Source organism: Mytilus californianus, unplaced genomic scaffold, assembly GCF_021869535.1.
Source record: "Mytilus californianus isolate M0D057914Y unplaced genomic scaffold, xbMytCali1.0.p SCAF_21, whole genome shotgun sequence".
NCBI lineage: Eukaryota > Metazoa > Mollusca > Bivalvia > Mytilida > Mytilidae > Mytilus > Mytilus californianus.
In genome coordinates this window covers 3581704-3653792 of record NW_026262670.1, presented here as the reverse complement: position 1 = coordinate 3653792, position 72089 = coordinate 3581704, and the positions used below count along the sequence as shown (strand labels likewise).

Below are 72089 nucleotides of genomic sequence, written 5' to 3'. Positions count from 1 at the left end.
GATGGTGTTCAACGATGATAGTATCTTTTGAGCCGATAATCCAAATTTACGTCCATTAAATTACGATCTCAATGGAAGAAGTTCCCGCGGAAAGAACAATATATTTCACATTACATATGCATTAATCCAAATTTACGTCCATTAAATTACGACCTTATATAATTAATGGTAGAAGTTCCCGCGGAAATGTCATGTGCTAAACGGGATAGACCTAACAGAATTTTAGGTGTATGTTGTCATTCACATCCTGATCAATGTACACAATTAGATAAAATATATATGTTAAATTTATTTATATTGGTTTTCAATATAGTGACTTTATCAGAAAAAAATATTTATTTCTCGCAGACAACGGTAAATAGTATACATTATCTTGACATTACATATGAAAACCCCTTAAGCATAATTGTGTATGGAATCGTCCATGGAATTGTCCAAACAGATACAGTTGAAATACGTAGAATCATAATTGTGCACACAGAAATAAGATCAGAGATAAGGCCCTTATAAGCCCTGTGTAAAGGTAAAAAAAAAAACTGAATAAAATCATTGTTTAATAAATTTGCTTGATTAACCTTGAAGGTAAGACTAATAACGATTACGTGTACATGTATCGAGTGAACCCCCTGAATAAAATAATACTGTGTTCTTGACGACTTCCTCGCGGGGTGGTCTGAATATCTAATATTTTATTATAGTGTATGTTAATTAAGTAAGATGATAACATACACAGAAGTGTTAAGTGGTATGACATTAATAAACACGAACATGCATAATGTGTCTTTTGAACTAAAATATAAACTTTAATCAGGCCGTCAGTTTTCACGTTTGTTTTACATTTTCTATTTCGGTTGCCAGTTAAAGCTTACCATGCGGTATGGTTTTTGCTCATTATTGAAGGTCGTACAATGACCTATAGTTGCTAACTTCTACGTTATTTGGTATCTGGTGGAGAGTTGTCTCATTGGCAATCATATACTTCTTATTTTTCTATTACGACTTCTATCTTTTATAAATTTTACTTCGATATAAAGCTAGGCTAGGGGAAAACTAAGTATACGAGAAATCTGTGTGCGTTCCTTAATTAAAATCAGTTAGAACTGAGAGCTGCAAGATCATTTTTATGCGCTTTTGTGTCATATTCATAATAACTGGGATCTTCTGTAACATCTTATGATTTGTTAGTCTTTACCTACAAGCACATGTGCAGTTAGGTAATGCAATTATGTATTTGTCGACATCAATCACAAAGATATTTGTTTGTAGTTTAACCCTATGGCTTAAAATACCCCAACTTTAAAAATACTGTTCTTGTGCATCACTTAGATAGATTGTTGTTGGTTAACTGGTGCAATTTCGTTGATTAGGTTGTTCGCTGCAAGGCGTGAAAAAGGGGGTGGAGTGCACAATGATAGTGAAAGTGATGAGGGGGTGAACAGGGGGTACCCTTCTCCCCCTTCCGCCCCCTTTCTCCCACCTCCCGCCCACTATCTCCCAACTCCCACTTTTAGAATCTTTTTTTCTCTCCCACCTATTTTTTGTCTCCCACCTCCCCCCACCTCCCACCTCCCTCAAATGCTGTCCACCCCCTCAGTGATAGAAACTCTTTAGCTATTTTTTTATTTATTCATTTATTTTGAAAATAAAAGGAAACATGATTTCACACAGTATGCAGCATTTTATATAACTGCAGTTAAAGTAAATTAGGGACAAATCATACATTACTAGTCACAGCCTGTGACAAATCATACTCTACTAGTCACAGCGACACCTGCCTGTGTTGACATCACTTACAATGCTGCTATTCAAGTGATTTTTTTTTGCAGCAGTAGATCAATGACATCCATATTGTCTAAATGTGACACATTTGCAGTATTTAATGTTTCGCCTTTATAAAAAATACTTTTCTGTATCACTACAAAAGTCAAAAAGTCTGAAAAGACCAATTTTTGTCTGAATTTGCATGAATTTTTACTCTACATTCTTTCTTTGTCTGAATTATTTTTAAAAATTCTTAACATATTATGAATTTGTCTAATAAGGTTCTTGATTTTTCTTGACAAGTGTCTTGACAGTATTAAAATTGTCTAAAAAATTCTCAACACTTTCTGCATCATCTGATAAAAGTCTTGATAAGTCTCGACCAATTCTTGACTGTCTTAAATTTGTCTCGATCAGTCTTGACATATTCTTGACATTTTTAATAATGTCTGAATATGTCTTGACATATTCTTGACATTCTTAATAATGTCTGAATATGTCTTGACACATTCTTGACAGTCTTAAAGCTGTCTGAATATATCTCGACACATTCTTGACGGTCTTATAGATGTCTTGACACTATCTCAACAGTATAAATTTCGCTTGAATTGTGTATAGACACATTCTGCACTGTTTAAACACTTTCTTTTGCTGTTATATACTCATTTTTATTATCGCTAAACTAAACTTAGAAGAATCAAGGATTTGTATAGTAAGATATCCTTTGGGTGCACCTATGTGGAAAAACCCGAATGACCCCTCCCCCCCCCCCCCCCCCCCCCCTTCACATTTTTTTTAATTTTTGATGAAGAAAATCCATCTTAATTCAAAAATTTTTAATTAAAATAATGAATTTCATTTTCATCTATCAACAAACTTTTAAAAATTGTAGTGGTATGGTCAGTCAACTGATAAGTTGCATGGCTGATTACTGGTAAAGCAGTAATGTTCCATATGACAGTCGCGTATACCCTGTGGTGTGTATAATTTATTTGGAATACCTTGATTGTATGAGGAACATCCTGTCCACGTGTAATACTTAATATATATTGCAACAGATGACATTACACAAATTTTCTTCTGTTAAATCAAGGATTTGTACAAATCCTTGGAAGAATTAGGATACAATAATACTTTGCTATTTACAAAAAACACATTTTGGTACAATAATTGTTTATTTACCCTATTAACATTGAATATTATGTATGTAGAATGAAGTATGTCTACAGTATGATTGGTTTTAATCATTTAGCAATTATTTATAAGATTTAGGAATCAACATTTGTAATTATTTACAAACCCACATTTGAATTGGTTTTTATCAACATACGCACATTTGTATTGTTAATACTTTAAATTTCATAGCCATATTTGTATTTATAAAAATATTTATATACCCAAATTTTCAATTATTTTACATGCCCAATTTTGTTTTTGTTGTAACAAGTGTGACTGAAACAACAGTATATTATATAAAGAGAAATAAAGATAAAGTTATATCATGTATATTGGTCATGATTTGTAAAACTCAGAATTGTCAAGTAAATTTAAGACACAATTCAAAATGTTCAGAATATGTCAAGCCATACTGAGAAAAAATAAGAATGTCGAGAATCTGTCGAGAAATTTCAAGACAGTATTCAAATGTCAAGAATTTGTCAAGAAATTTTAAGACCATATTCAGAATGTCTAGAGTTTGTCGAGTAAATTTCATACAAATTTAATATAAATGAGAATTTGTCAAGAAAAATTAAGACACAAGTCATACATTTGGAGAATGTCGAGTAATTGTTCATGCAAATCAAGACAAAAATTGGTCTTTTCAGACTTTTGGACTTTTGTAGTGTATGCATTCAATTTTTACTATATATATCCATAACAAATATTATTTTATAATTGCAGGATTTCGAATTGATAGATTCTTCTAAACGTGAGGCAGCTTTTCGATTATCAGGGTGAAGTTTCGTCAAATAAGTTTCAAGTCGTTCCAGAAGTCTAAAAGTAAAAAGAAAAAGACAAAGGAAACTTCGATTGAGTAACAGACTACACTTGTCAACGCCAATGACAACCTCGTAACAGCCGCCGACAGCTGCAAATATTTCGACGTTACCCAGGAAGTATCTCTTCGCTGCTCACTTTGCAGGTACAAAACATCTGTTACTCCACGTAACAAATACATTATCACAAACCGGCGAACAGCAATTTCCGACGACGAAGACGAAACCGACAATGGTGTGCAATATGAACTCGACGATATAGACAAGGTTTTGAATTCAGTCCGTAAAGAGCGCACACGCATCAAAACAAATCCTTGGATCCCTCCCCGTAAATCTGTGCACGAAGAAGACTTGATTAATTTTGTACCGGAAGGTGCCAACGCTCAGGATTATTTGAACGTTTGTATCCTAGCTGAGAGGCTGAAAAATCTTACAATTCTACAGAATCTACCCTGACAGCAGCCGACAATCCAAGGATACCAAAGCGTGTTAAAAGACAACTAAGTTTAACTGATCTTAACATTAATCGATGGTCCATTATCTCTGAAGGTGATGTGGATATAGAACTCAATTCTCCTACAATCGAAGAACTGAATGAACGATTTGCAAACATAGATTACGCCATTGATTTCAAATAGGAGGAAAATATTGACAATATCCTAGACGACGAAATGGCAGTAAAACTTGCTAAAAGACTTTCGGTCAATGATTTACTAGTATTGGAGGACTATAGTGAGGTATCATCCGATACATCAAACAGTAGCATGGAAATCGCAGACAATACCAGCTGCACTGGCTCATACAGCAGTGAAGAGTCCATAGAAAACCAACTTCCGGTTTTCTCGACAAAGTTTTCAGAACGAACTGACCGAATGGAAGAATCTATTGATGCTGGTTAGTCAAGTCTTAGCCGCGACTCACGGTTCCCTTCAACGTCCGATTCCGATAATGCTGAACATTCCGATAGTCACTGACTGACTGCAAAGAAGAATCAAATATGACTCTTGTTGATAGCGCATGTGCAGAATGTAATTCCGCTAGAACGATTCCAGACATCAGAAACAGTCTACAAGACAAAGTGAGTCAACTTAGAGTTGAAAAAATGATCGTTGAGGAAAAAATCCGAGAAGCACAAGAAGACGATATAATTCGTCTAAATTAAACTCAGCGATTGCAATGCCATCTACCTGGTTACAAGAAGCAGATGTTGTTGAAAACATTGACCAGTCTGAAGGAAAGACTTGAAAATCAAAGCCAAAGATTACAGAAAAGTTATTCAACAGTATAATCAATGCAAAGACGATTTGCTCAGAGACATAATCCGTTTTTCATTGTCCCAAACACAAACTTCAGTTGAGAAAAGTAGTACCATCGCGGATGAATAATGAGTGCTATGTATGATTGTATGTAAATATGGAGAATATTTATTCATTTCTAATGTTCTATAAATGAGGAATTCAGAATACAGAACAAAGTGATCATAAGACTTGGAAAACAATCCGCTGTAAACTTTTCATTTTCTGGACTATTTTCGATATAAATCATGTGTCGTCTGCAAAGACTGACTGTTGTTAATTTGTTGTTAACTTTGAATTTAACTATAGTTCAAACACTGTTTATGTTGTGTGGTGCTTGTACAAAATTAATTATTATTAATTGAATCTATATATATAAAATTTAATTGATACTGATAATTATTTTTTGATACAGCCTCTGCCATGATTAAGGTCATTTTCCCTGATTTTGTCATTCTTCCCCATCTTCACACAAAAACCGCTATACCCCGCCACAAAACATAAAAATAATAAATAAAAATAAAAAGCTAACAAACAGAAAACAACCGGTACACATGAATACCGACGTACGAGTAAAAAAAAATACGAGTAAAAAATGTACTCCTTAAATCAATGTACGTACATAAAGGGGTCTCTTAAATCATTGTTTTAAAAGATTAAACGGTCGATTTATCAAACTAATCCAATGTTTTCACTCCACAAATCAAGAACACTAGATAATAGCAATGGGTACAGACTGTCTTTACAAAAATGTCATATAAATTGACTAGAGGCCATAAGAAAACACAGGGGTCACAAAATCGTTCAGATTTAGAAGGAACATATGAACGAAAAATAATACAATACATCAGACTTGATAGATATACAATTAAGGAGATGTGGTATGATTGCCAATAAGACAACTATCCACCAAAGTTCAAATGAAGTAGATGTAAGCAATTATAGGCAACTGTACGACCTTCAACAATGAGAAAAACCCATACCGTATAGTCGGCTGTAAAAGACGCCGCCATGAAAAATATGAAACAATTCAATTGAGAAAACTAACGACCTAAATTATACAAAACAATTAACGAAAAAACAAATATGACAGACATGAACCAATGACAATCACTGAACTACAGGCTCTTGACTTGGGACAGGTACATATAGAATGTGGCGGGATTAAACATGTTTGTGAGCGCTTAACCCTCCTCTAACCTGGGACAGTGGTGTTACAGCACAACATAAGTACAAACTATAAACATCAGCTGAATAGGGCTTAACTTATCAGATCGATACAAAGCAGAAAAACATCTAACAAAAACTAAGACCAGACGTGGCAGGGTATTTATACATCCATAACAACAAAAAAAGATACAAAAGTACAGATATGAGAGTACTAGCAGTTACTGACAGTTAGTTCAAAGCCAATAACAACAATATTCAAAGATTCAAAGATTGCATTACCTTTTAGAAAAAAGTCTACCCGGATTGTATCTAAATTTCCGTGCTCGGTAAATAACATCACCGTAAAATTTAGGATGTGCTATTCCGTTTGAAACAAGTTTTCTACAGGTACAGTCAAACTTGCAAATCAAATCTTTTTTCTTGTGATAACGAAATCCTTGACTTAATAATTTACCAGTAATACATGGATCACGCTCATTGAAATCCAAAACTTCACTACAGACATTGGCATAGCGAATGATTTGGGATATATAAATATCGTAAGACGGTGCCAAAAGACCACAAGAGTCAACTTTGAAGGCGTGATTTGAATTATTTAAAGTTCGAGGTAAACCCATAAGTGACCCTTTAAGATGAACACTTTTTGCTGCACGTTTTAGAAGCCTAAATGCTATGACTAAGCTGTAAGAATATTGTAAAACTATATCTGAATATAAAATCATTTACCTGCAACTGTAGAACTTCAAAACACATACCGCATTGTCAGCTATATAAAACGTCCCGACCTGACAAAATGTAAACAATTCAAATGAGACTGCTTTATGTACAAAACAACAAATTAAAAACTAGATGTGTCGGAACGACACGAATGGACCCGTCTCAAAAAGTTGAAAAATCTGCAATTTCAACAACACATGTGGACACAAATTAACATGCATAGATAGTATCCAGCTCTCAAGACCAATACTAGTTTGATGAACAATTTCCTTGATCAATGAGTAGTTAAATTTCAAACTATCAGCAAACAGGAAGTGAATATACTGCAGATCTTACAAGATGTGTTGAAACGACATAAAAATCAGCATAGCAGAACGAAACATATACTTGATCTGTAACTCATCATGGTAGATTCACATATAAAAAATTCAAAATCTGAAGGCGTTTTATTAAAAAAAAGTCCATATAGCTGTGATTTTCAAAAATTTTCAAGTCCAAAACCCGTAATTTTGGCAAAAATCAGTAGAGCGGAACGAAACTTAAACTCGATCTGTAACACATCATGGTTAACTCACATACCAAAAATCAGCCCAATATGTGAAGGAGTTTAGAAAAAAAGTCCGGATAACTGTGATTTTCAACAATTTATCAAAGTCCAAAGTCCGTATTTTCGGCAAAAATTAGCAGACAAGAACGACTGAATTACAGGCTCCTAACTTGGGACAGACACAAACAGAATGTGGCCGAGTTAAACATGTATGCCGGCGCCTAACCTGAGACCATGGTGTAACAGCACAACATAAGAACAAAATTTAAGAATCAGTTGAAACTCGCTTGACTCATCAGGTCGGTACAAAGCACAAAAGAAAAAAAAAAAAAAAAAAAAAAAAAAAACAACTAACAAAATCTGTAAAGAAACAAAGTATCGATCTTCTAGTACTTGCATGTAGTAATTGAAAACTATCTCAAAGCCAATACTAACCAATCATGTATCCAAGACAATTTTGATGAATGAAATATCGTCAGTAAGACAGCAAACCAACGACACAACAATATAAAGACATTTAGAGGTCAACATGCCGACTCCAATAATTCACAAGTGTCTGAACATTTAAAGCTCATAATATATAAATATTTAGGCATTGTATTTTATTTGTAATCTTAAACATGCTGCAGACGATCTCTATGATAAAATTTTAAAAGCCTTTTTCTCTGTTAAAAGTAAATTTAATAACTTCCGAGAGGTACCATTGAGTACCGGTCTTAAACTTTTTGATAGTCTAATTAAATCTATTTTTACATATGGTAGTGAAATATGGTTATCAGATTACAACATAAATTTAAACAATTTTGACAATCTACCAATGGATGAATTACAACACAAGATGTTGAACATATTCCCCATTTCCATTCTCAATTTTATGTTGAAATCTATTCTTGGGGTCAAAAGATAGTCATCAAATATGGCTAGTAGACTTGAATGTAACAGGAGTTCAATGTTGTTTTTTCTCATTATGTTTAATGTATAATTATTATATGAGACTACTTAAGATAAATAGACTGAGATAGTTTCAGGTTTCATAACGATATCGCTTGATATCAACTGGAGTTTATTATAACTACAAATGTATTTATATTAAATAATTTTTGTGTTAGATAAAAAATTCCGTGAATCGTTGATCTAGTCTTTTGCACATACCATGAGTAACGTCTTTAAAAATTATGTCCTTTTCCGGCATCAAACTTTAACATCAGACATTTTAAAACTCAATGTGCGCTTCAGAATGGAATAAAATTTGACGAAAAGAAGATCTCCAGGTGAAAAGTGTGAGTGTTTTGTATATTTTTGAAGAAATCACATATGTCCGTTGCCATAGACGAACTGTCCATCGTTTTAACCGTTGAAAGTTATCAATGACATAACGAATAGCCAATGGAAATGTCGTAATATCGCGAGTCTCATTTTTTATTACACCAGTTGTTTAAATAATTACTTTTAATAATATCTTGTGGATTTAAAAGTTTAGAAACTGAAAAATAATTAGTGTGTGAATCTTTCAAATCTAAACCATAAGATTGGAAAAAAGTTTGCCTTATATCTTTATATTGATCACAAGATATGAAAAAATGTACTTCTGTAAAATTGAGAATGGAAATGGGGAATGTGTCCAAGAGACAAGTTGAACAACCCGACCAAAGAACAGAAAACAGCCGAAGGCTACCAATGGGTCTTTAACACAGCGAGTAATTCCCACACCTGGAGGCGGGCTTCAGCTGACGCCTAAACAAAAATGTGTACTAGTTCAGTGAAAATGGACGTCATACTATTCTCCAAAACATATAAATGAACTTAAATTAAAAATCATACAAGACTAACAAAGGCCAGAGGCTCCTGACTAGGTACAGGCGCAAATATGCGGCGGGTTTAAACAAGTTTAGTGCGATCTCAACCCCCCCCCCCCCCTGTATAGAAATATAGTCATGCCTTGGTTTTTTTCCGACCGGCAGTAAAACCCTTGCCGAAATGGGGCGTTCGTTTGGCTGCCATGTCCGAACAGAACGTGGATGTTTAATCTGATGCTTCGTGTACAAAGAGTACCAAACTCTCTGCATGTTAAAAAACAATACAGCAACTCTTTTTTTAGGCCAAACATTGGCCTGTTTCAAGGCTAAATTTTTGGCACTATCTATTATACTATAATTTTTCAGTGGCAGCCCAAATTTACCGCACTTCATTCCGATCAACTACTACTAAAAACTCAATCTACTGTTTTTATTGTTAATTTGTTCTCGTCCTGAACATGCATGAACTATTTGCCACTGGACGTTAAGCAAAAAACAAATCTTTTTCATAGCATTCTTTCGTTAATAAATAATTTAGTCTTTATTGTCATATAAGTAAACATGATACATACTTGTAAAATATACAAATAATAAATGAAGGTGATGTTAGGTAAATGTTAGTTAGACCCTAGCAGGCATACCCTGAGAAGTTTCATGACGTCACCGTCCCCATCCTCCCAAACTACTGTTATGATTTATATGACTATAATGCAAAACTTTGCTTATCAACAACGATGAAAGTAAGAAATAGAAAAAAGGAACACATTACCGCAGGTTAAAGGAATCAATCGTGTGTCCGATTCGTACTTTGTTCGTAGTGATCGTTTTTTATAAACAGACGAAGTCTCTTGAAATATAAATAAACGTAGGTGATATATTTAAGCATAACCTCGCTGGGCTTCCAAAATGTGGTATATGACAAATTTTTCAACTACAAAAAAATCTCACAACAGGCTTTGAAAATTTGGTTGAAATATTTGCTTCCAAAATGTTGTATGTGAACTTGAACTTTTTTTGTACATGGCTGTAAAATAAAAACTTTGACATTTCTGGATAATATAACATGAGTGCACACGCTGAAATGTCTTGCCTTCTTTACTAACCATTGATTTTATGTTGATAGTCCTAAATATAAAGCTTTACAACAAGTAACACATAAACTTGACATGATCCAAGAAAATGAGGTCAAGGTCAGATAAACCAAACGAGAAATACATGAACACCTTACAATCATTCAATAAACCAAACATAGTTGACCTATTGCTTATAGTTTCTAAGAAACAGTCTTAACCAAGAAAACTTAACATAGACCAATGAACCATGAAAATGAGGTCAAGGTCAGATGAACCATGCCAGACAGACATGTACACCTTACAATCAATTTATGCATTAAATATAGTTGACCTATTGCTTATAGTATCTAAGAAACAAACTTAACCATGAAAACTTAACATTGACCAATGAACCATGGAAATGAGGTCAAGGTCAGATGATACCTACCAGACAGACATATACACCTTACAATCCTTCCATACAACAAATATAATTGATATATTGCTTATAGTTGAAGAAAAACCGACCAAAACACAAAAACTTAACACTGAGAAATGAACCGTGAAAATGAGGTCAAGGTCAAATAAAACCTGCGAGATTGACATGTACATCATAAAATATTTCCATACACCAAATATAGTTGACCTATTGCATATAGTATTAGAAAAAAAAGACCAAAACTCAAAAACTTAAATTGACCACTGAACCATGAAAATGAGGTCAAGGTCAGATGACACCTACCAGTTGGACATGTACACCTTACAATCATCCCATATACCAAATATAGTAGACCTACTGCTTATAGTATCTGATATATGGACTTGACCATGAAAACTTAACCTTGTTCACTGATCCATGAAATGAGGTCGAGGTCAAATGAAAATTGTCTGACGGGCGTGAGGACCTTGCAAGGTACGCAAATACTAAATATAGTTATCCTATTACTGATAATAAGAAAGATATTAACATTACAAAAAATGTTGACTTTTTTTTCAAGTAGTCACTGAACCATGAAAATGAGGTCAAGGACGATGGACATATGACAGACGGAAACTTCGTAACATAAGGCATCTATATACAAAGTATGAAGCATCCAGGTCTTCTAGCTTCTAAAATATAAAGCTTTTAAGAAGTTAGCTAACGCCGCCGCCGTCGCCGGATCACTATCCCCATGTCGAGCTTTCTGCGACAAAAGTCGCAGGCTCGACAAAAACTAACCTTATTTTCACACAAATAAAGAAATCTACAAGTTTTTGATTCTCAAAGTCATTATAGTCCAACTATTTTCAAGTTTACATACAACATTTTGTAAGCAAACTTTACAAAGAATTGAGATTGGCAATTTGTCAGATGTCTTATTTCAAATGTTTTGATTGGTCTTAATGTGTGAAATTCGAACATAAAACCCGCTCATACATTGCATTGATTGAAAAAAGGGGGGTGGGAGGTAATAATAAATGAATCTTTACTATATAACACCAAAGTACGACTAACTTGTTTCTTTCCAATGCTATCTTCTTGTCGGAAAGAAGTTTGCGTTACGAATAAACTTTCATCACTGTCTTTATCCATTTTGAGAAACTATACGGATGTCAAGGTATTCACGGAAAATACATGTATTCTTACATGCACGCAAGAAAGCACTATGCACATGCACTGTGTCTGCATGTAGCTATACATGTAGTTTACCTTCAACCTGAATTTTTGATTGCATTCCTTTTTTTTTTAGGTTGAGCTACTGTTTAAAGGGGCCCACATGTAGGATACTATCAATAACGTTTATTAAAAACAATTTCCACGCCTGATGAAAATAGATCTTAACAAACAGTTGTATTTGTTTAGTAGAAAAACAAAGGATATTGGGTATCCATCCATGACACAAAATCAGTACATGCACAGCAAAACAAAAACAACACAAAAAGCAAAGGAACAGTGCTTTTATTGCTGTTCTTCATCTCAAAGTCACAGTATAATAATAATAATAAATAGATAATAACTCTTTATCTAAAGAGGGTTACACAGTTAGCTATAAAAATAATCTTCCCCGAGGCCCTCATGAAATGCAACGAAATATAACAAACAATTACAAAATAATCAAACAAACACACACATAAGAAATTGTTATGAAATATACAATTTTCAAAACAGGTAAAAATTACAAATTCATATAGTATTAGCATCATTCAAATTACCACAACAATATTTAAAGCTTGAGTAAGTGTGAGAAAATTATCATGCAAATACATACAGCTTCTGAATGTTCCAACAAGTAATTTTTTAAATCTTTTTTGAATGAGCTTGTACTTGAGGTTGATTTTTTCAGGGATATTGGTAGGTTATTCCATAAAATAGATCCTGAGTATATAAAAGAAGATTTCTTATACAGCTCTGTTTTGGCTTTTGGAACTTGCAATTTTTTGCAAGACGTATTCCTCACACAATATTGGTTTATTTCTGGAATTTCTTTAAATTTTTCAGTTAAATATACAGGGGCTTCATTCTGAAGGCATTTCTGCATCAAAACAGATTTATGGTATGAGATTCTGTTTTCTATTGTCATCCACCCAAGCTGTTTAAACAGAGGTGCTGATGATGAAAGTGATCAGCATAAAAAATTAGTCTTGCAGCTCTTTTTTGCAATATTATTATTCTGACTAGCTCATTTTTAGCACAACCACCCCAAATAATACAACAATAATCTATCAGTGGGAGAATAATTATAACCATTATAAAATAATTTTCTTAATCAATATTTAGACATTTTTTTTATCTTAGAGAGTAAATGAAGTCTAGATGATATTGATGAACATAAGTAATTAACATGGCCTGTCCATGACAGGTTAAAGTCAATTCTAACACCTACAAGTTTTTCAGTTCATGATTTTTGAAGAATATTATTCTCAATAGTTAGAATTTGTTCTGCTTGATAAAAACAAAGCCTTTGTCTTGTACCTATAACCATACATTTCGTTTTGTCCGAATTTATGGACATGTTATTTTCATAACACCATTTTTCAACACACTGGAGATCATCTTGTACTTGTAATTGCATATCAGCAATACTCTTTCCTGATGTATGCATAATTGTGTCATCAGCATACAAGTCTGTGTGGTAGTTTTTGATGTGTAATGGAAGGTCATTTATGTACAAAACCAACAAAATGGGACCAAGTAAAGAGCCCCGTGGAACACCGAAATTTATAAACTTTTTATCAGAATACTGATAACTTATATGGACTTGCTGTGTTTTTTCTTTCAAATATGAAATAAATTTGAAGTTTTTGACATAAAATTTCATGATCAACAACATCAAAAGCTTTTTTTAAAATCCAGGAGGACTGCCAAATTGATATTTCCATTATTCATTACATGTAGCCATTTATCAATGATATTAATGAGGGCAGTTTGACATGAATGGTTAGGTCTAAAACCAGACTGGGAAGGGTGTAAAATTTGAAACTTTGTCAAATAATTATACAGATGTTTAGATACATGTCTCTCTATTAATTTTGATAATGTTGGCAGAACAGATATTTGTCTGTAATTGCTAGCTACGTTGTTTTCAACAGATTTGAAAATTGAAGCTACCTTGGCATTTTTTTAAACACACGGATAAATACCAGTATCAATCATTCGATTAAAAATATATGTTAAGGAAGATGCTATGAAAGAAGCACTCAGTTTTAAAAAATCTTTTGACCTATATTGTCAGAATCAGAAGATGTCTTAACATCTAGTTTGATTATTCGATCAAATAGTTCTAAAACTTTTGAAGTTGATGAATTAATGGTACTTTTTTTTGCAAAAACTTCATTTGTACATAGTTTTTCAGAGTATTAACATTTGAGTTGCTTGTTGCCCTGCTATGTCTTAATTTTTCAACACACATATATATATATCAGCATAAAAAATTAGTCTTGCAGCTCTTTTCTGCAATTTTATCATTCTGACTAGCTCATTTTTAGCACAACCACCCCAAATAATACAACAATAATCTATCAGTGGGAGCATAATTATAACCATTATAAAATAATTTTCTTAATCAATATTTAGACAGTTTTTGATCTTAGAGAGTAAATGAAGTCTAGATGATATTGATGAACATAAGTAATTAACATGGTCTGTCCATGACAGGTTAAAGTCAATTCTAACACCTACAAGTTTTTCAGTTCATGATTTTTGAAGAATATTATTCTCAATAGTTAGAATTTGTTCTGCTTGATTAAAACAAAGCCTTTGTCTTGTACCTATAACCATACATTTCGTTTTGTCCGAATTTATGGACATGTTATTTTCATAACACCATTTTTCAACACACTGGAGATCATCTTGTACTTGTAATTGCATATCAGCAATACTCTTTCCTGATGTATGCATAATTGTGTCATCAGCATACAAGTCTGTGTGGTAGTTTTTGATGTGTAATGGAAGGTCATTTATGTACAAAACCAACAAAATGGGACCAAGTAAAGAGCCCCGTGGAACACCGAAATTTATAAACTTTTTATCAGAATACTGATAACTTATATGGACTTGCTGTGTTTTTTCTTTCAAATATGAAATAAATTTGAAGTTTTTGACATAAAATTTCATGATCAACAACATCAAAAGCTTTTTTTAAAATCCAGGAGGACTGCCAAATTGATATTTCCATTATTCATTACATGTAGCCATTTATCAATGATATTAATGAGGGCAGTTTGACATGAATGGTTAGGTCTAAAACCAGACTGGGAAGGGTGTAAAATTTGAAACTTTGTCAAATAATTATACAGATGTTTAGATACATGTCTCTCTATTAATTTTGATAATGTTGGCAGAACAGATATTTGTCTGTAATTGCTAGCTACGTTGTTTTCAACAGATTTGAAAATTGAAGCTACCTTGGCATTTTTTAAAACACACGGATAAATACCAGTATCAATCATTCGATTAAAAATATATGTTAAGGAAGATGCTATGAAAGAAGCACTCAGTTTTAAAAAATCTTTTGACCTATATTGTCAGAATCAGAAGATGTCTTAACATCTAGTTTGATTATTCGATCAAATAGTTCTAAAACTTTTGAAGTTGATGAATTAATGGTACTTTTTTTTGCAAAAACTTCATTTGTACATAGTTTTTCAGAGTATTAACATTTGAGTTGCTTGGTGCCCTGCTATGCCTTAATTTTTCAACACACATATATATATATCAGCATAAAAAATTAGTCTTGCAGCTCTTTTCTGCAATTTTATCATTCTGACTAGCTCATTTTTAGCACAACCACCCCAAATAATACAACAATAATCTATCAGTGGGAGCATAATTATAACCATTATAAAATAATTTTCTTAATCAATATTTAGACAGTTTTTGATCTTAGAGAGTAAATGAAGTCTAGATGATATTGATGAACATAAGTAATTAACATGGTCTGTCCATGACAGGTTAAAGTCAATTCTAACACCTACAAGTTTTTCAGTTCATGATTTTTGAAGAATATTATTCTCAATAGTTAGAATTTGTTCTGCTTGATAAAAACAAAGCCTTTGTCTTGTACCTATAACCATACATTTCGTTTTGTCCGAATTTATGGACATGTTATTTTCATAACACCATTTTTCAACACACTGGAGATCATCTTGTACTTGTAATTGCATATCAGCAATACTCTTTCCTGATGTATGCATAATTGTGTCATCAGCATACAAGTCTGTGTGGTAGTTTTTGATGTGTAATGGAAGGTCATTTATGTACAAAACCAACAAAATGGGACCAAGTAAAGAGCCCCGTGGAACACCGAAATTTATAAACTTTTTATCAGAATACTGATAACTTATATGGACTTGCTGTGTTTTTTCTTTCAAATATGAAATAAATTTGAAGTTTTTGACATAAAATTTCATGATCAACAACATCAAAAGCTTTTTTTAAAATCCAGGAGGACTGCCAAATTGATATTTCCATTATTCATTACATGTAGCCATTTATCAATGATATTAATGAGGGCAGTTTGACATGAATGGTTAGGTCTAAAACCAGACTGGGAAGGGTGTAAAATTTGAAACTTTGTCAAATAATTATACAGATGTTTAGATACATGTCTCTCTATTAATTTTGATAATGTTGGCAGAACAGATATTTGTCTGTAATTGCTAGCTACGTTGTTTTCAACAGATTTGAAAATTGAAGCTACCTTGGCATTTTTTAAAACACACGGATAAATACCAGTATCAATCATTCGATTAAAAATATATGTTAAGGAAGATGCTATGAAAGAAGCACTCAGTTTTAAAAAATCTTTTGACCTATATTGTCAGAATCAGAAGATGTCTTAACATCTAGTTTGATTATTCGATCAAATAGTTCTAAAACTTTTGAAGTTGATGAATTAATGGTACTTTTTTTTGCAAAAACTTCATTTGTACATAGTTTTTCAGAGTATTAACATTTGAGTTGCTTGGTGCCCTGCTATGCCTTAATTTTTCAACACACATATATATATATCAGCATAAAAAATTAGTCTTGCAGCTCTTTTCTGCAATTTTATCATTCTGACTAGCTCATTTTTAGCACAACCACCCCAAATAATACAACAATAATCTATCAGTGGGAGCATAATTATAACCATTATAAAATAATTTTCTTAATCAATATTTAGACAGTTTTTGATCTTAGAGAGTAAATGAAGTCTAGATGATATTGATGAACATAAGTAATTAACATGGTCTGTCCATGACAGGTTAAAGTCAATTCTAACACCTACAAGTTTTTCAGTTCATGATTTTTGAAGAATATTATTCTCAATAGTTAGAATTTGTTCTGCTTGATAAAAACAAAGCCTTTGTCTTGTACCTATAACCATACATTTCGTTTTGTCCGAATTTATGGACATGTTATTTTCATAACACCATTTTTCAACACACTGGAGATCATCTTGTACTTGTAATTGCATATCAGCAATACTCTTTCCTGATGTATGCATAATTGTGTCATCAGCATACAAGTCTGTGTGGTAGTTTTTGATGTGTAATGGAAGGTCATTTATGTACAAAACCAACAAAATGGGACCAAGTAAAGAGCCCCGTGGAACACCGAAATTTATAAACTTTTTATCAGAATACTGATAACTTATATGGACTTGCTGTGTTTTTTCTTTCAAATATGAAATAAATTTGAAGTTTTTGACATAAAATTTCATGATCAACAACATCAAAAGCTTTTTTTAAAATCCAGGAGGACTGCCAAATTGATATTTCCATTATTCATTACATGTAGCCATTTATCAATGATATTAATGAGGGCAGTTTGACATGAATGGTTAGGTCTAAAACCAGACTGGGAAGGGTGTAAAATTTGAAACTTTGTCAAATAATTATACAGATGTTTAGATACATGTCTCTCTATTAATTTTGATAATGTTGGCAGAACAGATATTTGTCTGTAATTGCTAGCTACGTTGTTTTCAACAGATTTGAAAATTGAAGCTACCTTGGCATTTTTTTAAACACACGGATAAATACCAGTATCAATCATTCGATTAAAAATATATGTTAAGGAAGATGCTATGAAAGAAGCACTCAGTTTTAAAAAATCTTTTGACCTATATTGTCAGAATCAGAAGATGTCTTAACATCTAGTTTGATTATTCGATCAAATAGTTCTAAAACTTTTGAAGTTGATGAATTAATGGTACTTTTTTTTGCAAAAACTTCATTTGTACATAGTTTTTCAGAGTATTAACATTTGAGTTGCTTGGTGCCCTGCTATGCCTTAATTTTTCAACACACATATATATATATCAGCATAAAAAATTAGTCTTGCAGCTCTTTTCTGCAATTTTATCATTCTGACTAGCTCATTTTTAGCACAACCACCCCAAATAATACAACAATAATCTATCAGTGGGAGCATAATTATAACCATTATAAAATAATTTTCTTAATCAATATTTAGACAGTTTTTGATCTTAGAGAGTAAATGAAGTCTAGATGATATTGATGAACATAAGTAATTAACATGGTCTGTCCATGACAGGTTAAAGTCAATTCTAACACCTACAAGTTTTTCAGTTCATGATTTTTGAAGAATATTATTCTCAATAGTTAGAATTTGTTCTGCTTGATTAAAACAAAGCCTTTGTCTTGTACCTATAACCATACATTTCGTTTTGTCCGAATTTATGGACATGTTATTTTCATAACACCATTTTTCAACACACTGGAGATCATCTTGTACTTGTAATTGCATATCAGCAATACTCTTTCCTGATGTATGCATAATTGTGTCATCAGCATACAAGTCTGTGTGGTAGTTTTTGATGTGTAATGGAAGGTCATTTATGTACAAAACCAACAAAATGGGACCAAGTAAAGAGCCCCGTGGAACACCGAAATTTATAAACTTTTTATCAGAATACTGATAACTTATATGGACTTGCTGTGTTTTTTCTTTCAAATATGAAATAAATTTGAAGTTTTTGACATAAAATTTCATGATCAACAACATCAAAAGCTTTTTTTAAAATCCAGGAGGACTGCCAAATTGATATTTCCATTATTCATTACATGTAGCCATTTATCAATGATATTAATGAGGGCAGTTTGACATGAATGGTTAGGTCTAAAACCAGACTGGGAAGGGTGTAAAATTTGAAACTTTGTCAAATAATTATACAGATGTTTAGATACATGTCTCTCTATTAATTTTGATAATGTTGGCAGAACAGATATTTGTCTGTAATTGCTAGCTACGTTGTTTTCAACAGATTTGAAAATTGAAGCTACCTTGGCATTTTTTTAAACACACGGATAAATACCAGTATCAATCATTCGATTAAAAATATATGTTAAGGAAGATGCTATGAAAGAAGCACTCAGTTTTAAAAAATCTTTTGACCTATATTGTCAGAATCAGAAGATGTCTTAACATCTAGTTTGATTATTCGATCAAATAGTTCTAAAACTTTTGAAGTTGATGAATTAATGGTACTTTTTTTTGCAAAAACTTCATTTGTACATAGTTTTTCAGAGTATTAACATTTGAGTTGCTTGGTGCCCTGCTATGCCTTAATTTTTCAACACACATATATATATATCAGCATAAAAAATTAGTCTTGCAGCTCTTTTCTGCAATTTTATCATTCTGACTAGCTCATTTTTAGCACAACCACCCCAAATAATACAACAATAATCTATCAGTGGGAGAATAATTATAACCATTATAAAATAATTTTCTTAATCAATATTTAGACATTTTTTTATCTTAGAGAGTAAATGAAGTCTAGATGATATTGATGAACATAAGTAATTAACATGGTCTGTCCATGACAGGTTAAAGTCAATTCTAACACCTACAAGTTTTTCAGTTCATGATTTTTGAAGAATATTATTCTCAATAGTTAGAATTTGTTCTGCTTGATAAAAACAAAGCCTTTGTCTTGTACCTATAACCATACATTTCGTTTTGTCCGAATTTATGGACATGTTATTTTCATAACACCATTTTTCAACACACTGGAGATCATCTTGTACTTGTAATTGCATATCAGCAATACTCTTTCCTGATGTATGCATAATTGTGTCATCAGCATACAAGTCTGTGTGGTAGTTTTTGATGTGTAATGGAAGGTCATTTATGTACAAAACCAACAAAATGGGACCAAGTAAAGAGCCCCGTGGAACACCGAAATTTATAAACTTTTTATCAGAATACTGATAACTTATATGGACTTGCTGTGTTTTTTCTTTCAAATATGAAATAAATTTGAAGTTTTTGACATAAAATTTCATGATCAACAACATCAAAAGCTTTTTTTAAAATCCAGGAGGACTGCCAAATTGATATTTCCATTATTCATTACATGTAGCCATTTATCAATGATATTAATGAGGGCAGTTTGACATGAATGGTTAGGTCTAAAACCAGACTGGGAAGGGTGTAAAATTTGAAACTTTGTCAAATAATTATACAGATGTTTAGATACATGTCTCTCTATTAATTTTGCTAATGTTGGCAGAACAGATATTTGTCTGTAATTGCTAGCTACGTTGTTTTCAACAGATTTGAAAATTGAAGCTACCTTGGCATTTTTTAAAACACACGGATAAATACCAGTATCAATCATTCGATTAAAAATATATGTTAAGGAAGATGCTATGAAAGAAGCACTCAGTTTTAAAAAATCTTTTGACCTATATTGTCAGAATCAGAAGATGTCTTAACATCTAGTTTGATTATTCGATCAAATAGTTCTAAAACTTTTGAAGTTGATGAATTAATGGTACTTTTTTTTGCAAAAACTTCATTTGTACATAGTTTTTCAGAGTATTAACATTTGAGTTGCTTGGTGCCCTGCTATGCCTTAATTTTTCAACACACACATATATATATTTTTCAACACACACATATATATATTTTTCAACACACATATATATATATACTTCTTTATATATATATATATATACAAGTCTAAATTCATAACGACGTTCAAACCTAAGATTGCGTTGGATAAAAACCGCAATTTTTATACGTGTGCATGCAAAGCAAATTTCTTGTAAGAGGGGTCTAAATACAGCACAAACAACATTTTTCAAAAGACCAAAAAAGTGAAAAAGTATATTTTAACAAAACGCATTTGACTAACAGGTCGAACAACAAATGTCCTTAAACCCTGCTGACTGCCATTGGCGATTGCCAAATAAACGGATCACCGATGTAATAAATGGATCTTAAATATAAATTAAATACTAAACAGAAAACAATAAACTTGCGGAAAAGATGGTATACCGCAAACAAAAGGTGCAAAGGTTTTTGTACACCATATCCGGATTTCGACAATTAATGTCTCTTCAGTGATGTTAGGAATCAAAACGGTATTTGGAAAGCCATATAATTTTACTCCAATTTAGGATAGACTCTTGAATTTTGAGGAGTCAAAATAGGATGAACGGATCATATAAACCCGAAGGCAAATATAATACAAGCCCAAACGAAAAAATATAAACAAGTCTAAATTGAAAACGACGTTCAAACCTAAGATTGCGTTGGATAAAAACCGCAATTTTTATACGTGTGCATGCAAAGCAAATTTCTTGTAAGAGGGGTCTAAATACAGCACAAACAACATTTTCCAAAAGACCAAAAAAGTGAAAAAGTATATTTTAACAAAACGCATTTGACTAACAGGTCGAACAACAAATGTCCTTAAACCCTGCTGACTGCCATTGGCGATTGCCAAATAAACGGATCACCGATGTAATAAATGGATCTTAAATATAAATTTAATACTAAACAGAAAACAATAAACTTGCGGAAAAGATGGTATACCGCAAACAAAAGGTGCAAAGGTTTTTGTACACCATATCCGGATTTCGACAATTAATGTCTCTTCAGTGATGTTAGGAATCAAAACGGTATTTGGAAAGCCATATAATTTTACTCCAATTTAGGATAGACTCTTGAATTTTGAGGAGTCAAAATAGGATGAACGGATCATATAAACCCGAAGGCAAATATAATACAAGCCCAAACGAAAAAATATAAACAAGTCTAAATTGAAAACGACGTTCAAACCTAAGATTGCGTTGGATAAAAACCGCAATTTTTATACGTGTGCATGCAAAGCAAATTTCTTGTAAGAGGGGTCTAAATACAGCACAAACAACATTTTCCAAAAGACCAAAAAAGTGAAAAAGTATATTTTAACAAAACGCATTTGACTAACAGGTCGAACAACAAATGTCCTTAAACCCTGCTGACTGCCATTGGCGATTGCCAAATAAACGGATCACCGATGTAATAAATGGATCTTAAATATAAATTTAATACTAAACAGAAAACAATAAACTTGCGGAAAAGATGGTATACCGCTAACAAAAGGTGCAAAGGTTTTTGTACACCATATCCGGATTTCGACAATTAATGTCTCTTCAGTGATGTTAGGAATCGAAACGGTATTTGGAAAGCCATATAATTTTACTCCAATTTAGGAAAGACTCTTGAATTTTGAGGAGTCAAAATAGGATGAACGGATCATATAAACCCGAAGGCAAATATAATACAAGCCCAAACGAAAAAATATAAACAAGTCTAAATTGAAAACGACGTTCAAACCTAAGATTGCGTTGGATAAAAACCGCAATTTTTATACGTGTGCATGCAAAGCAAATTTCTTGTAAGAGGGGTCTAAATACAGCACAAACAACATTTTCCAAAAGACCAAAAAAGTGAAAAAGTATATTTTAACAAAACGCATTTGACTAACAGGTCGAACAACAAATGTCCTTAAACCCTGCTGACTGCCATTGGCGATTGCCAAATAAACGGATCACCGATGTAATAAATGGATCTTAAATATAAATTTAATACTAAACAGAAAACAATAAACTTGCGGAAAAGATGGTATACCGCTAACAAAAGGTGCAAAGGTTTTTGTACACCATATCCGGATTTCGACAATTAATGCCTCTTCAGTGATGTTAGGAATCAAAACGGTATTTGGAAAGCCATATAATTTTACTCCAATTTAGGATAGACTCTTGAATTTTGAGGAGTCAAAATAGGATGAACGGATCATATAAACCCGAAGGCAAATATAATACAAGCCCAAACGAAAAAATATAAACAAGTCTAAATTGAAAACGACGTTCAAACCTAAGATTGCGTTGGATAAAAACCGCAATTTTTATACGTGTGCATGCAAAGCAAATTTCTTGTAAGAGGGGTCTAAATACAGCACAAACAACATTTTCCAAAAGACCAAAAAAGTGAAAAAGTATATTTTAACAAAACGCATTTGACTAACAGGTCGAACAACAAATGTCCTTAAACCCTGCTGACTGCCATTGGCGATTGCCAAATAAACGGATCACCGATGTAATAAATGGATCTTAAATATAAATTTAATACTAAACAGAAAACAATAAACTTGCGGAAAAGATGGTATACCGCAAACAAAAGGTGCAAAGGTTTTTGTACACCATATCCGGATTTCGACAATTAATGTCTCTTCAGTGATGTTAGGAATCGAAACGGTATTTGGAAAGCCATATAATTTTACTCCAATTTAGGATAGACTCTTGAATTTTGAGGAGTCAAAATAGGATGAACGGATCATATAAACCCGAAGGCAAATATAATACAAGCCCAAACGAAAAAATATAAACAAGTCTAAATTGAAAACGACGTTCAAACCTAAGATTGCGTTGGATAAAAACCACAATTTTTATACGTGTGCATGCAAAGCAAATTTCTTGTAAGAGGGGTCTAAATACAGCACAAACAACATTTTCCAAAAGACCAAAAAAGTGAAAAAGTATATTTTAACAAAACGCATTTGACTAACAGGTCGAACAACAAATGTCCTTAAACCCTGCTGACTGCCATTGGCGATTGCCAAATAAACGGATCACCGATGTAATAAATGGATCTTAAATATAAATTTAATACTAAACAGAAAACAATAAACTTGCGGAAAAGATGGTATACCGCTAACAAAAGGTGCAAAGGTTTTTGTACACCATATCCGGATTTCGACAATTAATGTCTCTTCAGTGATGTTAGGAATCGAAACGGTATTTGGAAAGCCATATAATTTTACTCCAATTTAGGAAAGACTCTTGAATTTTGAGGAGTCAAAATAGGATGAACGGATCATATAAACCCGAAGGCAAATATAATACAAGCCCAAACGAAAAAATATAAACAAGTCTAAATTGAAAACGACGTTCAAACCTAAGATTGCGTTGGATAAAAACCGCAATTTTTATACGTGTGCATGCAAAGCAAATTTCTTGTAAGAGGGGTCTAAATACAGCACAAACAACATTTTCCAAAAGACCAAAAAAGTGAAAAAGTATATTTTAACAAAACGCATTTGACTAACAGGTCGAACAACAAATGTCCTTAAACCCTGCTGACTGCCATTGGCGATTGCCAAATAAACGGATCACCGATGTAATAAATGGATCTTAAATATAAATTTAATACTAAACAGAAAACAATAAACTTGCGGAAAAGATGGTATACCGCAAACAAAAGGTGCAAAGGTTTTTGTACACCATATCCGGATTTCGACAATTAATGTCTCTTCAGTGATGTTAGGAATCGAAACGGTATTTGGAAAGCCATATAATTTTACTCCAATTTAGGATAGACTCTTGAATTTTGAGGAGTCAAAATAGGATGAACGGATCATATAAACCCGAAGGCAAATATAATACAAGCCCAAACGAAAAAATATAAACAAGTCTAAATTGAAAACGACGTTCAAACCTAAGATTGCGTTGGATAAAAACCGCAATTTTAATACGTGTGCATGCAAAGCAAATTTCTTGTAAGAGGGGTCTAAATACAGCACAAACAACATTTTCCAAAAGACCAAAAAAGTGAAAAAGTATATTTTAACAAAACGCATTTGACTAACAGGTCGAACAACAAATGTCCTTTAACCCTGCTGACTGCCATTGGCGATTGCCAAATAAACGGATCACCGATGTAATAAATGGATCTTAAATATAAATTTAATACTAAACAGAAAACAATAAACTTGCGAAAAAGATGGTATACCGCAAACATAAGGTGCAAAGGTTTTTGTACACCATATCCGGATTTCGACAATTAATGTCTCTTCAGTGATGTTAGGAATCGAAACTGTATTTGGAAAGCCATATAATTTTACTCCAATTTAGGATAGACTCTTGAATTTCGAGGAGTCAAAATAGGATGAACGGATCATATAAACCCGATGGCAAATATAATACAAGCCCAAACGAAAAAATATAAACAAGTCTAAATTGAAAACGACGTTCAAACCTAAGATTGCGTTGGATAAAAACCACAATTTTTATACGTGTGCATGCAAAGCAAATTTCTTGTAAGAGGGGTCTAAATACAGCACAAACAACATTTTCCAAAGGACCAAAAAGTGAAAAAGTATATTTTAACAAAACGCATTTGACTAACAGGTCGAACAACAAATGTCCTTAAACCCTGCTGACTGCCATTGGCGATTGCCAAATAAACGGATCACCGATGTAATAAATGGTTTTTTGTACACCATATATATAGTATGGCCTTCAACTCGGTGGTGGGGGGAGGAGGGCATTTGCTTTTTTCATCTTCTTTGACAAGTTAAACAATGTTGTAAGTAAGTTATAAGCCTCCATCAGTTCGTTCTGTAAAACATTGAACAGTTCTGTGACCGCAGGCCTCAGACCTGTCAAATGTGTTTGCCTCTTTTTTTGAATAGTGTTTCAATGATTTTACCTGTTTGTTCTTTCTCTGTTTCCTCGTACTAGAATGGTCACTGGTTCCAACTTCAATGACACCTATTTTATCACGAATATCACGTAACTTATAGTTTATTGTTGAAGTAGAAGACCATGTTATTTTCGTTGGTTCGTTTATAACCGTTTTAGGAAAACATGTTGATTGATTAATTGATTTGCGTTAAACGCCATTTTCAGCACCAGTCTCCTATTTCATGGCGGTCTATTTTTATTGGTGGAGGAAGCAGAAGTGCCCAGAGAAATTCACCGACCTTCGGTAGGAAAACTGACAATCCTAGTCAATTAAGATTGGAGTAGAGTGCACCTGCCATGAGCAGGATTCGAACTCACAACCTCAGTGTTGACAGGCTAGGGATACAGTAGTTCGACTAAATAAAAATCATGTTCAAGCGGAAAGTCAAAAGATCCTAAATGGATATCATAAGTCGAAAATAGACTGACTACTGGCAAAAAACGAAAACGACAGACGACAAACAGTATACAGAACACAACACAGGACAAATAAAAACTGAGCAACATAAACCCCACCAACAAACGGGGTTTACATGATATCCTAAAAGAATAAAATTGTTCAAAGGATACAAATGTTCACATACATCAGATTTAAATCTACGTGCTTTATTAACAGTATAACCGTAAATATAAGGATGTGATTTCCATTTTTTTTTACAATTGTCAATACCCCTCTGCAGGGTTTCCCCTGGGTCAATTTTCTTTTTCGCCACCTCTTTCGCCCAAAAAATATATTTTTCGCCACTTTCAATTTTTTCTCGCCAACTAACAACTAACATAAACATATGTTTCCTTAACATTTTCCTTCTTTCTAACAAAAAAAAAAACCAGTTTGTCCCATTATTGTCTATGATAATTCTACAAATCTTTTATTTTAATCTACGGACCATCGGAAAAAGAATAAACAGCTGCGCCATGAGCGCATGATACGCCCGTCGCTTTTTTAAAGAATAAGGTTCAATAACTTATCAATGTCATATCAGAAATTCATGAAAAACTAAAGGGAGGTTGTATTATTTGATATAAAGCAGTCACCAAAGTTTCATGATAACTGCTAAAAGCATTGACCGAAAACTGAAAAATACCCCTTTTTTTATGAATACAATCACATAACTCCGAAACGTTAAATCTAAAATTGATAAAAATCGAAAGGGAGCTTAGGTCAATAGATATAAACAATTCACCAAATTTTCATGAAAACTGCTGAAAGCATTTTTGAGTTATTGTCCGAAAACTGGAAAACCCCCCTCTTTTTACTGAATAAAACCCCATAACTCGGAAATGTAAACTGATGATCTAAAATTTATAAAAATCGAAAGGGAGCTCATGGCAATAGATATAAACAATTCACCAAAAATTCTTGCAAATTGGTGAAAGTGTTTTTGAGTTTTTGTCCGAAAACTGGAAAATCCCCCTTATTAATGAAAAAAACCACAAAACTCAGAAACTTAAAATCTGAAATTTATAAAAAACGAAAGGGAGCTCACGTCAATAGATGTAAACAATTCACCAAAGTTTCGTGCGAATTGGTTTTAGCGTTTTTGAGTTTTTGTCCGACATGTTGACGACGGACGGACGGACGGACAGACAGACAACGGTATACCATAATACGTCCCGTAAACGTGCGTATAATAAGTCGAGACGTAATACTATACTTGAAACACATGCGTCGCCAAAACAGTTGTTAATTAAGTACTGGTACCAACTCCAAGTTAAATATTTCTATCAAAGTTAAATGATAAAGTTTACAATCATAATTTTTTCTTTCTTTTGAACAGTTTTCTTTTCCGGACCATCGTTAAAAAGAAAACGAGGAGACGAAAAACTATACTTCAAACACGTGCGTTGCAAATTTGTAAATAAATCCTTTAGGTGACATGTGACGCCATTTAACCACGTCATTTCGTAAAATAATATAATCAACGCCTTTATTAATTAGTCAACACTGGACACTTTTAATTTGCAAAACACTCATTTGCAAATCCGCCGCCGCCTCTCCTTAGAGCTACAGTGTCGTGTATATAACCAAAATGTGCGGAATTACATGGGATTCAATAAATTCATTGCTTTTCTGCTGTTATTATTATATCTATTTTGTAATTTGATTTAAAAAAACATGGGATTTTCAATATCCCATGGGATAGGGCAAATCCCATGGGATTGACCATTATCCCATGGGATTTTGGTTAAATCCCATAGGATTTTTTTGGGTCCCATGGGATAATTGTAGTCCCATGGGATATTTGTTGTCCCATGGGACAAAAAAAATCCCATGGGACTATAATTATCCCATGGGATTTTTAATATCCCATGGGACAAAATAAAATCCTATGATTCAAATTATAAATATACAGTAAATAAATGTGTATGTTACAATGAATTCTGTTTGGTAGTAAATTGTTTTAAGATGAATCTTTTTAGTTGAATATCTTTTTTTTCCTTGGAAATGTTAATGCAATTATATTGTTCTATAACTGTTCAAAACTAAACTTTTAAACAACAAAGCAGATAATGTAAGTATCAATATATGTTTATTTATGAATTCTAGAATACTTTTTTGAAACACAATTTTTTCCCATTTGAAATCAATGAAAACTCTATTAATAGGCTTAACATACTAGTAGCTTTTTACATAAATCTATTTTTTTTTCAGGATATCCCTCCACCCAAAAAATTAATAGTTTCTTATCATCCAGCATTGTGTGATTGTAATGTATAGTCCACTTTTTTGCCATTCAGCACAGAACATTGTCATTATTGTGGTTTTAATATCTTTAGATATTTAATAGAACTTCAATTCATTGGCTGAGTGATGAAAATAATAACTGATCTGACTTTTGTCTTTGAATTTATTTTGGTCTTGTTTCTGTGTTTTCTCCTTTTATTCTCAGTGATGAATTTCAATCCTTCTGAAAAAGAACCAATAAAATCTGAAGTTATGGATAATAAAAAATTGTTTGCATACATGTAGCAAGAACATATGATTTTCAATAAAAATAGCTATGCGGTATGGATTTTACTGATTGTTGAAGGTTGTCCAGTGTCATCAGTTGCTAACCTCCTACATCCTTTGGTCTCTGATGGAAAGTTGTCAAATTAGCAATATACCACATCTTCCTATTCTAATTAAGGAATGACTGTAATATTTTTTCTATCTATGAAGAAATAACATAAAATGTGGTGCACACTGAATAACCCTCGTAGCATTTTTTATGTTTTTTCGAATAGACAGAAAAAATATTACAGTCAATTCTTATAATTTAATTCTAAATTCCATTTTAAACCGCCCAAGTAAACCATGAAAAAACGTTGATGACGTCACGGTCACATGACAAAATTATGTCTATGAGCTGATAAACAAAACAACGTCAGCCAATTAGAAGACGTGTTACATCCAAAATTAAATTATTATTATATAACAATCAATTTATGTATTCTTCTTTATAACATTTGGGTATTTTCCCCAGTTATATATATATAGATCAATGTTAAAACTTTAGGCAATTACAATAAAATTCCATTTTTCACAAGAATTTGCAATATATTATACAGAAAGCCAACAATAGAAACAGCACTTCTTTAAGCTTCTGAAGTTCTGAAAGAGTTCCACTTGTGTTTTATTTCAATTAGAAAATACATTGAACTCTTTGGACATGTTGGAAATTATAACATTGATACAAAAAATTATATTGGTTTTTTTTTCTTATTTTTGTGTTGTTCGGTTGCTGTCTCATTTTTATATATGGTTATACATATATCCTAAATCTTCTTTTTTATATACTTAATCATTAATACACAATGTAGTAAAAATGGGATATTTTTTATTTTGATAATCTCAAAACATTATTATTCTATCAAATAACTTATTTCCAAGTTCACAAAACACCAATGTGTCAGATATTAATTTTAAGACATGTATAAACATGATCAACAAGCAGTTGAAACAAGGAATTATTTGGATCTGGAATAATTTTGAATTCTGGAAAATTGATGAGTAATTTATGACGAAAACTAACCCAACTAAATAGGGTTAGCCATGCATGCATGGCTAAGGGGGTTAGTTAGTTCATACTGAAATGATAGTGAAATTAAAATTAACCTTAGCCATGTGCGCATGGCTAACCCTATTTAGTTGGGTTAGTTTTCATCATACATTTCTAATCAATTTTCCATAAGTCATAATAATTCCAGATTCAAATAATTCCTTGTTTTGACAGGATGTCATGCAAAAATCTCACTAATATTAAACTTTCACAAAAACTCCATACTCAGCGAGTACTATTAAAGTTCTTAGTACAGGACAAATTCCTAGTACAGGACACAATGCCTGGCAAACACTAGCATGTGTCAATGTCTAGTCAATCATGTAATCAGGCTCAAAATCTTAGTTTGGCACTGAATTTAAAAATTCACCACATAATGAACATGTGTATGAAATTCAACTTCATGGTAGGCTATGTACCTTAACCTAAAACTTTAACCTAAGAATGTACTATAATTTTACATTATGACATTTCTATGTTCAGTGATCCATAAAATCAGGGTAAAAACAGTAAATGTGGTGTTTAATGTATACACAAGAGTGCACATGCTGAAATGTTGCGCCTTCTTTACTAATCATTGATATCATGTTGATAGTCCTAAATATAAAGCTTTACTACAACTATCACATAAACTCAACATGATCCAAGAAAATGAATTCAAGGTCATATAAACCTGACAAGAAATATATGTACACCTTACAATCATTCAAATTACTAAATACAGTTGAACTACCGGTATTGCTTATAGTTTCTAAGAAGCAGACTTAACCAAGAAAACTAAACATTGACCAATGAACCATGGAAATGAGGTGAAGATCAGATGAACCATGCCAGGCAGACATGTACAGCTTACAATCCTTCCATACAACACATATAGTTGACCTATTGCTTATAGATTAAGAAAAACAGACCAAAACACAAAAACTTAACACTGAGCAATGAACCGTGGAAATAAGGTCAAGGTCAAATTAAACCTGCAGGACTGACATGTACATCATAAAATGTTTCCTTACACCAAATATAGTTGACCTATTGCATTTTTAGTATTAGAAAAAAAGACCAAAACTCAAAAATTTAACTTTGACTACTGAACCATGAAAATGAGGTCATGGTCAGATGACACCTGCCAGCTAGACATGTACACCTTACAATCATTCCATACACCAAATATAGTAGACCTATTGCATACAGTATAAGAAAAAACAGACCAAAACACAAAAACTTAACTATAACCAATGAACCATGAAAATGAGGTCAAGGTCAGATGACACCTGCCAGTTGGTCATGTACACCTTACAGTCCTTCCATACACCTAATATACTAGACCTATTGCTTATAGTATCTGAGATATGGACTTGACCACCAAAACTTAACCTTAAATATAAAAAAGAAGATGTGGTATGATTGCCAATGAGACAACAACTCTCGGACTCCACAAGAGACCAAATGACACAGAAATTAACAACTATAGGTCACCGTTTGGCCTTCAACAATGAGCAAAGCCCATACTGCACAGTCAGCTATAAAAGGCCCCAAAATGACAATGTAAAACAATTCAAACGAAAAACTAACAGCTTATTTATGTACAAAAAACAAACGACAACCACTGATTTACAGGCTCCTGACTTGGGACAGGCACATACATACAGAATGTGGCGGGGTTAAACATGTTAGCGGGATCCAAACCCTCCCCCTAACCTGGGACAGTGGTGTAACAGTACAACATAAGAACGAACAATAATAAAATGCTCCGCTTGGGCGCAGCTTGATACCACTGCAGAGGTCGAACCCTGAACAGTTGGGGCAAGTATGGACACAACATTCAAGCTTGATACAGCTCTGAATTTGGATTGTGATTAAATATTTGACACAGAATGAATGTGGTCTAAGAACTTAAAAAATTTTAATTTACCTATTCAAACCATATCATTATTATTTGCTTTTATATATAAATCAGAAATAACCAATTTAAAATGGAAAATTTTAAAGAAAAAAAAAAGGAAAAAAAATCCCCCCTCCCAAATTTTTTGAACCCCCTTATGATTCATCACCCCAAAACTCAATAACAGCCTTCCCTTTGTGGTATGGTACCTTGCAGTACAATTTCAGAGAGATTCATACACTTGAACACAAGTTATTGTCTGGAAACTAGAAAAATGCTTGTTTTTTTGGTCCCTTTTTGGCCCCAAATTCCTAAACGTTTAGGGCAATTACCCCCAAACTCAAACCCAGCTTTCCCTTCGTGATATGGAACCTTGTCGTCCAATTTCATAAAAATCCATACACTTACACACAAATTATTGTCCTGAAACTAGAAAAATGCTTGTTTTTTGCCCCTTTTTTGCCCCTAATTCCTAAAATTTTGAGGCAATTACCCCCAAAATCCATCCCAGCCTTCCCTAAGTTTTATGGTACCTTGCAGTACAATTTCAGAGAGATCCATACACTTGAACACAAGTTATTGTCTGGAAACTAGAAAAATGCTTATTTTTGGCCCCTTTTTCCTAAACGTATTGCAACCTCAATTCCAGCTTTCTCTTTGTGATATGGAACCTTGTAGTACAATTTCAGAAAGATCCATACACTTACACTTAAGTTATTGTCATGAAACTAGAAAAATGCTTGTTTTTTGCCCCTTTTTTGGCCCCTAATTCCTAAAATTTTGAGGCAATTACCCCCCAAAATCAATCCCAGCATTCCCTTCGTGATATGGAACTTTTTGGTACAATGTCAGAGAGATCCATACACTAACACACAAGTTATGTCTGGAAGTTACAAAAATCCTTATTTTTGGCCCCTAATTCCTTAACTGTTGGTACCATAACCCCAAAATCAATCCCAACCTTTCTTTTGTGGTATTGAACCTTATGGTAAAATTTCATAGGGATCCATTCACTTAAACTAAAGTTAGAGTGCGAAAACCAATGTGTCTTCGGACGACGACGATGCCAAACGTCATACCAATATACGACCGCAAAATTTTTATTGTGGTCGTATAAAAATCAGTTGAAAGAGGCTTAACTCATCAGATGGATAAAAATACAAATACTACAAATACAAGTGAGAGTACTCGCAGTTACTGACAGCTAGTACAAAGCCACTAACAACTAATAAAAAAAATCATGCATCTAAGACTAAGTTCTTGTTCACTGATCTATGAAATGAGGTCTAGGTCAAGTGAAAACTCTCTGACGAGCATGAGGACCTTGCAAGGTATGCACATACCAAATATAGTTATCCTATTACTCATAATATGAGAGAAATTAACATTACAAAAAATCTGAACTTTTTTTTCAAGTAGTCACTGAACCATGAAAATGAGGTCAAGGACAATGGACATGTTTCAGACAGAATTCGTATCATGAGGCATCTATATACAAAGTATGAAGCATCCAGGTCTTCCACCTTCAAAAATATAAAGCTTTTTGGAAGTTAGCTAACGCCCACGGGGGGGGGGGGGTCTCAACATGGGATTTTGGGTACAGTTGTGCAGCTGGAATTTAAAAAACACCCCCCATTCATATATTGAATAATTGTGAAATCCCTACCTATACATATATTTCACAGCGAAAACATAACCCATTAAGTGAAGATTGTTGCACAACAAACTGAAAAATTATGACCCATTGATATATTTCCTCGGTAAAATTGCACCCCATTGATATATTTGATGCATCAAAAAAGGGACCCTTCCAGCGGCACATATGTATATACCTTAATATAGGAAGAGCCCCCCCGTGCTAACCCCACCTGCTGTAGCCGCCACCGGATCACTATCCCTATGTCGAGCTTTCTGCGACAAAAGTTGCAGGCTCGACAAAAATACATGAACATTTTAAAGTACTAAATTTTGAGTATATACATGTAAAACCACAAGTTACTAACTGAGTTCAAGGTGAACTGTAACCAACTGGAGGCTCTAAAGAGCCTGTGTCGCTCACCTTGGTTTATGTGCATATTAAACAAAGGACACAGATGGATTCATGACAAAATTGTGTTTTGGTGATGATGTGTTTGTAGATCTTACTTTACTGACCATTCTTGCTCCTTACTATTTTCTCTATCTTTAATGAACTTGGCCCGCTAGTTACAGTGGAAAATATTTTGTAAAAATTTACAAAATTTATGAAAATTGTAAAAAATTGACTATAAAGGGCAATAACTCCTTAAGGGGTCAATTGACAATTTTGGTCATGTTGACTTATTTGTAGATCTAACTTTGCTGTACATTATTGCTGTTTACAGTTTATCTCTATCTATAATAATATTCAAGATAATAACCAAAAGCTGCAAAATTTTCTTAAAATTACCAATTCAGGGGCAGCAACCCAACAACGTGTTGCCTGATTGGTCTGAAAATTTCAGGGCAGATAGATCTTGACCTAATGAACAATTTTATCCTCTTCAAATTTGCTCTAAATGCTTTGGTTTCAGAGATATGAGCCAAAAAATGGATTTTACCCTAGGCCGGCCTATGTACTATTTTTTTAGCCATGTCAGCCATCTTGGTTCGCGGGCGGGGTCATCGGACACATTTTTTAAACTAAATACCCTAATGATGATTGTGGACAAGTTTGGTTAAATTTGTCCTAGAAGTTTCAGAGGAGAAGATTTTTGTAAAAGATTACAAAAATTTACGAAAAATGGTTAAAAATTGACTATAAAGAGCAATAACTCCTTAAGGAGTCAACTGACCATTTTGGTCAAGTTGACTTATTTGTAGATCTTACTTTGCTGAACATTATTGCTGTTTACAGTTTTACAGTTTATCTCTATCTATAATAATATTCAAGATAATAACCAAAAACGGCAAAATTTCCTTAAAATTACCAATTCAGGGGCAGCAACCCAACGACGGATTGTCTGATTCATCTGAAAATTTCAGGGCAGATAGATCTTGACCTGATAAACAATTTAACCCCATGTCAGATTTACTCTAAATGCTTTGGTTTCAGAGATATAAGCCAAAATCTATATTTTACCCCTATGTTCTATTTTTAGCCATGGCGGCCATCTTGGTTGGTTGGCCGGGTCACCGGACACATTTTTTAAACTAGATACCCTAATAATGATTGTGGCCAAGTTTGGTCAAATTTGGCCCAGTAGTTTCAGAGGAGAAGATTTTTGTAAAAGTAAACGAAGACGGACGACGACAACGGACGCCAAGTGATGAGAAAAGCTCACTTGGCCCTTTGGGCCAGGTGAGCTAAAAACTTTAAGTGAATACAATTTAGAGAAAGACAGATGGATGCACAAACACTATCATAACAGAGCATAAAACTTACCAAACAAGATGTTTTACATTTATCCTTCAGAAGCAGGAAAACTGAAGTGTTTCTTTTCTTTCTCTGCCCTCCATGATATAAACTTCAAATTCATTCATGCAAAATATGAAAATCTGCAAAAGTAGGACCTTGTACCGCAGCTTATCCACATTTTGACTTTTGAACTGCATTGTTCTTTTCATCTTGCTGGCAACCTAAACATAAAAAAAAATGATAAACACATAATTCTAGATTAGCTTTGTGTATTTATTTTTGTTGGTACAAACAATTTTTTCCAACTTTAAAATAAATCTGCCTCTGCTTTAAAAAACAACTGAAAACCATGTATTTATCTTAATTGAAAACAATTTCTTGAGTTTTTCTCATTTGTATCACCCTGTTATTATATATAAATTTTATTTTTGTCCCTTTTTAAAAATAGGAATAGTTTAAATTCCTCAATAATCATGATAATTCTAGTCAGTCAATTAAAAATGTATGAATAAATTATTTAACCTGTATACTATTAATATCAATATATTTCATTTTTGATAAAAACTAGGCTCTGTGTTGAAGACCATACCTTGACCTATAATGGTTTACTTTTATAAATTGTGTGACTTGGATGGAGAGTTGTCTCATTGGCACTCATACCACATCTTCCTATATCTACAAACAGATTCTATGGGCGAGCAGACATTATACCATGGAGGTGGTTTTAAAAAAAGCATACGACTTAGATGTACCATAAGCATGGAAAAACAATTCAGCAGTCAGTTTCACAAAAAAACTTACAAATAATATTGATAGTAATTAAGTCATGTACAATACAGTATACTTACGATAAATTGTAAGTTTTTTTTTTTGTAAAACCGACTCAAGAATACTTATAATCAATCTTAGTCGTAAGTATTAAGTATTATTCATCTTTTGGATAATTTGTTGGTTTATTTTATGAATATACAGGTAGCAGATCCAGAACTTTTCATAAGGGAGGGCCGGCTCCAGTCATGCTTCAGTGATCCCTATATAATCAACCAAATTTTTCCCAAGAAAGCCCCCCCCCCCCCCCCCCCCCCCCCCCCCGGATCAGCCTATGATATATGTTTATATATCTCTCTGATATGCCATTTCAAATCAAATGTGTATTAAATAAAACTTTACACTAGAAAAGTAATGGATAGTTACTCATTTGGGAAACTTACAAGTTCACAGCATGCCGGTGCCTGTGACTGTGTTCAAAGTGGTGGGTTTTCACCCTCGTTGTATTGCGGAATAACGATTTAGGCAAATTGAGAAAAACATCATGTCTGTGGTTGATAATAGTGTGTGTGCATTAATTTAATTTTCTATACCTTCTTATTTAATATTTTTCCAATTTTGAGTACTGACGGCAAGTGTTGTAACCAATGTCTTGAGACCAATGTGCTATTTACAAGTGCGATCGAGAAATGCAGGGGAAAGAAACTTATCAATTATGTTTATTCTTAAGACAAAACTGAGCGCGGCCGTAAAAATGAACCGTGTCGAGGAGGTTCTTTTTCTGTGTTCTTTATTTTTCTTTTTTTTGCTATATTTCTACAAACTTTCACTTTTTGCTCATTACTCTCTTTCCTCATATTTTAGCATTTCATTATTCTTTAATCTTTATTGTTTGCCCGTTATTCTCTATTCTGTTAACCCCCATCCATACCCTGTTATGTAGACTTAAGCTTTCGGTAGTTTATTTTATCCTATTTCTGTCTAAATACATTATTTATCACAAAACAAAAACTTACTAAATATTTTTTTATGAAGTCCTCACCAATTGCGGACCCAACAAATGTCATAAGGAGGCACTAACTGTCATGCATAAAGAGGGGGCCCGCTTCAGTGATTCTCTAAATAATCAACCAATTTTTTCCAAAAAAGGGGCAGGCCCCCATGCCCTCACCTTAATCCACCTCTAAACCCTTCCCACTTCGTATCCTTGCATTCAGATTCAAGATCTCTCTGACTAAAGTAAGTAAGTAAGTCACATTTCCTTATATCAGGTTTTTGAATTGAACTGGCGGATAGTTGTTTCATTACCAATCGCACCACATCTCCTTATTTGTATATATACGAAAGCTTTATTCATATTTTTTGGTGTATTGATGAATGTGTAAAGATGCAGCAATTGTAATACATTTTAAAATACAGCACAAGAGATGCAGATTATATAAAACCAATCTCACTATACAAATCCTTGATAAAACTTATAAGTCGAAGACATACTGACAAACGCCATGGCAAAAACTTAAAAACGACCAAATGACGTACAACAGTCTATAAAACTTGACTATAGCATTTAAAACACATAAGAAGCACCCAGACAGCCAAACAGAAATTAAAAGAATAAATAATTTGTAAAGATTTTCAACTAGGCCTACAGCTATATTTTCTTATCGTGTAACAGTAGGCTAAACATAGGTTCTGGTATTATGTGATAAGTAATTTTTTCATGCAGACCCAGTTTTATTGATACCTTGAACTTAAAGTGATTTTATGCATATCAGCCCAGATTATGTGTGTAATTTTATTGAACAATTCAACAATACACGTTCTAAACAGGTTAAATTCAATTTAAAAATTTACAAATTCAGATCTACTGGCATTCAACACCCAATTACTTACTTGCTGTATATTGCTAACTTTGATTGTATATTGTCAATCCCTCCACATCGTGAATACGCCATGCGAGGTGTTGGATAAGTTTGATACAGGGTGGCGGCTTCGAAGCGTAGAAAAAAATCCAGGTAAATGAAAGTGTAAAATTTTATTGTTGAAATTTTAAGTACTAAATTCCTAAATTTGTACTTTACTCCGTTCTACGGGTACCATGGTTGTTTGATATGAAAATAGGATAAAAAGCATCCGGGAAAATTAATTATCACGTTATAAGTATTCGTAAATGGATATGAAAAAACTTAACAAGGAATAAGTATTGGTAAACGGACAGAAAGTCGCAGGACAAAGGTTTAAATTAATTATTTTACAATTGTTTAAATATATGAGAGAAAGTTCTTGACGAATTGATTTTATTTATAGATAAATGTATTTAGTTGAGGAAATGGTTAATTCGCCTTCAAATAGTTTTTTTTATCAATAACTTATAAAAAGGAGATATTTTTGACAGCATGACTTCAGTTAATTACCAAACCACTTTGGCAGATTGTTTTCTTAACAATCATTGTTCATATTAATATTCAAAAATAAATTTTGTTTACAAGTCCGTTTACTTTTAAAAATGTTTCAGAAAATACTGAAACGTTTTTAAAATTAAGTTTATTCAAAGCAAAAAATATCCCAAAACTGAATCGTGACTTTTTACTTGTTACTTTTTGTTGTACGTTCTAAGTGTCAATCCTAGCAAACACAAATTTGGAAATAAAATCGATTACAATGTAATTTTATAGAAGGAAAAAGGGGGGTTAATGAACAAATTATTACTATACACTCACATACTTCTAAAAAGATTTGCATATGTAAGCTGTCTATAGATAATGTTAAATTATTTCAGGAGTTTCAATTCATTTAGGAGAAAAAAAAGATTATAAACAGTTTAGTTTTTAACGCCTACTACTACAAAAAAATAGTGATTCTTTTTGTAGATTTGGTACTTCAGTTTCGACTCAAAATGTCCTATTGTAATTGTTAGATGCCAAATATTTAGGATAAGATTGTATTTGTACTTTATGTAATTGTGGTGATATTGGCGACGCGATTCATTATATTATAGCAAGGATTTGTAAAAATCCTTGATTATAGAATGTTCGGCAATAGACGAAAGTAGACAAACCCTATTTAAACGGGGTTTTGATCTCCAAGGACGCCACATTTTACATCGAATAAGATCTATATTTGTTAACGTTTTCACATGAAATAACTTGAATTGAAAATTTCCCGACTATGTGAAGATTTCTTATATTTCTAAATGGCTTCAATTATTACGTACAAAACGAAAAATTTATTTAACTTTTTTTGTAAAAACAATATTCATGTATTTTTATAATTTTTCCAAGCAAACGGTTTTTTTTTGTTTGTTTGCAAAGTTTACTTGTATGTGTTTATAACCATCACCAATCAGTCCTAATTATTAAAGATCAAACGTCGTAATCAAAATGATGATTGGTATTGAATATGATCATCGGTCATGCATGACGTATCCCAAATAACTTCTTTAATGTTGGTTTGATTTTATCAAAACCAAAATTATAAGATCAAATATTAAATTACCCTCAACGCTCACTATAACATATATACATGTCCTGAGTGACTTTTTATGTCCTGTCTGCACTCAGGAGGTCCTGAGCGGTTTTAAGACGTACCGTTAATTTATAGGCATATATTTGAAGCTGTTCTTAATTATGTACATTATCTATACGTATACATGTATCAGACAAAAAGCCTTTCCAATGAACTTAGTTCTAGTTATCTTAGTTCCTAGTCACAGGCACTTGTCCCAGAAAAAAAATTTCCTATATACTTTTAATGTTATATTAAGCAGGGACTTTCTATACTAAGTTTGTATAGAAAGTCCCTGTATTAAGGTATATAGGAAACAAAATTCTGAGACAAGTGCCTGTGGTCCTAGTGTGAAATAAATCCACTGGGAATTGGCCTTTTTAAACACATCTATATATACGTTTTCTCAAGGGTTTGTACATGTAAAGTGAAATTATGTTTACTCAATGCGTAGTTACATAAGTTTATTTGCTACTTTTTTCTTCTTTATTTTATATAAAATGATTTTTTTTTTTAATTTTAACATTTTTTTCTTCGAAAGAATTGTAGTGTTGCAATAGGGAATGGACACAGATACTTAACTACATTTAACGAAAAATTTTTTGTGTAATGTCATCAATCTGTATTACACATAGACAGGATGTTCTCTAGAAAACTATGATATTTCTAATAGGTTATACACACCCCAGGGTACACGCACTGTCGTAATGGAAAATTACTGCATGCTTTAATTACCTGTAATCAGCCATTCAACAAATCAGTTGACTGACCATGTCATTACAGTTTAAAAAGTTTTTCCTCAGATCAAAACGGAATATTCATTTTAACTTTAAAATTTAAAACTTTAAAAAGTATACTTTGATATAATTATGACGTAAAAGAATTTAACAATTTAATAATCGGATTTTTCCAAAGATTATAAGACACAATTATATTTATTATTCTGGGACTGACAGATATATCACAGGCACTTGTCTCAGAATTTTTTTCCTATATACTTTTATTAAAGTATATAGGATTTTTTTTTCTGAGACAAGTGCCTGTGAGATATATACATGCATAAGTCCCAGACATATATTATTGTAAATCAAAATGATTTACATAATTACTGGGAAATAATATAATGTTTCAGTTATGTTGATGTCACAAATACACATGAATTATTTGATGATGCATGCTGGAATTTCTTATCTTACTGCATGACGGTGACCACAGACATATATATATATCCATTTACTGATTCTATAATTTCTTGAGAAAAAAAATCAGGAGGGAAGTCAGAGGGAAGTGAAACAAACATTTAAAGCTTTTATTAAAAATTGTTGGGAAAACAATAAAATACGACACTGAGTTTTGAAAAAAAAGTTTATGATTGGTCTTAATTTTTTTTTTAATAAAGATAGAAACAATTTTTTGTCCCAAGAAAAAAAAACAATGCCCCCTTTTTAGCCAAACCGACACACGCCGATGAAGGAAGAATTCCAAGTAGGGTCACAAGGTCACATTTTAAAACTTTTTCAGTCGCCCAGTCTCAAAAAGCAATTTTGACTGACATTGTTTTTAGTCGAATTATGTTTTTGCAGGTCAGGTTGCAAAGTGGCAGGTCGGATTTGACAATGTCAAGTTGACAACGGCCCTAAAAAATATCCGAAAAAACGTTGAATCAAACGATATGAACCTACGCAGTTTTATATTATAAGACTGACACACACCAGTGTGCTAACTGTGCTGGGTGAGGTGCTGTAACTTGATATACATGTATCATTAAGTTACAGTACTGTTAGGATTTGCCTGCCTTTTTACAGGGACTTTCTATACTAACTGTTAGTATAGACTGCCCCTGGCTTGAAAGTATGGTTCTCTGCTCATCAACGGGTGCGTGATTAGCAAATCAAATATCTTGTAGCAGTAAAATACCTCCGGGGAGGGGGGGGGGGGCACTTCAATACTTAATTGATAGGGGGTGTCGCTGGGGTTCTGTTACCCCACCCTATTCATATAATTTAGATCTTAAAAATGTATACCTTTTCATATATTGCGTGGGTAAAATTGTACCCTTTTCCCATATTGGTTGGTTTTCGTGGGGTGTGTTGGAAAAGTGGAATATTCAAGGCTAAGATTCTGTATGTAATGTTTACTTACGGCGAGGCTTTCGGCTGTGAAAAAATGACAGGGCTTTTCGTATACAAGTAATTGGAACTTTATCGACCTTATCATATATTTCTGATAGTTTTCCCCACCTATTCCCATACTTTCAAGCTGGAAAAAGTGACCTATTCCAGCGGCACGTCCTATCACCTAGTATATAGGAAGTGCCCCCCCCCCCCCCCCCCCCCCCCCCACGAGTAAAATACACAAATGTATAATACCTTAATTCGGGAGCACAGTCTGTCTTTACCGTAAATAACTTCGAGATTAATATGTAAGTTTACTTTGCTAATCGATGTTCCTGTAATTCAGATTTAAATTTATTTGCGAGACCCCCGTCACTATTTATATTCACTCAAAGAAAGGGATTCTCCGTTACTGGCAAAATCCAAGGACGTATTGTGTTAGTTATACGTCCTTGGAAAATCTTATCTGATTCAGGATCAATTTATCGGTTACACTCCCCTATCACCAGTGATTCTTTGTGAACTGCATTCTGAAAAATGTATACTGTTGACTATCAATTTGCTGATTAGTTACAGATGTCGACTCGGACTACTGCAAAAGACAATAATTCAGTTCACTGATTTAGATTGAATAGTGGTTCGGTAAATCCCCTCTTCCCCAAGGTTACATCTTTTGGTAGTCCCAGAGACATATATACACATATGTGTATTAAGTTTTACCCTTGTCCGTCTGTACGTACATACGTCCGTACGTCTCAAAATTGGTTTCCGTTCTCTAACTTGAGTTTGCCTCAACCAAATGTTAAAGTAAACTTATACACAATGCTTATTACCACAAAAAACAGATCAAGTTTGAATTTTGGTGGTGTCACTTTAACCGTTCTAAAGTTATGCCCCTTTATAAATGGAAAAATTTCAAAATTTTTAGTTTCCGTTCTCTAACTTAAGTTTGCATCAACCAAATGTTATAAAACTTATACACAATGCTTATTACCACAAAACACAGATCAAGTTTGAATTTTGGTGGCGTCACTTTAACTGTTCTAGAGTTATGCCCCTTTATAAATGGAAAAATTGCAAAATTTTTATTTTCTTCTAAATATCGAGTAATTTTTAAAATTGTAATTATCTTCCTTTGTCCATTATTATAGTTGAATCAACTACAATCAATGCTTTATACAATGCAATGTTTAATTTTGACTTCCACTGATAAAACACAGATCAAGTTGAATTTGGGTAGTGTCACTTTAACCATTATTGAGTTATGCCCCTTTATAAATTGAAAGATTGCAAATTTTTAGTTTCCATTCTGTAACTTAAGTTTGCCCAAACCAAACATTATGAAACCTATACCCAATATTCATTACCACAAAACTAAGATCAAGTACAAATTTTTTGTTTCCGTTTTCTAACTTTAGTTTGCCTCAACCAAATGTTATGAAACTTATACACAATGCTTATTACTACATAATACAGATTAAGTACGAAATTTGGTGGCGACACTTTTATCATTCTTGAGTAATGTCCCTTTATAAACATAAAAATTGCTGAATTTTTCGTTTCCGTTCTCTAACTTTAGTTTGTCTCAACCAATTGTTATAAAACTATACACAACCGTTCTAGAGTTATGCGTGTTTACAAATAGAAAAATTGCTGAATTTTTAGTTTCTGTTCTCTACTTAAGTTAGCCTCAACCAAATGTTATGAGACTTACACACAATGCTTATTACCACAAAACTCAGATCAAGTTCAAATTTGGGTAGCGTCACTTTTACCGTTCTTCAGTTATGTCCCTTTATATTTTTCTATCTATCTATCTTCATATTTCCGCACTCAGTCACAACTTTGACTATTACGTGCCCAGAAAAAAGTTAAAATAGCTTTGCAAGACGTCATAATTATTTGGACTAATCTTTTGGCAAATATGGTCGTACCACAGGGGTTTGTTACAATTTGCCGGCTTTTCTATCCTTACAAAACCCTGAAAAACTTACCAGGCCAGGTGATAAAAAATCTGTCTCCCCTTTTTATCCCACCAGAAAATCAAAAGGTTGTCTCCTTACACCTACATGACAAAAACATATACAAATATGGTATCATTGCCAATGTGACGGCTCTTCAACAGAAACTAAAAACGTAGAAGTTAACAACTATATAGGTCACTGTACAGATTTCAACAATGGGCTAAAAAGCCAAACTGCGTTATAAGCTACAAAAGGCTAAAATAGATAGGCAATATCTGACAAGGGTAGAAATGTTCAGAATGTTGAAAAAAAAATCTACTGTCCATTTGCATCAAAACTGGCAGCTGACTCATAGGAGTTGTTGCCTTAAATACAGATTTTAACCATTTTTTTTTTCTTCATATTTCTTGAATTTGCCTTTTTATCTCGAAAACTGTAATAATTAAAGAGAAACTTAAATCTTATTAAAAAGTTATTGCTTTTCAATGATGATTTTGATCCAGTTTTTGCAAAAACTTGGAAACTTTAAATCTTGGGTAAACTCCTTATATTATACTGCCTGTTCTCGTGGTAGCGTGTTCACCTCACGTGCAGAAGGTTGTTTATTTTGAACCCAACCGGATAAAACCAAAGACTTTAAAGTTGGTATTTGCTGCTTCTCCCCTAAGCACGCAGTATTATTAAGGAGTAAGAGCAAATACTGGTTTGTTCAGAGTCAGAATAATGTGTCAAGGTAAGGTGACATGTCTCTCTGAGGACTAGTGTAAGAGATAAATTGTCTGGTCAGACAAATATAACTAGTATAAAGAGTCCATGGATACAGAATTTACTAGTATATTTAGTCCGATGTCAGTAATTTATGTCCCCAGACTAATTTTCCTAGTCCATGACATCACTATTCCTAGGTAAAAATGTCCAGTTTTTCTAATACTGTATGCAACATGTCAAGTATATTTGGTGTATGAAAATTTTTAAGGATGTACATGTTAGTCTGGCATGTTTTATTCGACCTTGACCTCATTTTTATGGTTCATTGCTCAGTGTTATTTTTTGTTTTTTTGGTCAGTTTTTCTATTTTCTTATTTTCAAATTAGCAATAGGTCAACTATATTTGGTGTATGGAATGATTGTAAGGTGCATATGTCTGACTGAGAAGTTTCATCTTACCTTGACTTTATTTTCATAGTACATTGGACAATGTTTAGTTTTTGTGGTTTTTTTCGGATACTGTAAGCAATTACACGAATAAGGCCCCTATATTTGGTGAATGGAATGATTGTGAGATGCACATGTCTGTCTGGCATGTTTTATATGACCTTGACCTCATTTTCATGGTTCATTGGTTAATGAAAAGTTTGCATTGTTTTGTCAGTTTATCATATGCTTTTAGCAACAGGTAAATTATATTTGGCGGATGTAACGATTGTAAGGTGTGCATGTCTGTCTGGCAGATTCATATAACCATGATCTCATTTTATGGTTTTTTGGTCAATGCTAAGTTTTCTTGTTTTTTTATACGACCGCAAAAAATTTTTGCGGTCATATATTGGTATGACGTTGGCGTTGTCGTCATCCGAAGACACATTGGTTTTCGCACTCTAACTTTAGTTTAAGTGAATGGATCTCTATGAAATTTTACCATAAGGATTGATTTTGGGGGTTATGGTACCAACAGTTAAGGAATTAGGGGCCAAAAAGGGGCCAAAAATAAGCATTTTTGTAACTTCCAGACATAACTTGTGTGTTAGTGTATGGGTCTCTCTGACATTGTACCACAAGGTTCCATATCACAAAGGGAAGGCTGGTATTGAGTTTGGGGGTAATTGCCTCAAAATTTTAGGAATTAGGGGCCAAAAAAGGGGCAAAAAACAAGCATTTCTTCTAGATTCATGACAATAACTTGTGTGTAAGTGTATGGATCTTTCTGAAATTGTACTACAAGGTTCCATATCACAAAGGGAAAGCTGGTATTGAGTTTGGGGGTAATTGCCCAAAACGTTTAGGAATAAGGGGCCAAAAAGGGACCAAAAATAAGCATTTTTCTAGTTTCCAGACAATAACTTGTGTTCAAGTGTAAGGATCTCTCTGAAATTGTACTGCAAGGTACCATACCACAAAGGGAAGGCTGGGATTGATTTTGGGGGCAATTGTCGTAAAATTTTAGGAATTAGGGGCCAAAAAAGGGGCAAAAAACAAGAATTTTTCTAGTTTCATGACAATAACTTGTGTGTAAGTGTATGGATCTTTCTGAAATTGTACTACAAGGTTCCATATCACAAAGGGAAATCTGGAATTGAGTTTGGGGGTAATTGCCCAAAATGTTAAGTAAAAAGGGGCCAAAAATAAGCATTTTTCTAGTTTCCAGACAATAACTTGTGTTCAAGTGTATGGATCTCTCTGAAATTGTACTGCAAGGTACCATACCACAAAGGGAAGGCTGGGATTGAGTTTGGGGTGATGAATCATAAGGGGGTTCAAAAAATTTGGGGGGGGGATTTTTTTCCCCCTTTTTTTCCTTTTTTTTTCCTTTTTTTTTTCTTTAAAATTTTCAATTTTCAATTGGTTATTTCTGATTTATATATAAAAGCAAATAATAATGATATGGTTTGAATAGGTAAATTAAAATTTTTAAAGTTCTTAGACCACATTCATTCTGTGTCAGAAACCTATGCTGTGTCAAATATTTAATCACAATCCAAATTCAGTGCTGTATCAAGCTTGAATGTTGTGTCCATACTTGCCCCAACTGTTCAGGGTTAGACCTCTGCAGTCGTATCAAGCTGCGCCCAGCGGAGCATTTTATTCATTTTATCAGATATTATAAGCATCTGTCTACTTGTTGGTGTATGGAATGACTGCAAGGTGTCATATAAAAATAAGAAGATGTCTGTCTGCCAAGTTTAATATTACTGTGACCTCATTTTCATAGAATATTGATAATATCAAGCAAAAATGATGAGCAAGACAAGATACAAATGATCCAAAATTGTCAGTTGCCTACTCATTATGTAATAGTAGTTATTGTCATTAAATGATAATGTTTACCCTTTTATGTGTAGGGCAAGAACATTAAAGATAAAGGGAAACTATAAACAAAAGAAATTATCAACAAAAATAGATTTACAGACGTCAACAAAGCCTAAATGGTAAGTCCACTTCTATAAAAGTTATTGCCCTTGAATAATGATTATTATGAAAATAAGATGTGGTATGATAAATGAGAAAACTATCCACCAGAGTTCAATTAAGTGGATGTAAGCAATGCAATTACTTATTAGAGGCTAATGATGACCTGTAAATAATGACAGGAAAAATATGGCAGGGTTGATATAAAAATAAGAAGCGGTACGATTGCCAATGAGACTTTTCTCCAATAGAGATCAAATGACATTAAATTTAACAAAATTAGTTCACTGTACAGCCTTCGACAATGAGCAAACCCTATACTGCATAGTAATCCATAAAAGGCCATGAAATAACAAATGTAAAACAATTCAATAAGGGCATGGCGTCATTTAAAAAGGGCATGGTGTCTATCCATGCTAAACATGCTTGGGTGAAACACCACAAAGGTGAAAGCTAAGTGCCTTATTTTTGCACAAAACAATAAACAAAAAACAAATATGATATATAGCAACAATTGGCAACCACTGAATAATAGACCCCTGACTTGGGACAGACACTTACAAAATGTGGCATGGTTTAACATGTTTGCTGGCGCCAAATCCTCCTCTAATTAAGGACAGTGGTGTAAGTGTCAGTTCAATAAAAAAACTATAAAATCAGTTGAAAAGGTTTTTTTTCTGCTCTTGGGTCAGGTTATTTTGATACATTCCCGTTTTCATTCTCAATTTTATTAACTCATTAGAATGCAACAAAGCAGAAAAACAGCTACCAAAAACACAGACCGGATGTGGCTGGAAATTTATTCTTTCCCTTTAACAAAAAAGACTCAACATACAGATCTATTAGTACTCACAGTTACTGACCGCTAATTCAAAGCAAATATCAACTAATAAAATAAACATTTAGTGAGCACCCAACCCACCCCTAACCTTGGACAGTGGTTTTAATAACAGCACAACATTTGAACAAACTGTAAACATTTGTTGCAATTGGCTTAACTCAAAAGACTGCAACAAGGCACAAAAAACAGCTAATATGAAAACCATAGACACAAAGCACTGAAAGAAGAGTTCTTACAATTTTAAATATTCAAATGAAATTTTTATCAAAATGAACATAAACATGATAAAATAGCCATTTTATTGCTGTATTTCTCTTCATTTATAATTTTTGAGTTTTGTGTATTTGTAGGTCAGACATCTTGGTTTTCATGATCATCATTCAACAGGTCAATACTGAACAGCAAACTTAAAGTTGATATTTTTCTACATAGTGTGACTTTTTTATTAATTTGAAATGGAATGTGTTTTTTTCCTACATAAGAAAAAGGAAATTTCAACATAATGACTATAAATAAAAAGGAGTCATATCATCATGATCATAGATGCTCAAGAACTTAATCATGTAAATGCAACAACGTAATTATCAATTGAAAGAAGGGAGGAATGAAAAAATATATTAGTATTTGGTTGTCCAAATGAACTTGCTTTGTCCACTCATTTAAATCGCTCCACCCAATAAAGATGTACGGAGGAAGATTTTTGAAGAACAGATTGCAAAAATGTTTTATCTAAGAATTGTAGGAATATTCTAGTGGATGAAATAATTTATTTACTTGACTCTTATATAGTGGACTGAATAATTGTTCATAGCAAGCTGAAACAAGAAAACTAAAACTTAACAGGAAAAGTGTTTATTTTATAAATTTACAAATATAAATGTAATATTATGAACACCACAAAGGAATAAGATTCAAATCGTTTGCATATTCATGTATTGCAATGAAACTATAACAAAGACAACTTTACCTCATGAAAAGAGTAAACTATTAACTGTGCTTTGTCAATTTATTCAGTCAGAATATGAAATATTTTTTTCAGTTCTATTTTTCATAATAAAACAAAGAAGACAAAGATTTCAAATCAATATTTTTTTCTTTTATTAAGACGTCATCATTTTATTTCAGTTAAAGGATTTTATTTTTTGACTTTAAATATTATTATATTTCCAAAATAATAATAATCTTTATTGTCATATAAACAAATTAAAAACATGTTTGTGACAAAATGGAAAAAAACCAAAATACACTCACATATATATTATTAACTTTTTACTACCAAACAGAATTCATTTTAACATATGCATTACTGTATATTTATAATTTGAATTCCATAGGATTTTATTTTGTCCCATGGGATATTAAAAATCCCATGGGATATTAAAAATCCCATGGGATAATTATAGTCCCATGGGACAACAAATATCCCATGGGACTACAATTATCCCATGGGACCCAAAAAAATCCTATGGGATTTAACCAAAATCCCATGGGATAATGGTCAATCCCATGGGATTTGCCTTATCCCATGGGATATTGAAAATCCCATGTTTTTCTAAATCAAATTACAAAATATATATAATAAAAACAGCAGAAAAGCAATGAAATTATTGAATCCCATGTAATTCCGCACATTTTGGTTATTTACACGACACTGTAGGTCTAAGGAGAGGCGGCGGCGGATTTGCAAATGAGTGTTTTGCAAATTAAAAGTGTCCAGTGTTAGTCCATTGTTGCCTACAGCTATAAAATGCTATCAGCTGATTATAGACTTTCTATCAAAATCGTAACGAGTTCAAAGTGAATTCCGAATATGGTCTGATCAGGTAAAGTCCGAGAAACCCGAAGTAGAGGCTCTCAAGAGCCTGTGTCGCTCACCTGTATCTACTGTGGTTTTGGAACTCATGTAAAATACGGTTAACATCATATAGATACCCTAATAATGATTGATGCCACGTTTGGTTTAATTTGGCCCAGTAGTTAAATTAAAAGCAGAAGATTTTTTAACTTGGCCCAGTAATTTCAGGAGATGATTTTTGTAAAAGATTACAAAAATTTACAAAAAAGTGTGAAAAATTGACTTTAAAGGGCAATAACTCTGTAAGGGTCAATTTGACAATTTTGGTAATGTTGACTTATTTGTACAATGTAGATCTTACTTTGCTGAACATTTTTGCTGTTTACAGTTTATCTCTATCTATTATTATATTCAAGATAATAACCAAAAACTGCAAAATTTGCTTAAAATTACCAATTCAGGGGCAGCAACCCAACCACGAGTTGTCTGATTCGTCTGAAAATTTCAGGGCAGATAGATCTTGACCTTTATGAACATTTTTTCCTCATGTCAGATTTGCTCTAAATACTTTGGTTTCAGAGATATTAGCCAAAAACTGCATTTTACCCCCATGTTCTATTTTTAGCCATGGCCGCCATCTTGGTTGGTGGGCAGTCACCAGATACATTTTTCGCCATCTTGGTTGGTGGGCAGTCACCAGATACATTTTTCGCCATCTTGGTTGGTGAGCAGTCACCAGATACATTTTTTAAACTAGATACCCTAAGGATGATTTAGGCCAAGTTTGCTTTAACTTGGCCAAGTAATTTCAGAGAAGATATTTGTAAAAGATTACACAAATGTACGAAAAATTGTGAAAATTTGACTTCGAATGGTTATGTTTGTTTTGCCAAAATGAATTTTAATCGCCACAATTTTATTTTTTTTTTCGCAAGCCAGCGGAAACCCTGCGGCCATCTGGTTGCTGTAAGAAACACTGACGATGATGAAGATGACGATGTATAAGCTTTTATTTGTGATAGTTCCTTATATATTATTGGTATTGTTGATTGGAAAGTTAGCTGTAGTCCATAATAATATTCTATAGTGTATTCTGAATTGCCAACAATGTATATGTAATATGTTTAGAAATTGTGAGCAAATATGTTTTTTTTCTAGTGGCGAAAGATGTAGGTTTAGAGAAGGAAAAAAAACAAGATAGCACTCGTATAAATGTCTAGCCTGCTTTAATTTACTGACCATGACTGAATTTATATAGAAAGTCTTATAGAAAAAGGCTTTACAACAAGTATCACATACATCAACATTATCAATGATCTATGTAAATGAGGTCAAGGTCAGATGAACTCTGTCACAAAGACAATTACACCTTGCTATCATTTACTATAACAGACCAAACTTGGTCCAGTTGTCAATTTTATTACAAAATTTCCTCTTTAGTCCACTTTTTTTTATCTTGACAATTTCTTTATAAAAGAGAGGCGAAAGATACCAAATAGATATTCAAACTCATAAGTCAAAGATAAACTGACAATGCCATGGCAAAATAAGAAAAAGACAAAACGCCCACCTAATTTCTAAGGTGTCGGTTCAGATTTGGCCATATTGGAGCTTCACAGTATCCAATATACAGAATAGATTCTGTATTTTATAAAGCAAACCACATTATGACCTTGCCTAACTAGTAGAAAATAGTTTGACGAAAATCTGTATAAATAATTCCCTGTATAACGTTATTAGAATTATTCATATATGTTTAAATATATATGTAATTATAATTCTGCATAGTCTGTATTTACGTATGCACAGAATGTTACGGGGGTACATCATAATTCCGTATATACAAGTCTATCCAAACGGAAATAGTTAGATGTACATGTATATTCGTTTTTTGAATTCTTTTAATATTCACACGATTTCTGTATATACGAAAAGGCACGAAATTGAAAAATAGACCTCTATACACAAATTTAAATTAGGTACAATGTATATGAAAAGTATTCGAACACGTATATAGATCTATATAATATATATGGAATTATTTCTGTACATGATATGTAATGACATATACGTTATAATACAGACAGACATATTTTCTTTTACCCTGATACCGCGCATTGATTATTTCTAAGTGACGGACTAATGGGTTGTCGGATTATTGGGCTGTCAGATCAATGGGTTTTCGGACTAATGGGTTGTCGGACCAATTGGCTGTCGGAACAATGGGCCGTCGGACCTCTGAGCTGTCGGACTAATGGGCCGTCGGACCACTGAGTTGTCGGACTAATGGGCCGTCGGACCACTGAGCTGTCGGACTAATGGGCCGTCGGACCACTGAGCTGTCGGACTAATGGGCCGTCGGACCACTGAGCTGTCGGACTAATGGGCCGTCGGACCACTGAGCTGTCGGACTAATGGGCCGTCGGACCACTGAGCTGTCGGACTAATGGGCCGTCGGACCACTGAGCTGTCGGACTAATGGGCCGTCGGACCACTGAGCTGTCGGACTAATGGGCCGTCGGACCACTGAGCTGTCGGACTAATGGGCCGTCGGACCACTGAGCTGTCGGACTAATGGGCCGTCGGACCACTGAGCTGTCGGACTAATTGGCTGTCGGAATAATGGAGTGTAACCAGACAAACAACAGTAAACAAAACGCAACATAGAAAACTAAAGACTGAGCAACAAGAACCCCACCAAAACTTTGGGGGATCTCAGGTGCTTCAATAGGGTAAGCAGATCCTGCTCCACTAGTGGCACCCGTCCTGTTGCTCATGTAAGAACAAACCCTGTGACAAGTATAATAAGGTAGAGTTACTCTACATGATTGTCTGATTTTTATCGGCAGCATTACATTGCTATTAACATGATTAGATATAAAGATGATCGCCTTCTATCCACAAGGGATTGGTCTTTTGCAAATCTGTTTCTATAGTAAAATAACTGTTTGCCATACAAATGATGAGAACAACTTTATTTCTCTAATGCATTGGAACACTAAATTGTTGTTCTATTTCGACTTCAACAGTCATTTCTGAAAATAAAAATAAAATAATTCACAAATCCAAAGATAAAATATGCAGCTGTTTGACATTTTACTTTAAAAAATCAAAGTTTTACAGAAATACCCCTGTTTACTGGACCAGTAGAAAAAGAAGCTATGGTGACTATCATTCAATGGAACCTCCTCTTTACCCGAAATATATTCATATTTGAAAGACATAAAATTGAGTGTTTTATTAGATAATACTTATAAAGTCTGCACATTCACATGACTCATACTTTATAGTCTGGATAAAACCCTTATAAACTTTGAGCGCAACTTCAAACTGTTTGAAGCATATTTACCCGGTAAATCATTTTTAACTGATTTCACATCCTCATCTGTAATAGTTTTAGCCAAAATATCCTTAAGCTCATCTGTATACAGCTTTTGTGGTTTGTTATAGTGGTCTTACCGTTTTAAGAGTTCAGTTAATATGTTACACAACTGATTAAAACGTGTATCTCCAAGTTCAGCTGTCGTTGAGTGTTATAGTTCATTCCTTGTAAGTCTTATGCGCTCAATATCATCTCCAACAGCTATGTTTGTGACCTGAATTTTCTGCCATTTCCCTCCCCATCCATTAGATGGAGCATGTTTTCTTAGTTTGAAGTGCTCCTGGTACAAGTATGTTATATCACAGTCGCTCCTTGGACGTAGATTTGGTATATCTTGTTTTAATAGGTCATATGAAGCATCAGTAAGAATATTCAGCACAATTATTCCCATCTTTGTAAAATTGATCTCTTCTTTGGTAAACTGAAAAAAAGATTAAAGTAAACATTTGATACGTAAAATATGTACAAGGCCAACATAATCGAGAATATGGCTCAAGTAATAACTGATTTGTTTTATTAATTCGATGTTCAGTAAACTTAGTCAACTCCTCAATGCAAAGCAACTTAAAATTTAAACTAAAATTCAAGTGCCCGTATGTTACATCTAAAATTAAATCTGGCTCAATCAAAATGATTATAAAAACATCTAAAACTAAATCTGGCTCAATTAAAATGATTAGAAAAAACATTATGCATGAGAAACATTTCAGCAATATTTTGTCCAGGTACAGTAAAAAGCAAATTTTATTTTGTCCTGGTCCAGTAAAACGCAAATTTTATTTTGTCCTGGTCCAGTAAAAAGCAAATTTTATTTTGTCCTGGTCCAGTAAAACGAAAATTTTATTTTGTCCTGGTCCAGTAAAAAGCAACTTTAATTTTGTCCTGGTCCAGTAAAACGCAAATTTTATTTTGTCCTGGTCCAGTAAAAAACAAATTTTATTTTGTCCTGGTCCAGTAAAAAGCAAATTTTATTTTGTCCCGGTCCAGTAAAACGCAAATTTTATTTTGTCCCGGTCCAGTAAAATTTTAAATGATAATATTCCATTTGATTTATGTTTCATATAGGAATATCAAAAATTATTTTTAGAAAATTTTAAATGTATTATTTACCAAATTTTGGTAGCATCTGTCCTTTACATGACAAATGCATGATACAATTTCTCTGTTTGTAACTGAATTTATCAGTTATACCTGATGACGGGTTGGATTATTTAGTCATTGAAAACTGCAGAAAATACTTATTTTCTACATAAGAAAATGCCTGTACCAAGTCAGGAATATGATAGTTGTTATCCATTCGTTTGATGTGATTGAGCTTTTGATTTTGCCATTTGAGCCATTGAATTTTCCTCGGAGTTTGGTATTTTTGTTATTTTACTTTTCACCACGTTTAATCATGGTTTGATGACTTAAAAAGTTTGAACAATATTGAGTTGAATGATTTAAGAAATAATAATAAAAGAAGAATGTGTCTGAAGACACGAATGACCCTGCAAAGGCTTGCAATTTTCCTAGTTAAAAAGGGGCATGCATTTTTTGTACCTCTATAACGGTAAATGATTCACTGCCCAAATTCGAACTCTGTCTGTGTTTTGTGGTTCTTAGCATTGTGTATGAGTTTCATAAAAATTTGCATGAGGCAAAATTGCAACTGTCCAAGTTATTAGGGATAACACCAACTAAGTTCGAACTCTCTCTGTCTACGAGATTTAGTTCTTTGCATTGTATATGAGTTTCATAAAATTTGCATGATGCAAACTTCAGGTAAGAGTGCAGAAACGAAAAAAAAAAAACGCAACTGTCTAAATTATAAAGGGGCTTAACTATAAAACGGTAAGCGACTCATTGTCCAAATTCAAATAATGTCTGGGAGTTCTGGTTCTATGTATTATGTACTAGTTTCATAAAATCTGCACTTAGCAAACTTAAGTTAGAGTGTGGAAACGAAAATAGAACGGATGGAAGGACAGACGGAAGGAAGGACGAAAGAACGGACGGACCGAAGGACAGACGTTCAAGGGAAACACTTAATGTCCCCTTTGCCTACGGTGGGTGCATTACAATATGATATAAGAGATAAATATATAATAGTGTGCATGATGGAATTAAGGGTAACAGTGCATCTATGAAATGGATAAATATTCTTATCGACCCTATGAAAGGATGTTGCTTTACGTCCACAATGAATATACTTGCATCCATTCTATAGAAACTATATATGACCAGTATTCCATCAAAATGTTATGAATATATAATATTCAAAACCAAAATAATTAATATTAAGAATGGATGATTAACGACGAACAGCTGATGACAAACACCAACTCACGGCACATGTCGGTCGCAGCAAGCCCAAGTCTCGTTTTTTTTTTACTACATCAAAGCGAGATGGAAATTGTCATTTAAGGTCAATACCTCTTTAAAAGTCACCTTATTATTCTGGTTATATTTCAACTTTTGTAGATGTTGTATCAGGTAACTTTTGCTGTTGAAAGTTTCTATCATTCTTTTTGAGAGAATTGACAAAAAACAACGAATTTGTGAAAAACCGTCATTTATTGGCAATAACTTTCTGTACATCTTGTATTTACTAATTGTTTTTGCTCTTATTTATTGTAGTTTTCAAGAAAAACATGACAATTAGTCAAAAATAGTTATTTATGGCTAGAACTCCTTATAGGGTCATTAAATGGTCTCAGGTTATAATTGTCATTTTTGAAGATCTTGTATACTGATCATTGTTGTTGTTTACATAATCTGGTTATTTGAAATACTTTTTCAAAGTTTCTAAAATATTTTGAAGGAACACCGTCAAAATCGGAATGTTTTTCCCTACTCTAACATTAAGGCAGATATTACGTACTATGTTTTGGTGGTATTGTTGTCCCCTCAAATAATAAAAAAAAAGGAACTTTTTACGCTAATATATAATAATTATGGGGTAACTTCAACACATAAATTTAAGACATGTGATAATAAATGAGTTATTGAAGTGTTCAAGCTGAATAAACTATCCCTAAGAACTTGACCGACTCAACGGAGGTTTCCATAAGTCATTACGTAAAAAGTACGTTTACGCTGCGTTCTAGAGAGAGAGACATAATGGTTTCCTATTAGTAAATATTTTTTATAAGTGCATCGAAAATCATTTCATTTACTTATCACTGTATATTCGTAAAGATTTACTAAGAAAAAATCACTGCTATAGCCCAATATAGTAAATAGGGAGAAAGAGTCAGAAAACTCCCCAAAACTATGGCAAGCTGTTTTACTATTTATTCCAACTTCAAAATATCTAATAAACTTTATAAGATATCTCATAAAATATATATGATATCTTATATAATATACAAGATATCTCATATAAAAATAAGATATCTTATTAAAACTAATTATATAAGATATCTTATACATTATATGATATATCTAATATATTATTATATAAGATATCTCATATATTATATAAGATATGTCATATATTATATAAGATATCTCATATAATTTATGAAATATCTTACATAGTTTATAAGATATCTCTAATATAATTTATAAGATATCTTTTAAATTATATGAGATATCTTATATAAGATATCTTATAAACTTTATAATATATCTTATAAAGTATATAAGATATGTTATATAAAAAAATATTTATAAGATATCTTATATACTTTAGAAGATATCTTATATACTTTAGAAGATGTCTTATAAAGTATATAAGATATCTTATAAAGTATATAAGATATCTTATAAAGTATATAAGATATCTTATAAAGTATAAGATATATCTTATAAAGTTTATAAGATATCTTATATATTATATATGAGATATCTTGAAGTTCGAAATAAATAATAAAATGGCTTGCCATACAAAACACTGAATATGGCTTGCTCTGCCTCCTAATATTTTTATATAACAGATCGTTCATGGTATATCCCTATTACAAGGAAACTTCTTTTTTTGTTCTTTTTTAAGACTAAATCCACTCAGAATATTCCACTTTTGCAATATTTCAGTGAAAAAGCATGAAATTTTGAAATTGAATTACATACAAGGTCAAATGTGGAAGTACAGATTCCCATTTAGGAGAAATACCACCATTGTTTTCTATTAATCTGTGACGACGCACATTAGTAGACAACCGAAGCCAAGTGATGACTAATGCTCACGTGGCCTTTTAGGCCAGGTGAAAAACAAGAGTGCACACACTGAAATATCTTGCCTACTATACTAACCACTGATTTTATGTTGATAGTCCTACATATAAAGTTTTACTACAAATATCACACCAAGCCGGAAATACATGTAAACCTTTAATACAATCATTCCATACACAGAATACAGATGACCTATTGCTTATAGTATAAAAGAAACAGACCAAACCAAAAATTTTATATTGACCAATGCACCATGAAAATAAAGTGAAGGTCAGATGATACCTGCCAGACAGAAATATACAGCTTACGATCATTCCATGCCTCAAATATAGTTGACCTATTGCTAATAGTATCTAAAAAACAAAGTTAATCAGGAAAACTGAATATTGACCAATGAACCATGAAAATGAAGTGAAGGTCAGCTTATACCTGCCAGACAGACATATACAGCTTTATACAATCATTCCATACACCAAAGATAGTTGACCAATTGCTTAAAATTTAAGAAAAACAGACCAAAACACAAATACTTAAGATAAGCAATGAACCATGAAAATGAGGTCAAGGTCAAATAAAACATGCCAGACTGACATGTACATCGTAAAATATTTCCATACAACAAATATAGTTGACCTATTGCATACAGTATTAGAAAAACAGACCAAAACACAAAAACTTGAGATAAGCAATGAACCATGAAAATGAGGTCAAGGTCAAATAAACCTGCCAGACTGACATGTACATCGTAAAATATTTCCATAAAACAAATATAGTTGACCTACTGCATACAGTATTAGAAAAACAGACCAAAACACAAAAACTAAACATTGAGGAATGAATCGTAAAAATGAGGACAAGGTCAAATAAAACCTGCCAGACTGACAAGTACATCGTAAAATATTTCCTCACAACAAATATAGTTGACCTACATGTTTTCCACCCCATATTAGAAAAACAGACCAAAACATAAAAACTTAAGATAAGCAATGAACCATGAAAATGAGGTCAAGTCAGATAACACCTGCCAGTTGGACATGTACACCTTACAATCATTACATACACCAAATATAGTAGACCTATTGCTTATAGTATCTGAGATATGGACTTGACCACGAAAACTTAACCTTGTTCACTGATCCATGAAATGAGGTCAAGGTCAAGTGAAAACTGTCTTACAGGCATGAGGACCTTGCAAGGTACGCACATACCAAATATAGTTATCTTATTACTCATAATAAGAGAGAAATTAACATTACAAAAAATCTTAACTTTTTTTTCAAGTAGTCACTGAACAATGAAAATGAGGTCAAGAACACTGGACATACGACAGAAAAAACTTCATATCATAAGGCATCTATATACAAAGTATGAAGCATCCAGGTCTTCTACTTTCTGAAATATCAAGAAGTTAGTTAACTCCGCCGTCACCGCTGGATCACTATCCCCATATCGAACTTTCTGCAACAAAAGTTGCAGGCTCGACAAAAATCACGTAAGTCTTTCAAGCAGGTGCTTAAACATAACTAGTGACTCTAAAGAGCCTGAGTCGCTCACCTTGGTCTATGTGAATATTCAACAAAAGACACTCTCCAACATTGTAGACGAGAATAGAATTCACGAAGAAAATCTCTGTTTTGTTGATCTTGGATTGCTGACCATTTAATCTGTCTAGTTTCTCTCTATCTTCTTTAGTATTTGCTCAAAACACAAAAGAGGGTAAAAAATCCTCATTTTAGGGCAATCACTCCGGTAAAGAACCACTAATTCAGGCCCAGTCGGATAGAATATACAAGAAAGTACATCTTTTTTAAACAAAATAGTTCCTACGCATAGCTGTATCTTTGTCAACAGGTGAAATATTTGGGTAGTTTTGGTATCAAATGAAAGCTTGGGGACTTGGGATCACTGTAGAACCCTTGTAAAATATAAAATTATAATAGGAGGGCACATTTGCCCTGTTGTTCAGATAAGAAGTACATGTTTTTGTACTATCAAACTTCCGGTACCTAGTACGCCCTTATATGCAATTAAACGTATGTTGAATTTTCCGGCACTAGTCAGGATAAGGTATAGTTTGGACATGAAATGACTGCCACTTTATTTGAACTTAAGACAAAGTAGCCAATAATGCTTGAAATTGCAGAATTTAACATAGAAAGCAATGGGGCTATGAATTAGTGGTTTTATACCTATTAAGAGTGACAGTCTAATAACTACATCAGCAAAATTTGACTTGTTAGTAGATCTTGCCTTGCTGGTCATTTTTGTGATTTAAAGTGTTTATTTATCTATTAAAACTTTTATCATATAAGGCAATTGCAATACGCAAATAAAAAAGGTAACTATTGGTAGAGCTCAGCATATTTAACATTTTTGTCATACCAGATTTTCTATTTTTATAACGGGGCCATGTGAGCTAAATATGAGGAAAAGCAATGGACATATGTCAGCTGGAAACTTCAGAACATGATGCATCTGTATACAGAGAAGAAGTATCCAGTTTTTTTTCCTACTGAAATATAAAACTTTATACATAGAGCAAAAGCTCTATGCATCAATTTTGACAACAAAATAAAAATATTGATTACCTACATGTATAAAATTAATTCTTAAAATATCTAATCCATTCTTCTGTGCTTAATTTCAATTACCGTAAATAATAAAATTAGACATTTAGAAAAAAAACCTCAACCCCGTCACATATAAATTTTCAACTCATCAGTGAACGTCTTCATAGGTCTCTGTCTGTTGATACTTAGGTATTGGTTTTAGATAGACATACAATGTGGATGCTATTTTAATGTATCATACTGGACACTTCACATATTATGATTATTGTGACGCTATGTGTGTCGGTTTCCTTTATATTTATTCAGCATCTCATTTTTTAACTATTTTTCATTTTTGACAACTAAGTAAGGCATGAAAAGAAATTTAGTGTTTATAATACATAGTTTCGAAAACATTATTGTGATAGTATATACCTCTCTCAAACTGCGTTCACTTGGTGGCTCTTCAGAAACATTTAAATGATATCTCTTACCAGCTTTCACACGGACAAGCACCTGTAATTAACAAATCCGATTTAATCATATGGAACGCCATAGCTGTCTTCCGTTGTTCATATTTAGTATATGCTGTGATCATTTAATTATTTTCAGCGGTTTTTTCTCGATTATGAGTGCCCTTTTCATTATGTTCAGTAGTATAACAATTATGTTGAGCAGTAACATCATAATGATCAGTAGAATAATCATTATATTGTGCAGATCTGGTATTATATTCAGCACTTTAATCAATATACTTAGCAGTTTTGGCTTTATGTTCAGTAGGTAAATTATTCTATTGAGTAGATTTGTCTTTATATTCAGTACTTTTGAAAATATCTTCTGTCAACATATTTTTATATTATGTAGATTTCTCATTATGTTGACTACAGAAACCGAAATATTCAGTGGTCAAACACACTTTATAATCAGTACTGTTATCATTATGTTGAGTGAAATAAATATTATGTTCTGTAGACTGATCATTATGTTCTGTAAAATAAATATTATGTTCAGTACAAACAACTTTATGATCAGTGGTCAAAATGTTTTATGTTCGGTTCAATAAATATTATACTAAGTGGTTAATCGATTATATTCAGTGCTTTTTTCATCATGTGGTGGTGGAACTATACATTAAAATTATCCAAGACTTCGGGTAAGTAAAACCGAAATATTCCGAGTTGAAACGAAGTCGGGCAATTTTGTTGGCATATTTTTCCAAAGTGTTGTTGATGTTTTGGTTTTTAAAATGGATGAAATTCTCCAAAGAGCTGGTTTGAATAATTTGAAGCAGAATTTTGAAAGAGAAAATATCATAACTCCGGACATTATTTCTAAACTGTCTCAGAAAGATTTCCTTGAACTAGGTCTCAGTAGCCGTGCTAAGATGATGGAGTTGAGAATCATGTGCTGCCATTACAGTGACATTGTATTGGAACATAATGACAAATTTATCATTCCGAAGGAGACACTGGAATCTTTGTTAGAGATAAACTTTAAGATCAAAGACATAAGTGGAATGTTCAATTTATCGGAAAGCACGCTCTACCGACACATGAGAGCTTACAATTTGAGCAAACAGAACTTTTCCTTAGTTTCCGATCATGACTTAGATACGACAGTACTGAGTATAACCAAAGAATTCACCAATTGTGGAGAGGTTCTCTTGATGCAGCTTTTGTCGCAACGGAGTTTAAAGTTAATTGAATAGCTATTTTGATATTGTTATGCAAACTATACATTAAAATTATCCAAGTGATTATTAAAATAATACATAGTTTAAGGTAGATCGAGTCATTACACTCCCAAGACATTGCAAAAAAAAACTAAAATGAATGGAAAACCCCTTCTGCGGAACCAGGGACTATATAGAAGTCCCTGGTAGAACCAATAAAACACAGTACAGAGACAAAATGGCGACCACCTAAAATAAGCTCATCCATAGCAATAAATTAATAATAATGAAAGCAGATTTGGAGACTTTTTGTGTGTAAACCATGACCTCTCGCTGACAGACTGAAAAAGGTCTAAAGTATTAAAGTGGATGTGATGATTATAGCTAAGGCCAAACAAAAAGTATGTGCATTTACTGTACCCCTACCTACTCTAATTTTTATCCCCTACCCTAAAGTTTTTTTACCATTTTTGATTAAGCACCGTTAAAGTCACAATGTTGCTTCCATAGACTCAATGTAAAAAAATAAATAAAATTTTTTAAAAAAACCTATACCTACCTACCCTATTTTTTTCAGCATGTGACAGTAAACACACATACTTTTTTGTTTGGCTTTAAGTGATTTGCATATAATAATATTTGAAGTGCACACACGAGTCCACACGGAACCAGGGACTATATGTTGTGTATTATGAAGCAAAGGATGGTATATGAGTATTACTTGTTTAACAATTAGCCGTAATGTAAATTGTTAATTAACCGGTGGCGGATCCAGGATTTTGGAAAGGGGGCGAAATTTTTAAAGATTGCCGAGCGGAGCGAGGCGAAAATTTTTTTGGACCTTTTTAGAGATAAAAAGTATTTTAAAAACATAAAATAAGTGTAATATGCACTTTTTAAAAACGGTTTCTGGCATTGGGCATTTATATTTTGTAGTTGCTGTAAAGTGTAAGGCTTGGACATTTTCGATGCTGTATTCTCTCTATTGATGTCTATCATAAAATGATAGTATGGATCCATAGCTGTGAACTGATAAATGTGATGTGGGACTTGTCAGTAAAAAATAGTCATGGAAAATTCTCGCCGTTTTGTTGTAGGTTAAGTTATCATAACCTGACAGATTTCTTGTTGTAAACAAAAGACAAACATGCAATTTTAAGTCAAATATTTGGTTGATATGTTTCACCCAACAGAATTAAGACAAGTGAGGGGTTCCAAATCAACCAAAGTCTACGAATGAGTCTGAAATGACAACGAATTTATGAATGACGGTCGACAAATAGAGACATGAAGGCCACACCCAGCAGACAGGTTGCAGTCTGGTCTTGAAAAAAGTATTTAATATGTCAGTTCGGCGAAACAGACATTCCGTTCGGACATGCAAACCCCTGCCCCAAAAAAATATTCCCGTTTTTATTCATCATGTTTATTTAATGCTGAATAATACTGTCAGAAATTTTCGTGTCTAGTAGCAAAAACAATGTACAAGAAGATTATTGTTTTCAATCCGGATACACCCAGAATTTTTGTTTAAGGCAAAAATCAGAGTCAACCTTAGACTTTACATATATCTAGAGCTTATACTGACTGGGGATCATTATTCATCTATGTTATTTTAAAAAGGCTGGGGTGTTTGGGGTTAAACATGTTTTCGTAGATAAATAATATTGCTGTGGAACTTTTTTTCATGAGAGTATAATAGTCTATAGAGTATTACTTTCTGTTTGATGGAATAGTGAAATAGAAGTCAATATGTTCTTGCTCAATCTTTTGTCGCTTTGAAGGTGTCATGATTGTCATCTTTAGCCTATGTGTTACTGTAATTTGAATTTCAAAATGACTGAGAGACGGTTTTTTGACGTACTGGTCAACTCCACCATAGCGAATCACATGACTTTGACAATCAGTAAATTCCAGCGAAAATATCTTTATAAGTAAAGGATGATCGCATAAAAATTAGACCCTAGAGTACAAGGGAAATGGCAAAGTTCACGAAGTCTAGTCTGATATATCGATAACAAAAAAAAAGCCCGAGCAAAAGGGGGCGTACGCCCTCGACGCCCCCCTCTGGATCCGCCACTGATTAAATTACCCAATGATGAATTAGACAACACATAATATGCATAAAAACTTATACCAGACCTCAACTTTGACAAAACATAATAAAACAATGCTAGCGGTTTTATAATTTCTTTAATCACACGAATTTTTTCTCCTCTGCTGTCTAATTTACCTATTTATAAGGAAGGGATAGAAGTGAGACCGAAGATCTTCGGACCCCCCCCCCCCCCCACACACACAAATAAATAAAAGGACACGCCGACCGCAGCATGTCAACAAGGGAAACAATATGAACAAGTGTGCATTAAAAGTGAATGCGGACACAATTTTGAGCTTGACACAGTAATTTGCTGGACATTAAAATGGCTACAAAATGGTAAAATTCACTGTCCTTTCCTACATGTACTCATCATAACATAAATAAAAATTCGTAAGGGTTCCCCGGAACCCAGTGTCTCGCCTACTTTTTCTGTTAATCGCAGGCTCAACAAAAATGAGGAAGTAAATCAATAAAAATATTCCTCTTGATACTATCTTTTGATTGTAAGAAGCTTCTGTCCAAGTTTGGTAAAAATACAGGATAGTTTATGAATCTAATAAATGTTTAAAAACTTTAACTGCAGACTGAATGTAATGTTAACTGGAAGAAAACAAAATTTCCTTCTAGATACGTATACTAGCATTTGATCATAAACAAGCTTCTGTCCAAGTTTGGTACAAATCCAAAATAGTGTAAGAAAGTTATTAAAATTTTAAAAACTTTAACCACAGAGTGAATATGTTGTTTCCTGGCAGAAAATCTAAGTCCATTTAAAAGTAAAATACGGAAAAAATGGATTTATTTTTTTACAAAATTTCCTTCTAGATACTAGCATTTGATCATAAACAAGCTTCTGTCCAAGTTTGGTACAAATCCAAAATAGTATAAGAAAGTTATTAAAATTTTAAAAACTTTAACCACAGAGTGAATGTGTTGTTTCCTGGCAGAAAATCTAAGTCCATTTAAAAGTAAAATACGGAAAAAATGGATTTATTTTTTTACAAAATTTACTTCTAGATACTATCTTATGATCATAAACAAGCTTCTGTCCAAGTTTGGTACAAACCCAGGATAGTTTAAGAAAGTTATTAAAATTTTAAAAACTTTAACCACAGAGTGAATGTAATATTTCTCTGCAGAAAAACTAAGTCCATTTATAAGTAAAATACGGAAAAAATGGAATTTTATTTTTACAAAATTTACTTCTGGATACTATCTTATGATCATAAACAAGCTTCTGTCCAAGTTTGGTAGAAATCCAGGATAGTTTAAGAAAGTTATTTAAAAAATTTCAAAAACTTTAACCACAGAGTGAATATTTGTGGACGCCGCCGACGACGACGACGACGACGACGCCGACGGAATGTAGGATCGCTATGTCTCGCTTTTTCGACTTAAGTCGAAGGCTCGACAAAAATGAAGAAGTTCAATATGTTTGGCCTTTGACCCCCTTTTGATCCCTCGTTTTTTTGGAAACGGTGGACGCTATCTCAATAAAACATCCCCAGTCTATAACATGCAGTCTTTTTGTCGAGCATCTGACAAATTCTTAACTTGTATTCAGATATAAAATGTTCAGATAAAAGAAAAATGGTATTTGAATTTCAAAACGAACCCCCCCCCACCCCAAATATATATATATATATAAAATTGAGAATGGAAATGGGGAATGTGTCAAAGAGACAACAACCCGACCATAGAACAGACAATATATATATATATATATATCAGTTTTCATATATAATGAATAGAAGCAAGTAACAACCTCAACATGTATATGTTCAACCGGATCTCTATGGCTACAAAGTCCAAAATATTATTATAAACGTCTGAGAAATCAGGTTTGGGTTTGATCTGATGTAGCATACTTAAGTTATCATCCTGAAACCAAAATTTTCTTGAAATTTCAAACTATTTTTAGCCAAGGTGACCTTGCCTTGACCTTAGGGGTAGAGACCCCAAAATCAATAGGGTTCATCCTCTTGTGATATCAAGTTTGGGTTTGATCTGATGTAGGATACTCAAAGTTATCATCCGGAAACCAAAATTTTCCTGAAATTACAAACTATTTTAAGCCAATGTGACCTTGACCTTAGGGGTAGAGATCCCAAAATCAATAAGGTTCTTCCTCTTGTGATATGCAAGTATGTGATCAGGTTTGATCTTATGTAGGATACTCAAGTTATCATCTGGAAACCAACAGATGGACAAGGGTAAACCTTAATGCCCCCGACCGCCTAGCTGCGGGGTCATAAAAACACATAATTTAAGAATCAAGTCGGAAATGTGCCAAGTATCTATTGATTCTATTGAGGCATCTCCCAGAACTAAGCCGGACAAAATTATTGGAAGTATAATAATAACTGGAATTTCCATTGCGAGCAATGTCGCCCTTGGCAACCATTTATATGGATGCATCTTTGATGAATTACAAAAAATCAAGCCGTTCTTATCCAAAGAATCGATTGATACTTGGCACACAGTTAGACCACCATGTGAAGTTGTGCATGCTAATAAATTGTTTTTCAAAATGGCCACCATATCCAAGATGGCCACCAAAATGCGCTAAAAAATTGGGGGTTCATTATATAGAAAACTGCCCTGCAGAATTTCACAAAACGTTGTGTGAATCTTTATTAGGATGAGTAAAAGGATTTTATACTAAAAAAATGTGATCAGTTTTCTAAATGGCCTCCTAAATCAGCAAAATTAATCTTTGTCAGATTTCAACGAAAATTAATTTCTATGTAGATTTTGATGCTGCGAACAAGTAATGATTGTGTTTGACAGTATGAAAATAAACCCGAAAAAATTGTCCGGCTTCGTATGTTTTCGGTTATTTTCGGAAGTCTACCACCACCACATAATGAAAAAAGCACTGAATATAATCGATTAACCACTTAGTATAATATTTATTGAACCGAACATAAAACATTTTGACCACTGATCATAAAGTTGTTTGTACTGAACATAATATTTATTTTACAGAACATAATGATCAGTCTACAGTACATAATATTTATTTCACTCAACATAATGATAACAGTACTGATTATAAAGTGTGTTTGACCACTGAATATTTCGGTTTCTGTAGTCAACATAATGAGAAATCTACATAATATAAAAATATGTTGACAGAAGATATTTTCAAAAGTACTGAATATAAAGACAAATCTACTCAATAGAATAATTTACCTACTGAACATAAAGCCACAACTGCTAAGTATATTGATTAAAGTGCTGAATATAATACCAGATCTGCACAATATAATGATTATTCTACTGATCATTATGATGTTACTGCTCAACATAATTGTTATACTACTGAACATAATGAAAAGGGCACTCATAATCGAGAAAAAAACGCTGAAAATAATTAAATGATCACAGCATATACTAAATATGAACAACGGAAGACAGCTATGGCGTTCCATATAATCATATAAAACATAATATAATTAGTAAACCTTGAGAAATTATTCAATTTTGACAGATACTAAGCAATACTTATCCTTCCTTAAATTGAGAATGGAAATGGGAAATGTGTCAAAGAGACAACAACCCGACCAAAGAGCAGAAAACATCCGAAGGCCACCAGTGGGTCTTCAACATAGCGAGAAAATCCCGCACCCGGAGGCGGGCTTCTGCTGGCCCCTAAATAAAAATGTGTAATAGTTCCTTCCTGTTCACTTTTTTTTTTTAACAGAGGAGTAATAATGCACATACACGGTTCCACATATTAATCATATATGCAAAATATAATTTTTTGGGCTGTTTTATAAAACAAACAAAGTTTGGAAAACTCATAGTAACTCTGAAAAAGTAAAAGAATGTGTATTAGGGCGATAAACAAATGAACAAGAGGTGAGCTAACTAGTCATACAATCAGGAGATAGTGTATGACTGCCTATGTAACTATCCACCAGAGAACAAATAAAGTAGATGTTAGCAACAAAAGGTCGCCGTATGGCCTTCAACAATGAGCAAAACCAATACAACACAGCAGGCTATAACAGGTAAAATTTAAATAAGATATGAAAACAACACGTTATATATTTCATGCGTTTTTCTGGATTTACCTTCAAAGGATGAATAAGAACCGAAACAGTTGAAGAGCTATATGACCAAAATGGACCTAAAAAATAGCCAAATCAATCTAAGGTCAACTTTGCTTGAGGGAGTGGAAACCTTACATTTATTTTATAATTTCAAAGTTTATTAACTGACACTTGCAGAAAGATTCGTCATAAATCATGTCAGTACCGAGGTAATGACTACTGAGTTGATGATACCTTAGACACTAAAAATCCACCAGCAGAGCACTATCGACCCAGTGCTGTAAAAATGAAAACAATATGTTATAAGTTTCAATGCATCTGAAGTGCTTTTCTGGATTTACCTTCATCAAGAAAGCTATAAGCAGAATAAATGAAAGCCAAGGATGTATAAGAACCGAAACAGTTGAAGAGATATATGACCAAAAACATTGAAAAAGGACCTACAAAAAATAGCCAGGTCAACTTTGTCTAAGGGAATTGAAACCAAATATATGACGAGCAAACATAATGTGGAGACTTACTTTGAGGAAATTTATATAATCAGTAAAACAGAAGTGTTATCTTTTGTTAATTTTATTTTCCTTTGTTTATTTATTTTATACCTGTTTTGTTTTTGTTTTGTTTCCCTTTCTATCACACTGAAGTTATTGTGTATCTATCGAAGCAATCGATTATTAAAAAGAGATAACGCTTTCTTCTTTCAATTATATACATATATTTTTAAATAAAAAAAAAATTACTCATTGAGTAGTACATGTAGTATAACAGATACACGTAATACTAAACGAACGCAAAACAAATATGATATACAGAAAAAACGAGACCCATTGAAATACTGGCTCCTGAATTTGAAGGGAAGGGGCACATACAAATGTGGTGGTGTTTAACATGTTAGCGGGTGCCCACCCTAAACTTAACTGGAACAGTGGTACAACAGTACAACACAAAAACAAACTGTACAAGACAATAAATAAACAAATAGAGGCTGATTTGAGCCCAATCGCTCACAAAGCTGAGTTTTCATTCAAACGGCATATATCGACTCTTGATTAAAACCAGTCGAAAGTAAACACATTTGATCGATGATCAATACCTTTTAACGAACACTTCTGCTTGGATTATCTATATTTTCTTATGCCTATCCTTAAAGAAATCTAAAAGAAATTACTCATGGCGTTTTAATGTAACCTGTGACCTGTGCTGGTAGCCATTTCTTAAATGAACGTGACACTTTTTACAGACCTTCAAAGGAACATGCCTATCAAAATTGATTTTAATTGGGTTCATTGGTTTTAAGAAGAAAGATGTTTTGCAAAAATCAATCATTTCACCAATTTTTACCACTTTGCAGTCATACTGGACTTACAGCAAGACCAAAATGATAATAATACTTTATCCCAAAAGCAAATACATATAAGATACATACATAAATACCTTCAAAAGAACGCACTTGCATGATTTTTTTCATTAAACCTCATTTGTTCTTGAAAAAAAAGCAGACAAAGAACTGTCCCTTCAAGGAATAGTTTGTCCTCAACTAGTGGCCATTTTGAATTTCTAATATACATCAATGTAACGTTCCTTGTTTAGTACTTTCTCAGTAACATATCTTGCAAATTTTGTGTCAATAATGAATTACTTATAAATATATCGGTTATAGAAAGGAACTTTTAAAATGAGACCATTGGACCCTACCTATCCCTAGTTTTTCCATGCAGCTCAACTTTTTCCATGAAATATGATTGAAAATGATGGAAATTTCGTTTTTTTCCATGGAATTCCATGGAAAAATGTTCCATCACCAATGGAAAACTTATATGTGTCACTTATTCCATCATTTTCCATGATAAGATGGAAAACTTTCCATGGAATTCCATGGAAAAAATATTTTTTGGAAGGAAAAAGGGATGGAAAGTAGACTAATAAAACTTTGTAGATGGAAAAGAGGATGGAAAGTGGACTTAGAATATTTTAGAGATGGAAAAGAGGATTGAATCTTGACTTAAAATATTTTTAACATAGAAAAGAAAGGATAGAATCTTGACTCAGAATATTTTTGAGATGGAAAGAGGGTTGAATGATGACTTTAGCATGGAAAAATGTACACACAAATTATTTCCATACATTAATTTTCTATCATCAGTTAGACATGTTAGCCAGTGAAAGAAATGTAATGTGCCATCTGTTTTTCATTAATCTTTGTGTACAGGAAGTGATATGAACATACAGTGTGAGGCCAAATGGCCACAGACCACAATTAAATTCTCTATTAGTTCTTTATAACGTTTTGTTTCATTAAAAAAAATGCACTGATTCTTTTTGTCAAATATTTTGTGTGTGTAAAGTACAGTACTAGTCCAAACATATATCCAACATTCAGAAAGATTGCTCCCCAGTATCTTACAAATTTAACCAATACACATCCATACCCCTATGGACAAGTCGAAAGATGTTCCGAAAACTGTTAATATCACCTTTTTGCACCTGGCCTAATCACTCTTTCCATATCAAAATCAGTTAAAATACAACATCCAAAATTTTATTTCACCTCTCTTCTTTCATTTCCATCCAAAAAAATATAAGAAATGAGTGAGGAAGGGAAAGAAAAAAATTAAGAAAAAATACACTCTAATTAAAAGGAACTATATTCGTGGACAACGAAAAGCAAGATCATTAATTGTGGTCTTGGGCCAAATGAAGGGTAGCACATAGATTTACATTTTTGTGCAATTATTATTACTTAAAACATAAAGATGGTAAATAAACAATAAATGGATAATTTTTTATTATAATATATATAAAATATTCAAGATAAAGGTAAATAAATTGCTTCGCTGAGCGCAGCTGGATACGACCGCAGATGTCCAACCCTGAAAAGTTGGGCCAAAATGGACACAATATTCACGCTTAATACAGGTCTGAATTCGGATTGTAACTAAATTTTTGACACATAATAGGTTTCTGACACAGAATAACTGTAGTCAAAGAACTTCAAATTGGTTATATTCAATGTATTGCCCCCAACATATTTAGAATTTGAACTTGCAATGGATATTCAGGCAACAAGCAAAGATGTTTACTCTCCTGAACAAAATGTAAAATTTACATTGGATGCAGATGAAATAGTTCCAAATAGTTCTTGACATTAAATAGGGCAGATTTATTCTCTGATTACTTGCATTGACTGTTGGATTTAGGAGCATATCTTTTGGTAAGTACACTGAATTAGACTCCACTATTTTGAATGTGTGCAAGCTCCTTTAGTTCAACATAATAACATAATGAAAAGACCTACTAGATAGTAGATTAACACTTAAAATTATGATGATTGTGTAAGACAAGACAAACTGTATAATGTATTATAATAACTAATAATCAACTAATGAAGTAATTTGGTTATAAATTTAAGATCTGTGGAATGGTTGCCAATGAGACATAGATCCATAAAAGTAAAAAAGTGTATCTTTATATCAAACTGAAGATCAAAACTAAGATCTAAAAACATGGACAGTACGCATGATGACTTTTATATACAATGATTATGAAAAACAAATATTCAAGCTCTAAACTTCATGCACCAGTTTCTTGGGACTGGTACGTACAATACAGAAATGAGGTTAAATGTATTCTACAGTTAAACACCAGTTGTGAATCCAGGATTTTGAAGGGGAAAGAATATTTTGTTAGACATCACACATTCCAAACAAACATTTTCATTTGTGATTAAACCGATTTCTTTTGATTGCATGAGTTTTCCCCATAAAATAAGTATCAAATGAACATATCACCCATTAAAGTTGTTAACCATTATTGTGTATATAATCTGCAATATTGCATGTTTTAAATAAACCATGAGCGCATGATACGCCCGTCGTCTTGTGTGTGCAATAATATATTAAATAGTTTCTGACATACGGCCTGACATGCGAAAAGCCCCCTTTTTTAACTAAAAACTCAATATCTCTAAAATAAAATTTTGAATCAAAACCAAAAAGTATACAGATCTTAAGATTAATATAACTAAGAGGTGTGTAAAGTTTTAAGCAATAATCATAAATCGTTTTTGAGATACGGCACGACATGTGAAAAAACACTTTTAAAAAAAAAATCAATATCTCAAAAACAAAATTTTGAATCCAAACCAAAAAGTATACAGATCTTTAGATTAATATAACTAAAAAGTGTGTAAAATTTTAAGCAATAATCATAAATCGGTTTTGAGATACGGCACGACATGTGAAAAAACCCTCCCCCTTTTTTTACAAAATACTCAATAACTCAAAAATAAAATTTTGAATCATCACCAAAAAGTATACAGATCTTAAGATTAATATAACTAAGAAGTGTGTAAAGTTATAAGCCATTATCATAAATTGTTTTTGAAATAAGGCGCGACATGTGAAAAAAAAAACACACACCTGTCCTGTAACTCAAAAAGTTTTAATCTTATTTTCACCAAAAAGTATACAGATCGTTTGACCATCATAAGAAACAACTATATTAAGTTTCATGAAATTTGGATAAGTCGTTCTCAAGTTACGGTGCGACATGTTCACGCTGGACAGACAGACAGACAGACGGACAATCAGACAGACGGATAGACGGACAGACGGATAGACGGACAGAAGACATTTGTATACCATAATACGTCCCGTCAAAATTTTGACGGGCGTATAAAAATTGTTTTCTATCAATATACAAAACAAAGCTTAGAAATTACAATTGCGTGTTGATATTGGGATAATATTTTATTAATGACAGGTTTTTCTTGCTGGGCTCTTTATTGATGTTACCATGGCAACTGTTTTATTACGCCTCAGTTTTTAGATTCTAAGTAACCAAATTTAAGAAAAATGAAACATCAGGGAGTGAAAATGAGAAATTTTTCAGATGAAAATATTACACCTATGGTATTTAGTGGAGACATATGATAACAAGTTACCACAATAGACAAATTCATCTACAATTGACTAATAATATCACTTTTCTAGGTCCCTGTTTTCTGAACTTTGAATAAATTGATACGTTTCTTCAAGATGTTGGCATAAATATTGTAATAACCTATTCATTGTCCTTTTTCCACGAATTATTCACATAAAAAAATTGCTGCTAGGACCAAATCTTTATTTCAAA

At 33.0% G+C, this 72089-nt stretch overlaps 3 long non-coding RNA genes across 9 annotated transcripts; 1 reads left to right on the top strand and 2 right to left on the bottom strand.

The window, feature by feature from the left end:
- Window positions 1–28132: 28132 nt before the first annotated feature.
- Window positions 28133–37731, bottom strand: LOC127731853 (uncharacterized). 2 transcript variants are annotated; one of them, XR_007995840.1, is made up of 3 exons: window positions 37583–37731; window positions 34949–35142; window positions 28133–28529 (listed from the first exon to the last, which is right to left on the bottom strand). It is a non-coding gene; the product is annotated as an uncharacterized LOC127731853 (long non-coding RNA). The 2 variants fall into 2 exon arrangements; XR_007995839.1 differs by lacking the exon at window positions 37583–37731 and adding an exon at window positions 36283–36425.
- An 8369-nt stretch (window positions 37732–46100) lies between these two features.
- Window positions 46101–48313, top strand: LOC127731858 (uncharacterized). Its single transcript, XR_007995851.1, has 2 exons — window positions 46101–46417; window positions 47589–48313. It is a non-coding gene; the product is annotated as an uncharacterized LOC127731858 (long non-coding RNA).
- Window positions 48314–50025: 1712 nt separating this feature from the next.
- Window positions 50026–59649, bottom strand: LOC127731854 (uncharacterized). Of its 6 annotated transcripts, none has more exons than XR_007995843.1 (4): window positions 59558–59649; window positions 52383–52836; window positions 51334–52068; window positions 50026–51269 (listed from the first exon to the last, which is right to left on the bottom strand). It is a non-coding gene; the product is annotated as an uncharacterized LOC127731854 (long non-coding RNA). The 6 variants fall into 6 exon arrangements; XR_007995842.1 differs by having other exon boundaries at window positions 51366–52068; XR_007995841.1 differs by having other exon boundaries at window positions 51398–52068.
- Between the last annotated feature and the right edge of the window lie 12440 nt (window positions 59650–72089).